The 57,718-nt window shown below is 37.2% G+C and overlaps 2 protein-coding genes across 4 annotated transcripts in view; both read left to right on the forward strand.

The window, feature by feature from the left end:
- Positions 1–3,399, forward strand: part of LOC145774077 (solute carrier family 2, facilitated glucose transporter member 5-like) — a 22,307-nt gene extending 18,908 nt beyond the window's left edge. For both annotated transcript variants that reach the window (XM_082585229.1, XM_082585236.1), the window contains exons 9-10: positions 1,099–1,243; positions 1,424–3,399. In XM_082585229.1, the coding sequence (XP_082441355.1) occupies positions 1,099–1,243; positions 1,424–1,627 (349 nt within the window). In that variant the 3' untranslated portion in view covers positions 1,628–3,399. The remainder of the gene's footprint in view (positions 1–1,098; positions 1,244–1,423) is intronic.
- A 16,305-nt stretch (positions 3,400–19,704) lies between these two features.
- LOC145783009 (solute carrier family 2, facilitated glucose transporter member 5-like) lies at positions 19,705–33,260 on the forward strand. 2 transcript variants are annotated; one of them, XM_082594770.1, is made up of 10 exons: positions 19,705–19,840; positions 20,913–21,041; positions 21,419–21,686; positions 22,297–22,418; positions 27,325–27,495; positions 28,064–28,158; positions 29,352–29,523; positions 31,572–31,735; positions 32,059–32,203; positions 32,921–33,260. In XM_082594770.1, exons 1-10 carry the CDS (start codon positions 19,829–19,831, stop codon positions 33,173–33,175), a joined length of 1,533 nt encoding a protein of 510 aa, XP_082450896.1. In that variant the 5' UTR covers positions 19,705–19,828; the 3' UTR covers positions 33,176–33,260. The 2 variants fall into 2 exon arrangements, with proteins under 2 accessions (XP_082450896.1, XP_082450903.1); XM_082594777.1 differs by having other exon boundaries at positions 29,433–29,523.
- The last annotated feature ends 24,458 nt before the right edge of the window (positions 33,261–57,718 follow it).

Below are 57,718 nucleotides of genomic sequence, written 5' to 3' on the forward strand. Positions count from 1 at the left end.
ACACTAAATGACCATCCATCCAGATTTGCATAATTGGAAAGCCAACGCCTTATTCGCTGCGCCATCCATCGCTGATTACAATCAGCGATGGGTGGCAATGTTAAGATAAACTTTTCACAAACTGATTCTCGACTGATCAAATGTGTATCTTCATCTTCCTCTTGAAAGATCCGCAGTTAATCCATCTAGCCGTTAGATTGTTCTTTTATTTTGCAAAATTTACATTTGTCCCAATATCCACAACAAATAATGAACTATCATCACGTCACTAAAACACCAGAGATAAGTTTAAAGTTTGAGTAGCCTAAGAGCTTCTTATGTTCCTTGATTCTTACGATCACTGGTCAACAAAATTTTTTTTTTCTGCTGTTTGGACTTCGACAACTGATTTCAGGTAATTTTGCGGTGCTGAATCCGAATCTTAACTCAGGTTTTTACTATCACATCAAATTTTTGAAATATAATAACAAAAATACTTTATTTTTCCCAAAAGTGAAAGATTTGACATTGCGTATTTACTACTCAAATTTTCAGTGCTTTAACGAAAGGTTAGTATTAGAGAGGCTTAAATAAGGTTACTGGACAAGCATCGCCATAGGCCTGGTTAAATCTTTGTAATTTTATGCAAAACATTGGCGGGGGGAGTGGGTCAGTTACACTTTTAGCTTGTTATTACTGCCTTGTTAATAATGTTGCTTAGCAAACAAATTGGTATCAAAATTTTAGTGGGTGGGTGTATTTCAGCTGCTTATGCACCACATGGCCTGGATTTCTGGATACAGCACAGTGTGTGTTTGTGATAAACGCAAGGTCAAATTTTCCACTTTAGACAAAAGTAACAATTTGTTGTTATCATATCTCACAAACCAGACGTGATAGGCAAAATCTGAGGTCAGATTCGGATTCAGCAGCCCAAAATTACTCTAAATCAGTTTTCAAAGTTCATGCCGCAAACATCGTGTAGACCAGTGTTATTGGTAAAGTTAAAAATAATTAACAAACCTCACCGTTATTTCAATACTTAGTTAGTGTTATAACATAAATAAAATGTGATGCTTAACTATCTCAGTCTACTTTATCCCACTACTTTATTTACAGCTTTTCCGGTGGAACTCTTCTCTCTACAACATCTGTTGCCACAGCGATAACTATAGCGCCTACCAGATCAACAATTATGGGTTTTGTCATTGTGATTTTTTGGATTCTATTTTGGTTTGTGGGATTTATTCCACCATACTTGGAGGTATGCATAAATATTTTGTTACAAGATGGCAAATTTAAGATCAGTCATTTACATTAAAATTTTCTGTATAATCTCAATAGTTTATTTTACAAACTAATCGATCTTTTATCGTTTAATTCAATAACTAATCAAGATAGCACTTGAATGACCGTCTGGCTAATGCACTAAATGTGATCTTAGGTAATGGGAGCATACTCGTTTACACCATGGATTGGATGCAGCATAATTTTCCTAGTCTACTTCATCATGTTCATTCCAAATACTAAAGGAAGAAGCCTTGATGAAATACAAGCAAAACTAAATTATCGAAGATTCAGTTCTAAGAGTTTCAATTTGTCTACAATTACGAAACCCAATCAGCCAATACCAATCACAATTGCTTGAGAAAAGCGTCAACTCGGACAGATATGGCTAAAAAACATCAAAATACTTCTCAAAACTTTAAATTGAACAACATGTTTTTTTTTTGTTTTTGTGTCTCTACCACTTCAATACAACATAGCCTATTAAAAAATAAAGTAAACCAAGTTTTCTCATATGGATTACTGCTTCTATTGATCATTGCATAAAAAGCGTGAAAAGAAAACCACCAAAAATGGTACAACAACGTCTATTTGTTACTTTTATTGTGATGCTTCATGTGAGCAGTACGGTTTTTAGAAAATAACTTCCATTGAAACATTTTGTTTTTAGTTCTACGTTATCCGTGTCTGTAGGTTAGATAGTTTTTGTTTTTGCATACATGCATGCGTTTGTCTATCTTGTAAATTTATTTTTATAAAAAGGTGCCTTCAAGATTATAACAAGAAAAGGCATCGTAAAGGCAATATGAGCTACAGCAGTACTTGAACATATCAATGTATCAATATTGACATATGATATTGATGATTATGTGCTTCACCTGATAGACCTTGGCAAACTTGGTCTTCTAAATTTCATTATTATTTTTCATTTGCATAAAATCATTAGTTTTGACTATTGTGTTTGTGGTGCATCGATTCAAGCTGTTCATATGTTCATCTTTTCCATCTTCTGCTTCTTTTTCCTTGTGTCATGCGCAAGAGTGCTAATTTTTCCAAATTTCTATGTTTGTGATTATGACCTACCATGATAAAATCGTCACCACTTTTCTGTTAACTCCATGAAAGTTTTAACATTGTTCTGAGAAACCACATCTCAGCTTGACAGTTTAGCATATAAAAAAACAAAAACTGTTGTCTCATTTGTGTGTGATGTTGATTTTTCAATGCTTTTAAAATGATGATATATTCTATGATTACATTAATACAGTAGGCCAATGACACAATGACTTATGCATTTTATTATATTTTGGTTCAATTAGCCTAATAAATTTGGTGCTAGGCCTACATTGTGATATCAAAAAGCTTGGGCAATGTATTTTTTAATGCATCTGTATCACTGTTTATTCTCCAATAAAATCTTAACTGTCAAATTTTAATTATTTAATTCCAATTTAATAAAAAAATCCAATAATGCATCGATAGCTCAGTTGCTTAGCGCGTAACTTAGTGAACGAAGAAACGTTAGAACCAAACGGCGCTGGTTCGACTCTCGCAGTGTGCTATTGGGAAACGAACGTTAAGGACTGCTCTCAATTCAGCATCATCTAATGGATGGAATATTTCCCTCGCAACAAGACTTCCACAATTGGAAACTTCACTGCGTCAATCGAGGTGACCGGGTCTGCGTCTGTGGTTCAAAGCCTCTACCAGTATGCAATATTGCCAGGATTAAGCTCTCAAAGAAGCTTTCCCAGTTCGAGAACAAAGATTTAATCAATCAATTTTTCAAACTTGTTTTGTCTTGTTACATTGGTGTTGTGGCAGCAAATTTTTATGTTGAAAACTAAATTTGAAGAAGGCTAGTAACTAGTAGAAAAATACCGTTTGATACAATACACAAAAAGGTGATTGGTGTCAACAGAATGACTTACTTTCGGTGTAATATAAATCCAGCTTTTGTATAGCGTCACTTTTTGTAAGGTGGATATGGGCCATTTAGTCTTACCTGGTGTGCATCTTAGTCTACCATTTATCGTGTTGTAGCAATTTATATTTCATGACTTTGTTGTGGATATTACGGCGTATTTAGCGATCCTGATTGTATGTTCTGTTTATGTTATATTGCCATGGCTTGTGGTAAGCTAGTTCAAACGTGCTGAACTAAAATAGGCGAAGCGGTTGCTAAACAAATGCTGTAGTATCTTTGTCAAAAAAGGTGTGTAGGCTTTCTCTGTCCAACAGAGGACAGCGACAGTCGTTACTGATCGCTGTCGTGGTGTCGAACACAAATGCCAAAACTCTGTTTACAACTCCACCTCCAGATTTTTGATCTTTTGCAACATTTCATTGAGTGTAATTGGTTACTAGAGAGTAGAAAGTAGAGAGCACCCAAAGTTGGTACTCATCTATCAAGGCTATTGTGCTCTATATACAGTATAGTATATACATTAAACGATCTTCAAAATCTAAAAATACCCAAACTTGATGTGTGAAAAGATAATAAAGTGACCAATTTGGTTTTGCAAGAAGTTGCTAAAGTAATGATTATAAACTGTGGTAATTTTAGGAGAAGAAGAAGTTCTTTTATTTTGCATCATCAGCACATGCGAAAAAACAAAACAATACAAGATTACAATGTGAGCTAGGTTGTTTGCTGATGACGATGGGAGTGACAGAAGGACCGAACTGATCATCGAGTCTGCCACACCCGAGTGGTGTCATGGCTTATTTAAATTTTTATTATATAGGAGAAACTGTAATGTGCAAGTCACAGCTTTTGCAGAGGTTCATATTTTTGTATCCAAACTAACAAAAAAAAAATTCTTTTTAAAGATCAATCAAGGCGTTTAAGGTCAACTGAATCCATCAAACTTTAGATCAAGAATGGGTATCTATAGGTATGACGGTTTGGCATAGATTCTACGTTGCTTTTCCGACGGTCAATCAATAAAACCCTGCTGGAAATTTTCTTTGCACGGTTGATTGAAGTTTGCAAACGCTTTAAATTATATTTTTACATTGAGTCGAACTGTTGAAGAACATAGAATAGCAGATAACTAACGTTGGTGAGCATAGAGGCTATCGGAGTGGTTCCGTTTCAATCATCAGCGCGTGCAAAGCGCGCCCTCTCGCTATTTTCTAAAGGCAAGGAGTATTACAAAACCATTACATGTACTGCAATATGCTCAACCGTGAATGCAAAACTTATTGCATGAAACGGTAACTAGCTGACACAAGCAAGGTCAGGCTGATACAAACAGTGATGATTGGTGCAATAATGCGTCATAAAGACCTGAAACTACCTAAAAACAAACGAGAAAGTTTATTCCGGTCCATAACTTTTACCTAAAAATATGTCAATTTAAGTGAGTTTCAAGTATAATGATTTTCAATTTTACAGTTTAGCATGTAATCAGTAGGCGCTGACCCAATCAGCAAATCGATCTTTATTTTGATTGATTGAGTTTATATTGATTATATAGATTCAACGTTGCTGACATAGAGCCAATATGAAAAAGGATTGAGTTGTTACCTACCGTTGGAAGTTGTCATGATTCAATGTGTAGCTCAATGATAGCAACACTGGCGATTTGTGTGTTTTGTTTTAATTTGAAGTTTTTTGTTTCATACTCTGAAATTTACTCAGAGGAATTAACATAAAAAACCATTCATTCTTGTAAAGCCTTGATGAGAAAGATATTCGTTCGTTTGTTAAATTGAACCTTGTCGATTAAATGCAGAACAACATTGATACGTGAATTATTTTCCATATACATAACAAGTTAAATAATTAATGTAATGCTGTAAAACCAAATTTGGAACAAACAAACTCTTTAAAACTTGCAAGTAAAAATGTTCTCATCAAGTTTTGTTTTTATAGTTGAACGAACATCGAATAGAAAAATAACGTTGTTATACTTTTTGAAATAAAAATTTTGATTGAAATTTAGTTGAGTGCTAAAGCAAAGTGGATTTGAAGATGGCACAAACGGTGATTAGCCTACACCTCATAATGTAGGCTATTGTGGATAACTTGGTGTGCTAAAATTACAGGTCATATTTTTTGATTGAAATATTTATCTTTTTCTTCAACAGGTTCATCATGTGTGATCAGCTTTAATCTCCCTTACAAAAGCTTTACAAAAATTTAATTATAAAGAAAATTTAGGGCCAAATTTTTCCAGAAAAGTATGCTTTTTTTGTCAAAAAGTATGCCTAATGGTTAATCCGGCCCTGATACCACCTCTCTCTATTTCTATTTTTTGTTTTTACTAGTACTGCCGGCATACTCTTCACTCGGTAGTTTGCTTGATATTGTCAAGCTATTTAATTTTTTGTTGTCCTTTTGTTCGTTTGCATTGCACTATCCTAGCCGACCTTAAATTTTCCAACGAGTTGTTTCTTGCAATATGTCCGAAATATCTTAATTTTCTGTGATTAGTGTTGTTATTCAAACTCCAGTTATCGTCTAGTTTATTGGGTATCAAATTTACAGTATTTGTTTTTGTGGCACCACATTTCAAATCTTTTTAACTTTTTAAAGTCACGTTTTGTGCTTGTCTAAATTTTTCTACCATACGTGGCAATTGGACATGCGAGAATTTGCAGTAATCTTAAGCTTGTGTTTTTACCAACTGACCTCTGTTTCCACTCCGTTGCAAGTGATGTCAAAGCTATTTTTGCAATCGCCTTCTAATTTCTGTGTTATCATCGCCAGGGTTTGTTATGACGCTGCCTAGATAGCAGAAACTAGTTCATTTTTAACAGAATTTCCTACCAATGTATAAGAGTGTTTTACTTATGACGATCACTTTTTTTGTGGGATGTAATTGCAAACCATATTCTTTACTTCTTGACTTGATCCTATTCAAAAGTTCTTGCAGTTCCGTTAAACTTCCACCGATTAACACTATGTCGTCAACATATCAAAAGTTGGTTACCATTTTTTCTGCAATTTTCAGAGAGCCATCAAAATTGTCTAAGCTTTTCTGATTACGTGTTCAGTATAGTAGATTAAAATAACAAATAGTGACAATATTCATATGAAATTTTGATAACTAAACTAAATCAAATTAAACAGCGAAGAACACTGGATACTGACAATGACTTTGAAGTAAGCCTACATCTAATGGGAATGTCTATGAAATCTGGGTAACGGAGTGTAAGAATTTTTCCTGTAAAACAATCTTTGAGTTATTTTCAAAATTTTATTTTAAACCTGAAAGTAATATTCAATTCGTGTTTATGAGATGTCAATCACTTGTGGTTGTGTTTTGTGGTGTTTGGCTTTAATATGTTTTGGCTACTTTCATTTGAGAGTGCTTTTGTAGTGTTTACAACTTAAGCGCCATTGCAAGTGGGATTGTATAGCCTAAATTGTATGAAAATGCAGCTTAATGAATTGTACATGTTAAGTTACAATTCACTAAGCTGTTGCATTGTTACATGTTAATTGTTACATGTTAAGCTTAGTGAAGTAGTACATGCCTAATGCGATTATATTTACATCAGACAATGTTTGATTGATTTTGATTTATTTAACGCTGATTGAGCGAGATATGATGATATTGCAAGAATGTTATCTTAATACAATAATTTAGAAACATAACATGTTTTTTTCTAGCCTTGTTTATCAAGCACAAAAAATAATAAACTGATCATGTAATCGGACTAACCTTGTTTTGAATTACAATTTACAAAGAATCCAATGAAACTGATATGAATGTATGATTTTGCAGAAAAACTCAAACTTTAGAATTTTTACCTTGACCATGATAGTCATGTGTATGCTAAGTTTGGGAATCCAGTTTGTTTTTCTCAATCCCCTTGCTACTGTGTTTAAAAAAACATTCAATGAAACTTATCAGGTAAGCGCAATCATGGATACACTCAAAGCTAATCAGACCTGAAGTACTTTTCTGTTTAATTGTTCGGTTGTGTCCTAAATGAAGGATATTTGCACAACTTTTTATCTCTCCATAACATTGATGAACCAGAACAGAGGTTGAGAGACATCAACAACTATTTGTTTAATTTCCTATTTTCAATTTAAAAAAGCACAAAACTGCTATATTTAATCTAAACATTTCCATAAAAGCCACAAAACACCTCGGATCGAATTCAATAACAACTCATCAAATGACAGCCGGTGTTTTGCAAACACGTATTTTTGAAAAATATCCTTTGAAGTTTACGATTAGGTTCACGTGTTTTCATACTTTTCTTTTGCAGAATCGCTATAACCAAACTTTATCGCCTTTGCAGTGGATCGCACTATTATCGTGGTCATCCTCTGCTATACCAATAGGAGCGGCGGTCGGTGCACTTGGAGTTGGTACGATGTTGATATTCATGAGCAGGAAACGACTTCTACAAATTTATCACACGGTCTCTTTGATTGGGATTCTTATATTCACACTGGTTGGAAAACTGACGTCATTATTCGAACCGATCATCACCGGACGCATCGTGTCTGGCATCGCGGTTGAAACGGGGTTTAGTGAGAACCAAACAATTTCTTTAATAAATAATCTTATACATATCATCAATTCGTTTTTGTTCTTTTTTTGACACAATTATTTAGGCATTGAAGTTAAAGCAACGTATCAGCAGTTAGTTACAAAAAGGGCAACCTGAGTTGAAGCTTTTTCGTTCATTGGACCGCAATTAACTTTCTGTCACGTGCTTGAAAACAACTACATCATCTACAACCAATAAAATACAATTATAAAACTTTCCATTGCAGTGTAAAATATACACTGTATTTATCAGTTAGAATATAGACTCTTGATGGAGTCTTCTTCTTCTTCTTCATTGTGTGTCACACGGTGAAGAAGAAGAACCCATCAAGTTAGAGTTACTTAGGTAGTTAGTTGGAGTTAATTTTAGTTACAATCTAGACTCTTGATGGGTGATTTTTACTACTCGAGTGATAACCACAATAATACAGATAATTAACTTTTTTTTTTCAGTTATTATTCCAATAATTGTTGCTGAAATGTGCACAAAGGAGAGACAGAGCCTTTGGTTATGCATTTCTTCATCGGTTTTTGCTTTAGGTGTACTTCTGGGGGCTGTTGTCACTCATGCAAAAGTAAATGCTGCTAATTTGTAACTTGTGATAATATACCAGATCTCTTCTATAGCACAAAATAGCTTTAACTTTTATTGAAAATTGCGTTGTAAAATGAATTACGTATGACCTGCAGTAAAACAAATCTTCCTAACCGGCCAAGAAAGTTATTTAAACATCATTCAAATGCTGATAAACACATTCGAAAAATCCCAGCAAACAATGTGATTTTTTCCTTGAACTATTTTCATTGTACTGCATAAACAATGCAATGATTTGAAAAAAGAACAAGGTTAATTGCCATGTCGATTTAAACCTTTGTTTACTCGAATAAAACAAGATGCAAATTTTAGTAAATAAATTTAATGGAAAATCCTGAATATTATAAGTTTTTTAGTTTGAAAACTATCGTATATTACATCATTTATGTAGGACAAAAGCACAGTACATACTGTAATCATTACATTTCTGTGCATAAAAATATGTACAATCGAAAGCAGTGTGGTTTATGAAATAGGCTTAGCTATCGAAAAGTTTTATTCAGGTTTTGGGAACAAATAAGCTTTGGCCTGCTGCAATGGCCTTGGCAGCATTATCAAATGTTTTATTCTTCTTGGTAAGTTTAAAGCTTCCCAATACTACGTTCTACATGGCCCGACAAGGTGATAAATGCAAGACGATAGGAATTTTGAAGAAGTTGCGCGTTGGAACACAGGTGTGAGGAGTTAAACGTTAATGAAATATGACAACTTTGATAACGTAGAACTGACTGACTGATGTACAGCAGGTACAGTTGATAGAGTTAATGTTTTGTTTAAAATGATATACTTTAAAAAACAAAGAGCCTTCTTAAAATAAACTAAAAACAAAGGGATTCTCACTTGAGTTCGCTGACTTAGTTAGTGTATAATTATGAAATACATCCTCTAGACGTGACGTGTCTAAGCAATTGGCAGCTAAACTTCGGCTCAGAGATGATGATGATTCTCTGGTTGATGATGGTTGCTAAAATTGTGAATTTACAGGCTACACAGTTTTGTTAGTCTTGTACAATTGCTTTCTTTCTTATAGGCAGAGTTAGACAAAGAGTATGAAGCAATTGTAAATGAAATCAAAGGAAAGAAAACTATTGGGTTATTGGAGATTGTTAAAACAAAACAATATTGGTTAAAAAGACATATTTTTTATTGCATTTAAACAGTAGAAACATACAGTACTATACTACTGTACTATATACAGTTTTAGCTGGTGCAAAAAAACACTAATAAACATACACACGTAAATACAGCAACTGTGTTTCTGGCAGGTAATAAATAATTAATAAATTCAGCATAACTTATGTTTTCATTGCAGTGAAACTAATTAATTGATACGATTAGCGCTATTTCATAAAAAATAACAAATTCAATAGAATACAAATTAACTTATTATTTATACATTAAATTCACATCAAAAACTAATCACGAACTACAGACTTGTCTTGATATTTGCAGGTCCGACTAGAAATAGCTTTATATGGTTATCCTCACCATTACGATTGTATTTAAAAAATATCGTAATTTGGAAAATCAGCAAGTTGATTTTATAAGTACTTAGGCTACTTTAGCAAGCTTTTTTGATAGATTCTCACTAGCAAGTTTGTTTTTAAATATACTAAATTCAGCAAGTTGGATTTAATTAAATTAAATTCAGCAAGTTTATTTTTACATAGCCTATCACAAAATTCAGTAAACATTTTTTTAAATACGTTATATTTCACCAATTTGTTTAACACAACAATCTGTTTCAGAATGCAGTTTGTCAATGTTTGTTGCTTATACACCCACATTCAATTCACTGGAATGACTGCCATCATACTTTATTCTGATAGAATTTCAAGGCTTGCTGGAGTTGCCAATGACCAAATCACCAACGTCACTATTGACTTGTTTTCTGCACGATTTTTTGCATCTATATTTGGAGTAAGTGATGGCTGTGGCTTTCAAAAGACATTTAAATTCTGGTAGCATGATTATGATTTGTCCGATTATAGGTTTATGGTTTATCTCGTTATGTAACTGCTCATACTATTCAAATTCAACAAAACAATTTTTTTAAATAGCTGCAATAGCGGCACCACGTCACACGTGTTCCCACTGAAAAAAAAAAAAAAAATATCGATATTTTTTCTATTTTTGCAACATTTTTTACTCACCAAATTACTGTATATTGTATCGGTGGTACAGACCATTTTGCACGCATCTTTTGTATCACAAGTAGAATGAAAGTGAAAGAATTATGGTCATGCGCCATCAAAATATGAGAAAAAGCTACAAAGTAAAAACTTTTGCTCACTCAACTGGATTAACAATTAAATCAGCCAAGGCATAATAATGATGATGATGATGGCGTATGAGCGATCTTTCCAGGCTAGATTGGAGGGCAGGAAATCTTCAGCCACTCAGCAGGCTCGTCGTCCAGGACCCTCAGACCATGCGCACCGTGTGGAGGCCGGTGGATTAGGCAGTGGTGGATGACATGGTCTGCGGTCTGTTCAGTGGCACCACACTCGCATTCTGATGAAGGAGCCAGGCCCCACTTGTGCATGTCCGAACGAAAGCGGCCAACGCCAGTTCGCAGGCGGTTAAGCTTGACCCACGCAAGCCTTGCGAGGGACATCCCTGGTGGACGGGGATCGGCGTCGGGTATGAATTCACGGAGCGTGGAGGTGTGATTTTGCCACTCCGTGTTCCACATATGGTTCGTCCAGTGTGCCGCACTTAAACCAAGTTCTTCTGCGTTCTTAAGTAGTTGTTGTGCGGCAGGCACAAAGGGTCGTCTTGATTTCAGCCGCTGCTTTATAGGTGGTGGTCTCTTGAATGCTGCATGGAGGAGATGGTCGGGGTCCAAAGCGCGGCGAGCAAGAGAAATCGTGGCTCCTTTACGGCGTAGCTCAGCGGGTTGAATGCCTGCTAGGATGGGTAGGCGGTCCGTTGGAGTGGGACGCAGGCATCCAGTCACAGTACGCAGTGCGTCGTTGATGGCAGTATCAATTTGGTGGGTGTGAGAACTACGACACCAGACCGGCGCGCAGTACTCAGCGGTGGAATGAACAAGGGCTAGGGTAGCTGTACGAAAAGTTTTAGCACCAGCTCCCCAGCCGGAACCCGCCAATCGCCTCAAAAGTGCGACGCGTGTAGATAGTTTTTTCCGCAGTGACTTCAAGTGCCGGCGGTACGTGAGTGACCTGTCCAGGGTTATGCCGAGGTATGTAGGTTCGGCACAGTAGGGCAGGCGTTCCCCATCAATGTTGATGTTTATCTCACGCTGTGCCTCCCGATTGTTAAGGTGGAAGGCCGCCGACACTGTCTTTGACTTGCTGAGCTGTAGCTTCCATTTCTGGAGATATGCTGATAGTGTTTGCATGTCTTGGCTGAGGTTCCTCTTCACTGACTGCCAGTTTCCTGCTGAGTGCAGGAGTGCCAGGTCGTCTGCGTAAGCATATTTCCTGGAGATGGTGGGGGGCAAGTCGTAGATGTATATGTTGAACAGGAGAGGAGCCAAGACTGAGCCCTGTGGGACGCCGTTTTTAAGTCGACGTAGTCTGCTTTGACGACCGCTACCGGTTGTGAGGGTAAAACTGCGGTTTTGCACAAGTTCCATCATCATATGGACCATGTGTCTGTCAGGGAGCAGACGGAGTAACTTGCAGGTAAGGCCGCTATGCCATACGGTATCATAGGCAGCCGTGAGATCAACAAACACGGCGCCAGCCTTCTTCTTAGCCGAGAAGCTGTCCTCAATGTCTTGGGTCATAAGTGTGACCTGATCTACGGTTGATCGTCCGTGTCGGAAACCAGCTTGTTCACGGGGGAGCTGCGGATCTATTATTGGTTCGACACGGGCGTAGATGATTCTCTCGAGGATCTTGAAGGGGATGCAGAGCAGTGAGATTGGACGGTAGCTCTTCGGGTCCCCTGGGGGCTTATTCGGCTTAGGAACTGCAACCACAAGGGCTCTTCTCCAGATTCTGGGAATTCTCAGATGGCGCAAACAGCAGGAAAGGAAGTCTTTTAACCAGGACTTTAAGGAGGCAGCAGCATGGAGTATCAGCTCAGGGCAAAGGTGGTCAGGGCCCGGGGCTTTACCTGGCTTTATGTGCTGGAGGGCGGCGGAAAATTCTTCCGGGGTGAACTCACCCGAGATGTTGTCCCCGTCTGGGGTTGTTACCCTCCAGAGGTCCGTCATTTCTTGCAAGACGGATCTATCTGATTCACGGTCTCTCGATTTGTATTTCCCGTTCTCCACAAGTTGTGAGGCGATGGAATTTGCTGAAACAGGACATTGTTGACGAGAGGCACGTGATCTGCCAGTTAGGTTGTTCAGTGTACTCCATGCTATGCGGCTGGAGTGCGTGAAGTCGATTGATTCAACGGCTTCTGTCCAGCGCTCCTTCCTCTTTGAGTCCAGCCTTGCCAGCAGAGCTGTGGCTGAGCTGTTGGTGTCATTGCCCCGAGGGCCGTGGAGAAAGTCGGAGTAGAGGCTTTCGCACTCCTTATCCCAGCACGGTATGTAGGTCTTTCGTCGGCCGCGGGGGATGGATTGTTTTGCCGCTGATGTTATTGCATCACAAAAGTCCTGGTAGGCTTTTTCCACGTTGTTGGTGTGAGGGGATGGGAGATACTGTGTGGCTTCATTTGTGAGGATGCTATAGTACTCCCAGTTAGCCATTCTGAAGTTCCATCGCTTAACAGGCTTGCTCGGGACAGGCATTATGAGCGTTGGAGCCGTGATAATCGAGGGTCGATGTTGGGACCTTGGGAACTTCTCTAGCACACGTCTGTCCGGTTGCCAATTATCGGGGTCATCACTTGCGAAATCCAGATCGGGGTTTGTACCAGTGTTCCAGCGTCCGGAGAAGAAGCTCGCTGCACCCTTGGGATCGTGCAGTAGGGTGAGGTTATTATTGGCTGACCATGAGGCCAGGCTTTCTCCGTCGATGTTGGTGGTGTTGTAGCCCCAGTCAACGTGGTGGCAATTAAAATCGCCAGCATAGAGGCTGGGTTGGGGGAACACTGGGATGGCTGTTGGTGTTAAGCGTGAGGGTGGTGGCTTATAGACATTGATGATGTGATAGCCTGATATGCCTATGCATAGCCACTCTATCTCCGATTGGGCACTGGACTGATCTATTGGCGTCCAGCTCAGTTGCTCATGGACAAACGTGGCGAGGCCGTGTTTCCTGCTGATGGTTGCGCCTGCGAGTGTGAAGTTGGGTAATACCAACTTATCCACAGATGTGCAGTGGGTTTCCTGGAGGAGAATGACGAGGGCCTGATGTTTTGTGGCCAGATACTCGATGATGCTGAGCTTGCTGGCCGTAATGCCCTCGGTGTTCAGCTGCAGTACGGTGGGTCGTCGGTACTTTTCGACAGAGGAGCTGCCGCGCCCTGAGAAGGGCGTTTCCCTATCCACCCTGCGCTGAACCTGGGCCTGGTTTGCTCGAGTATGACAAGCTTCGCTTCGCATATCTTTTTTCCTTTAAGATATGGTACTGACGGGAGGGACCACGAGAAGGTGCTTGCTCTTCCCCCCCATAATAATGATGATGACAATAGTATGATGTAAAGGATATCTTGCACGTTGTGGGTATAGAGCGTTTTCTAACCATGTGCTCTGTGCAACGAACGGATTAAGTTTGGGCCGCACAGTCTTTTATTGCAAAGAACAAGAACAATTAAGAACAATTAATTACAATCTGTTGGGAAAACCGCTTTGGCAAAAACGAATGGTGAAGTTTTGGTCGCGGGGAATATAAATCACAGTCAAGTCAAGTGGACGTGAAAAATAGATTCTACTCAGCTTTTTGCAAGGTCTTGTTTTTAATAATATTATGTTTCTTCTAAATCAGATGTGACAAACTTGAGGCCGCGGCCGCATGACAATTTGACAATCTTGTGCGGACCGCAAAACAATTTGACAATCGCTCATGCAATAAAGACAAAAGACATCTTGAAGCTGTTTTATACCTTCACTGGTACATCTTTCCTTTGCTATTTTTTTGACCTAAACACTAACCTTTCAGGTTTTAAAGTTAGAAAATAGGAATGCTATAAGGTCAAGTTGTGAAAACATTATTCACCAACTTCACCTTGTACGCTTTTAGAAACATTAGAAGCGTATGATGTGCAATGGAACGTTTCTCTTGTTACCTCAGCTAAAAATAAAGCTGATGCACTAACGCGCGTACCAAAGCAGTGGCTACAAAAATCTTCTACAAAAGCAGTTGGTGCTGTTGCTGTTGGCGAGAGCACATCGCAAAACCCTGGTGTTGCTGTACAATCTCATGCTTTAAACCACTGTGGTGTTGACACTACACTGTATTTCGCAAGAAAAGTTGAACCGAGCATCACCAGACAAGAAGCAGATCGCGTTGTGAAGAGCTGCCGTGAGTGTCAGTCAGTTGATCCAAGTCCGATAAGAGTTGAAGAGGGAAACCTGAGTGTCGAAAAGGACTGGCAACGTGTAGCAAAGGATGTAACGCATCATGGCCGTCAAAAGTAGGCTATCTGACAGTGGTTGACTGTGATCCAAGTCGATTTGCTATATGGCGAATAATTGGAAGTAAATCAGAGATCGAAGTTGTGTCTGTGTTGAGGCAAGTATTCTCCCAGTTTGGCCCACCAGTTGAGATTTTGTGCGACAACGCTAAATCATTTACATCAAAGCAAATGCGGGAATTTTGTGAATTATGGTCGGTAAATTTAGTTTTTCGATGTGCCTACAAGCCTTCCGGAAATGGCATAGTAGAACGTAACCATAGAACAATAAAAAGGATGTCTGCAAGATAAAAAAAAAGCATCGAATACTGTGTATTTTGGTACAATGTCACTCCCCATCATAATCATAGAATAATTCCATCAAGAAAACTCTTCTCATATGAATGGCGAAACCCGTTTCTTGAAAAGAAAACTGAAATGAACAAGGACGATGGTGAATACGATGACTGTAAATTTTCTGTTGGTGATCAAGTCTGGGTTAAACCTCCACGTGCACGTTGTACTTCTTCATGGGATCCTGGTAGGGTCACAAGAGTTAATTCCAAGTACAACATCGAAATCGATGGAATGCCCAGACACGTGCGTGATATCAGAAGATGGACTCACCAATGCAGAGACGAAAGTGAAAACTTTATTGCTGTGCCCTTGGCACCCGATGATCGCGAATTTGTGCCAAGTATTTCTGAGTCTTTCATCGATGACGATGGAGTCATCAACCCAGGACTGACGGGGGCTAATGAACCAGAGGACATTTCGACCGCGCACGTTCAGCGCGTAGCGCGTCAGAGACGATTGCCAACTCGCTTTAATGATTATTTTGTTGACGATGATTTGGACATCATGGGGGAGTGTTATTAGAGTTCCGCGTGACTTGGTCTGTGACGTATTTTGGTTTGTGTCGTCATGACGTGAGCTGTTTTGTTAACACTCATTTATCATCTTCGCTCTACCGCGGTTAACAAAAGCTGTAGCGTAGCCTACTGGTGCAGAGAACGTAAATTGTTGTGCTAGAGTTGTGGTCGCTATTATTCATTAGTTACATGCTTAAGGTCAAGTTGTGAAAACACTATTCACCAACTTCACCTTGTATTTTTGTTCGATTCCAATCTATGACGTCATGAAGATTTCATAGTAGGTTAGGATTAAAAAGTTGTGCGGCCCGATAACTCATGTATTAAGTCCTGACCAGTTTTTGATATCCAAATTCTTGGTTGTCTGTGCTTATTTCGTTTTCTATTCATTTTTTTTATTTCCTTTCATTTTATTGGCGGTTTGATGTTGTTCACAGAATCTTCTTCGTAAAGCGCTAGAATCAACGCATATCCACGATGGATGTTAGCAATGCAAAAACTCACAGAAATCATTATTGTATTGTAATTTTTGCTGGGAAAATGTGCGATATTTTATGTTATTCCAGAAAATCTTCTCTCCTCATCTGTTCTATTTTGGTTATATGAAATCGCAGCGATTGTTGACAAAAAACGTCAAGTGATATCGTAATTTCGCTACATTTCAATAAACCATTTGTATGTATATTTGACAACAGTTAGATTGCTTTGCGGTGGAGCCTCGTGGTACAGGACAATATCACATCTACACTACAAGACAACAAGGCACTACAAGACAACAAAGCAAAAAAATCAATATTCGTGCACACTTCTGACATGCCTTAAGTGTCATGCCAAAGACACAGTCCTTTTGAGGAATATCGAACTGGCTTTCATTTGCCTACCAGGGTTCGCACCACTCAGCTTTGCTGCCGACAATTGGTTACCAAAAAGCAGCGAAACCTCAATCTCATCATCAAAAGAATTTTGCGTTATGAATTGCACAAATTAATCATCTCTAAAATTCATAAAACACAAATTGATTGCGTGAAAAAACAATGTGTGTCAATAACAACAATAAAATTGCGTCAATTTGCTACTAATGTGATCTCATTTGGTTTTGCAGAAACTTGAAAAAATGATTGGAAACTTTAACAATTTTAAGAAAAACTGCAAAATTTACGCCAGCTACTTTAACAGGTCGATTTCTAGTATGATTCCAGTTACAGCAATGACACCGCCAATCAATCAGAACATGTTTAAATCTACGGTCCAATTGTGATCCTTATGGAACTCAGATAATACGAAACCAAGGAAGTATCCAAAAATATTTGATAAAACTACCATTCAACGTTTTATAGGCAGAGCAAACTTTTTCTCAAACCATTGAAAATTTCATGATCAGATCACCGCTTCAATGCGTGATGAAGATCTACAAATAAATCTTCATCAGGCATTGCAGAGTGCAAAAACAGTGTTGCAGAACGCGTTTTCGAATATTAAATTTTCATCAATGCAACTACGTTTATGAACGCAATAACAACGGTTAAAAATAGCAAGCTCTTACGCAAGCAATACGAATAATAATGAGAAATACGTTACGCTGCACAGCACAAACATAAATCTTAGCACCACGTGATGAAGAGCTGAAGGCAAACTCCCAGAGCATAACAAGTACGTCAAGTACGTCATGTTATTCTAGTGCGTAAGACTTACATAAAATTATAGTCAAGTAAGGAGAAATTTTAACTTCTGAAAGGTTTTATCTTTAAACATGATTGAATGTTCAGTTAGCACTCACTCAAACAGCAAAGCAATTTATTTTCATACGTTTAAGTGTATGTATTTGTATTGATTACATAGATTTAATGTTGTAGCCACGCAATCAAAAGGAAAAAATTAGGTTGCTACTAGGAGAGTTATTATGATGCTAAGTTTGGTTCAGCAGACACAAGATTGGTGTGATGTGCACGTAGTAGGCCTGCTCCATGTTTGCTTCATACTCAGAAAACTTAGTGGAAGAATTGTAAACTGATATAGAAAGTAGTTTATGCCATAACCAGATGAGAAAAGAATACAAATTGTTTGAAATCTTGTTGATTAATTGCAGAGTGATGATTGATGCTTGGAAATACGTTGCATTTTGAATAGTAGATTAACACTAGAACGGCCGAGGTGTCGAAATCGACACTTTTAGAAATTTAGTGCACTATTTTGGGTCTTAATTGTTATCATAACGTTTTCAAATTTTCAGTAGCTTCCCAATTATGCTTACACTTTATAGTTCAGTATTATATTTCTATAAAATATTTTTATGTTATCTACAATCTGCGAATATACCTCCAACGGCCGAGGTGTCGAAATCGACACCTCATACAAATTTAATTGTATCGAAAGATTTGTAAAGTATAAAAGACTTCCTGTGTGAAAAAAACTAATTTAATAGTTTTCACACTTACTTATAGCGTTTCTCATGGTAATTTTCCAACGTTCCGCTTGATTTTAGGTCATCGTACTGAGTTTACTGACACCTTTCACAAACCTATCAGCGATTAGCAACAGATAAGTTTATTCATATTGGAGAGCCACTGGAAAGACTTGTTGCTAATTGTATCTACAATGACACTCCGGATTGGAGCCTGCCAATCGATAAACAGCTATTTCCAATGAAAAACAGATGTCCTTTTATCGTGTTCATGCCAAATAAACCAGACAAGTTTGACATGAAATTCTGGGTGTTAGCCGAGGTTCATTCCAAATACGTATGTAATACCGTACCGTACTTATTGCACCTCGGAGCTATTGAAAGAGAGCAACGAAATGGAAGGCTTCTCCGCGAGGATGTAGTGATGAAGATCACCACCAATTTACACAGACAAGGCGGGTAAAACGTCACAACAGTTTTCTTTACTGGGGTGAATCTTGCTGGTTTGCTACAGGAAAGAAATATAACCATTGTTGGAACTGTTTGAGCTAACAGTAAAGGAATGACAAAGGAGATGACCAAGGGTGGAGGAGAAAGATTTTCCAGTAAATTCTTCTACAATTCAACGCAAAGCTGCATGCTTATAAACTATCAGTGCAAACAAACGAAAAATGCAAATGTCTTTTCCACTATGCATGACAGTCCCACCATCAATGCAACAGAGAAAAAAGAAACCCTCTGTGATCCATTTTTATAGCGAGAACAAAGTAGCAGTTGATGTGTTTGACCAAATGACAAGAAAATACACCATACATGCAGCAAGCAAAGATGGCCTCTTGCAGTTTGGACAAATATGCTAGATATTGCAGCTTTGAACTCTTTGATTATAAGAAAACGTTCCAGCAGCAACATCAGTCGACGTGATTTTATCCTCCAGATTGAGAGCTTGATAACTGCTCATGTGCTGAAACGAAAGCCGACACTGCAGAGAGAAGAAGAGCATGGACGACTATCTAGAAAACGCAGGAAATGTGCTGGACATTATTGCAAAAACAATAAAGTTACCATTTGCTGTCACTGTCGAAAACCAACTTGTGTAAAGTGTGATAATGGTGACTGGAAAGTCACAGAGTGCAAAGCTAAACTGCGTAAAGCGTTTGTTGGTTTGTTTGATTTTTTTTCTCCTGAATAAGAAAACTTTGTGCTATTTTTATGATAATTATGTCTTTGCTCTGTTGAATTTTTAGATCATCGTACAGAGTCAACATACTATACAGGTACAGTCAAGCTTCGAACTGATCAAAACCTGGTAGCCTACATCATAATTTTCGTCTAAAACCAAAAAATTAACACCGCAAATAGGTGACAAAAGTAATAAGTGCTTCAGATAATTTTATCACTGTAAAATAAAACGAACTCTTACTGTTAATTTTGCGGAAAAATAAAGTTTTTTTGAAAAGTGTCGATTTCGACACCAACGGCCGTTGGAGGTATACTTTTTTTTCGGCCGTTCTAGTGTTAAATAATAATCAGTAGGCTACTGTGCTGTACAAGTAAATTTACATTAAACAGTCTCTTTCTAGAAGATTTCTATGCAGAGTTGAAAAAATAGCGAACCGTAGAACACCATTGTGACATTTGTCGGAATAAAACTTTTGTGTGGAGTTTGATTGACCGCCGAAGCGAAGTGGATTAAAAGATGACACAAACGGTAGTTAGGCTAGAGAACTTAATGAAGGCCATTGTAGGTTTAATTTACACATTTGAATTTACAATCCCTTACCTTTAAAAGCATGATTAAAATTATAATAGCCTAAGTAAAACGAATGAAAAGGGAATAAAAGGCGCATACTGATACGTTTTTGCTGTAGGCCTATATTTACGAGCAGGGGCTAGTCAGAAAGGGAGGGGAAAAGAGGGCAAAAAAGGGAAAGGGGGCTAACCCCAAAATATTAAAAAAAAAGTTTCACACTTTGTTACAGCATCAGTTGACAAAGTTTGCGATTTATTTACCCTAAAATTACTCTCAAAATGAACAAATTTAAGGCTCATCAAAATTTTTCTGCGGAAGAACCCAAGAACCCCTGTAGGTGCTCGTATTTGGAGAACCGCTGCCGCGCTCACTCACATGTGCAAAAATACTTATTTGTCCCGTCCCCGGAATTTTGTGCTGGCTACGCCTCTGTTGACTACAGTATTGTTGTGTAAACTGAAGATAACACTTTTGATTTCAAAATATTGGCATTTGCACAGTAGTTTAATTTCAATAGATATCTGCAGTCACAACAACTCATTTTTGTGATACAGCTGACTTTCACCCCAAGCATATTGACGTGCAGCAAATATCATCAATATTAGCAAAGTGACTATACAAAAGGCTATTGCACAAAATTACCAGAGCTTGAAACTTTCAAATATCCTGATGTGGCATCGACACATGTTGACATTTTTGTTGTTTTAGTATCAACATCAAACGTCATAACTGCTTGGGAAGCATGCTCCCTGTAAAAAGCTCTCTGAGTTACTCCCAAAATTTGTATTCTGAATAACAAAAAGCATTTTTATTCTGAGCTTGATATGATGACATTACATGATTCCAAATTACGTACAGCCATCGTGAATATTAAACTTTTTGTTTTCTGCTAACTTTTGTTATCAAACATATAAAAAAGCATAGTAAAGTGTTTGAAAAACAAAATTAATCACATTTTACAGTAAATTGCAATTTATAAAAAAATTCAATTAAATTGATAATAATTAATTCTGAATGTATGATTTTGCAGAAAAATTCGAACTTTGGAATCTTTACCTTGACCATGGTAGTCGTGTGTATGCTAAGTTTGGGAATCCAGTTTGTTTTTCTCAATCCCCTTGCTCCCGTGCTCAAAGTAACGTTCAATAAAACGTATCAGGTAAGTGCAGTTACAGACACACTAGACAGGTACCCTTATGTAAAGCAAGCTTCTACTATAATAGACGAATCCAATTTAAATGTCTATCTCAAAAATAAAGTTTAACTTATATTGCTTCGATGCTTCATATTTGATACTTTAGCAATATTTCAGTTCAGTGTAGATGTTCAATAAATAATGGTGGTTCTATATCATTGTGAAACTGTTACATTGTTCTATCTTTTCAACTTAAAAATGTACAAAGTTGTAAACTGCACATTCCCACAGAAGCCACAAAACATCTCTGATCAACTTCAGTAATAGCAAACATGCCTTTGTCACGAGAATTTTTGGTTGTTCACTTTTAGCTGAAGCGCTTTCATTCTTTTCTTTTGCAGGATCGCTATAACGAAACTTTACCGCGTTTGAAGTGGATCGCATTGTTATCATGGACATCTTCTGCTATAACAATAGGAGCGGCGATCGGTGCACTTGGGGTTGTAATGTTTTTGATATTCATGAGCAGAAAAAGACTTCTACAAGTCTGTCATATGCTCTCCTTGATTGGGATTCTTATTTTCACATTGGTTGGAAAACTGACGTCATCATTCGTACCAATCATCACTGGACGCATCGTGTCTGGCATCGCAGTTGGAACGGGGTCTAGTAAGAGCCAACTCTAGCACCTGCAATAAATAGGCTTACGCAGATAAAACACATCTTTTTTAGAAGAACATTTTTAAGGCTAGTAGCTAGTTGAAAGAATGTGATTCGACAGTGATGCTGTCTTCAGTAGGTTGCTGGCATAATTTGTAAAGCATGTTCAAGATGTTTATGCTTGTTTGTTTCTTTGAGGCAAAAAGTAAATGATGGAAGGTCTCGTGACCATTTCTGCTTCAAAGTATAATGCTCAATGTAGGCCAAACTTGATGAGTTGAACGATTACTGTGTAGGCCTGGTTTTGTAGTTTGTGTTGGTTTTCTTGCCAAATGGAGAGCGCTTCTTGCTCTATCTTACATAGATCTAACGAAGTAGAAACTAAATATTAGTAGTCAGTTATGAGAACGGCAATCCCAGGTAATGCTTTGCTCTTTATTCATCAGTGGCTAACTTTTTGTCAAGTGCTTGTAAACAATTTTTTTTTTTGCTGTTGATGAAACAAAATTAGCAAACTTTGCATTGCACTGCATAGTTAAAATTGAAAGGTAGTTTAGAACCTTTATAGTTGATTTTAAATACTCTCTGGTAAATCTGAATAATTAACTTATTTTTTCAGTTGTTGTTCCAATAATTGTTGCTGAAATGTGCACAAAGGAGAGACAAAGCTTTTGGTTATGCATTTCGTCTTCTGCTTTTGCTTTAGGTGTTTTTCTGGGGGCTATTGTCACTCACGCAAAGGTAAATGCTTTAGTGTGTAACTTGTAACTTGTGATAATATAGAACATGAAGTGTTTTTATTTTTTGTTGGAAATTCCGCTGTAGTAGAAATTACCTGTATCAAAACAAAAATTTTCTATCTTGCCAAGAAAGTGATGCCAACATTTTAATTGCAGACAAACAGATTTGTAAGTACTTCATCAAATGATGTGATTGTTTTTACGAACTGTTTGCAATCTGCGCATAAGTTATGTAATTTTTGTTTTTTTTGTAAATGAGTAAGTTATACAATACTGGCATGGCGAATTAAAACTTTAAAGTGTTGATTAAAATCAGATAAACAAATTAGTTACATTTAATCAAAAATTTGTAAATATTTATAGTTTGTTAGGAGTCATTCCATTATAATACAACAAATTTTCAAAAAATATGCAACCATGGTATCCCACTTTTTGCTGCATTTTTGATATGTTACTGTCTTTTAAATTTGCAATCTAACAAAAAAAAAAAATTTTAAATCGGACAAGCGGTTACCGAGTTAAAGACTTTTGAATTTTTGGACCGTCACTAGGTGGCGCACTTTTCTGTGGAACGAATTTTTGATTTTCGAGGGTATACTCAAGGTAGAATGATGGTTGAAGTGTCTATTCCACCATTTTCGAGGATGCAGAATCCATAAATGGCATTGTTTTTAGTCTTAACCAATTATTTTAGGAGTTATTGAACTTTTTCAAGGTTTTGGGCAAACCCCCAAAAACCCCATGTGGGAAACGAGATACAAGAAAAAAAAAACTTTTGTATGGTTGTTCCTGAACCATATTAACTATATAGAAAGTAATATAAGATGACAGTTCTACCCTTTTTGCAATACAAGCTGCAGATGTTGAACTTTGATTAGTAAATTTCAAATCAAATTCTGCTCTTTAAGTATACTGTAAATAATAAAAACTTTGTTTCATCACAGATGGCATTGTTATAAATATCCTAAATACTGAGAGCTATAATGTAGCAAAAAAACAACATTTTAATTTTTTGTTTAAGTCAACTCTGTACAGCATCATAAAAACTTGTTAAGTGCAGTATTGCAGTATGCTTACAGAGTGATGAGTTGTGCCATTTACAGGGTGCGGACAAAGTCCTTGGACTGCTTTAAAGTGTAATATTTCTGTAATATAGTGAATAAAATCGCAAAATATTTTAACGGTGAATTGCCAAGACAATAACTAACAATCGTACAAAGTTTTATATATTTTCAATTCAATCTGCCCCCCTCTGGCCTGAATAACCCGCTTAAGTCTACTTCCGAAACTCCCTACCGCTTTACGTAGGGTTTCCTGGGGTATTTTGCCCCATGCTTTTTTGAGAGAGCACTTCAACGCCTCAACTGAGTCATGGGATGAAGCACAGGCATCTGCCTCCAAAATGGACCAAACACAAAAGTCCATTGGATTCAGGTCTGGTGATGAGGGCAGCCGAACTTCCTTGCTCCAGAAATGAGGAAAATGGTTCTGGCACTTTTCCTGAGTTTTCTTGGACGTGTGGGATGGCGCACCGTCTTGTTGGAATGTGTACGGTTTCCTTTTGAAGTGTTTCCTAGCCTCTGCAAGGGCAGGAGTCAAACTTGTTTCAATGTACGAATTGGTGTTAACTTTACCGCCTTGTGGAACAAAAATGAGGGGAGACCTCCACGTTTTGGGGACAGCGGCCCACACCATGACAGAAGACAGTTTCTGGCGCATGAAAACCTTTTTCGTGAAGTCAGGAAAGTCTGCAGAAGACTTTGAAAGGTTGCGATCATTTTGTCGGTTACACACTGCTTCGACATTGAACAATTTTTTATCTGAGAAAATGATTTCTCCTGTGTCTGTGACTTCATTCCTGACCTCATTTTGTTCAGATGAATTTTAGCTCGATTGAGTCTCTTTTCTTTTGTGAGGTCTGTTTTGGATATCATTGTAATAAGACTATAATTATATACATATAGTGCTAGTCATTGTGAGGACGGTTTGGTATAGCTTTTCGAAATCAAGATAAATGATTCTTTTTCTTTCAGCAACAGTTGAATACTGTAATTTCTGAACACAGCATAGTCATGGTCATCATAGAACTATAATTAACAAATATAGGTGAAGAATTTATTATTTCTGCTAACAACTGGCATCATTTATTTTGAAAATATTTTCTTTGAAATTGTGCCATTTGTGTCTGTTTATTATGATTTTAGAAAGCTATGCTTATCAATGTTCTTAAAACGTGCTCGATAAAATGTGAATTAAAGTGCAGTAATGCAGTTTATTTAAGCACCTCACAGATATGGTTAAAAGCCCAACAGATACCTCTCATACAAGTATTTCGGGAGTAATGCCGGTAGCTCATGGAACCGTATGGTTTTTATGGCATCTCCAGTTACCAATACCAATGTTTCAATAATAACAAATAATTAAATAAACCTAAGTAAGCCAATTCAAATTGAATCTATATGGGGTGAAATAATCTGTGAGGTTTCTAATCATGTCGATGATATACCAGTACCGGTACTAAAATAATTTATCATTTCATGTTGATTGCAATCACTGATTACAGTTCTACCCAATGATAGTAAATGTTGAAATCTCATACCGGCAGCTCATGATCCTTTCCTCCAAAAGGGCAAAAGCACTTCACCTAATAGCAGACATTGTCATAATTTGTGTGAATTGGTAAATTGATTTCTTCTGGTATGGTAGCGATAATCATTTTGCACTCCAGAGTCTTGGATCATATATCATACCGGTAACAGTAAAATTGGCTCAATTTTTATATTTATTGGAGACATTTGTAATGAAAGTAAATTGCAAAATAGCCTAAGAGTATCATATCCATGCATAAAAAGTTTTTTAAATAAGTGCCAGTGTGCCTAGTTGTTATTTACTGGTCTACTTACTACCTGGAGTCAAAGCTATTAACCAAACGCAAATTACAAAGCATCTTAATTGATTGGTTGATTGTGAGATATGAGCAGTTTAGCAATGGTACTTTAATGTCATAATATAAACATGTTATTACATTCAGTGTTATTGCAAAGGTGTATTAGTTTGCTTAACACATCAGTGAAATATTTGACCGATGATGAGTGAAAGTGGTTCTCTTTTATGATAGTCAATAACTCTGAAATATTTGAATTTTGAACTAATATTGATAAAATTGGTAGCCAAGAAATACCTTTCGGTTGGAAATAAAGGAAATCTATGGAGCAGCTTTTTTTCAAGAGCAACTTTGCAATGCAATAAAAAGAAAAGGATAGAACTGTCATCTTATATTACATTATCAATAGTTAATATGGTTCATGAACAACCATACAAAAGTTTTTTTTTTCTTGTATCTCGTTTCCCACATGGGGTTTTCGGGGTTTGCCCAAAAACTTGAAAAAGTCCAATAACTCCTAAAATAATTGATTTAGACCAAAAACAATGCCATTTTTGGATTCTGCATCCTCAAAAATGGTGGAATAGACACTTCAGCCATCGTTCTAGCTTGAGCATAGCCTCTAAAATAAAAAATTGGTTACACAGAAAAGTGCGCCACCTAGTGACGGTCCAAAAATTCAAAAGTCTTTAACTCGGTAACCGCTTGTCCGATTTTGAAAATTTTTTTTTTGATGGACTTCAATTTTTGAGGGCTACAACATATGTTTGAACCACCTTATTCTGACACCTAGTGGTTGCATTGATTTGTTGTAATATAATGGAATGGCTCAGATAGAAAAACATTTTACTGCGTTTACGTACTATGATCATTATACTGCAGTACATACAAATGGCGCTCTCCTCTGTTTTTAATGCAATTAAAATTCATGGTATATTAGATAAAACAGTAAACATTATCAAAAATACATACACATATGGCACTGCACAAATCAAAACAGAGAAATTAAGTGATAAAATAAAGATTCAGAAAGGGGTGCGCCAAGGTGACACTCTTTCACCTGTTATGTTTACAGCTGCATTTGAAGAGATTTTCAAGAGGCTGAGATCTGAGATTGGACTTGTCATTAATGGACAACTGCTGAGCAATCTCAGATTTTCAGATGACACCATCCTTTTTGCACAGTCAGAATGTACTCTGCAACAATTGCTTGAAGAACTGAATCCAGAAGGGAAGCAAGATGGAATGAAGATGAACAAGAAAAATACAAAAATAATGTGTAACGAGATAGCAGGGAAACAACCAAGGACAGGTATTTTGATAGATAGAGAAAAAATAGAGGAGGTTGATCAATACAAATATCTAGGGAAAATGATAATACCAGGAAACGACATCGAAACTGAGATCACCCAAAGGATAACATCAGGCTGTAGAAGATTTGGTCAACATAGCATTTTTTTAAAGAGCAAGAACATTCCAATTAGCCTAAAACGAAAAATCATGGAGACAGTAATATTGCCAACATTAACATACGGAGCAGAAACATGGTCACTCACAAATCAACACACAAGAAAACTGGCAGCAGCGCAAAGGAACATGGAAAGAATAATATTAAACATAAATAGAAAGGACAAGATTAAAAATGAAGTCATCAGAAAGAAAACTTGTATCAAAGATATCATAGAAACAGCAACAAACCTAAAGTGGCAATAGGCGGGACATGTAACAAGGATGACAGACAACAGATGGGCCAAGACCCAAGATAACCACAGAATGGACACCAAGATATGCAAGAAGAACTAGAGGGAGACTAAAAAGAAGATGGCGAGATGACATAGAAGAAAAGATTGGTATCACCTGGCCTGGATGAGAACAGCAAAAGACAGAATGGTGTGGAAACATATGTGGTGGCCATCTGCCAGCAGTGGCATGACCCGCTGAAGATGATGATCATGATGACATAAAAATACGTAACCTACAATCAAGAAAGGTGTGATTTGTAGCAATAAAAACTCTTTTTCAGGTTTTGGGAACTTACGAACTATGGCCTGTTGCAATGGCTTTGGCAGCATTACCAAATGTTTTATTCTTGTTGGTAAGTTGGAAAATTCCCAACACTCCGTTCTATATGGCCAGACAAGGTGATAAAGACAAGACGATGGAAGTTTTGAAAATGTTGCGCATTGGGTCACAGGTGTGAAAAACTAAAATATTACAACTGACTGACTGACTGACTGACTGACTGACTGACTGACTGACTGACTGACTGACTGACTGACTGACTGACTGACTGACTGACTGACTGACTGACTGACTGACTGACTGACTGACTGACTGACTGACTGACTGACTGACTGACTGACTGACTGACTGACTGACTGACTGACTGACTGACTGACTGACTGACTGACTGACTGACTGACTGACTGACTGACTGACTGACTGACTGACTGACTGACTGACTGACTGACTGACTGACTGACTGACTGACTGACTGACTGACTGACTGACTGACTGACTGACTGACTGACTGACTGACTGACTGACTGACTGACTGACTGACTGACTGACTGACTGACTGACTGACTGACTGAATTTAAAAGCAATTAGTTAAACATTAGTTGTACAACTGAATACTGAAGGTTTTTTATTTTAAATATATTAACTTGAGCCGTTTAAAATGCATTAATTTTGGGTTGTTGGTTTAATTAGCTGGTCACATTATTTTGTTTAGTCATGAGTAATCGCTCTTTTCCTTGCAGACAGATTTGGACAAAGAATATGAAGCAATTGCAAACGAAATTAAAGGAAAAAGAACTATTGGGTTAATGAAGATTATTAAAACTAAGCAATATAGGTCAGGAAGATATATTACATTGAAATTGTAGAAATATACTAAATATTTCTTCAGAGGGTAAAAATACATTAAATGTACATTTAATGGTAAATATAGCAAGTCTATTTTTGACCGGCGATAAATACTTTATGAATCGAGATCAATTATTTTTTGCGCGTCTTTTTTATTGGAGTGAAGCTAACTACTTAACATTACTAACATTAACCAATGAAACAAAATTAATAATTTTAAAAATGTATCAGTAAACATATAGTAATTGCAGAGAGTGGCACACCGTTTCGGCTTTACAGCCTCATCAGTGCAGTAGGTAGCCCACACTGTGTAAGACCACGGAGCTATAATCCCCGCTCAATAAACATATAATGCATTCTGCATTAAAGTCACATCACAAACCAAACACAAACAATAGAGTTGTTATGATATTGCTGATGTGACTATAACAACAGGTTTACACGATCATTTCCAACATTATGCTGTATTAACAAAAATATCGTAAATTTAACAAGGTTGTTTTTCAAATTACGTTTAGGTTTGTTTCAAGTGAAACGTCATAAGTTTGTTTAACATAACAAAAATTTTTAATGAAAAGTTTGAATCTTGAATATTAGGCATATATAATATCTTTTCTAGCAATAGTTGCAACTCTCATCTGATGAATGTGAAAGCAGAAACATATAAGTTGTTTTACTAATTCACTGATGTTTTGCACACCGTGACAATGCGTATCCTCAGAGCGAATGATCACCTATCCTGATATCATGAATAACGAAAACGACTAAATTTATAACATTCTTGAACTAAATTTATTTTCCAAGAAAATGGCAGCACGACACATTAATTTCTTGACCAACCGTCGCGTCATACAAATCACTAGCACAGCTGATAGCAGTTTATCCATCCTTCTATACTTACAAAGGGTTTCTGAGTCGATAAGACGAGCACTGAAACGCACCGAAGTAACATCACGGTGAAGCATGTCGAACCATCGACATTCGACAATAGTCGGCACTACTCAATGATGAAACTACATGTCTCAATGAATGTAGTAATGAATGTAAATGTAATGAAAAATTGAATGTAGTAATTAAATAAACAACTTGTATGTTTTTGCTTTACTATCGCATTCATCTGAGGAACGTTAATTGCAACTATTCTTAGAAAAGATAATAGTATTTTGACGATTTTATTTTCAGAATGCAGTTGATCAATGTCTGTTGCCTATACGCCCACATCCAATTGACTGGACTGACCGCCATCGTATTTTATTCTGATAGAATTTCAAGGCTTGCTGGAGTTGCAGATGATCAAATCACCAATGTCACTATTGGCTTGTTTGCCGCGCGATTTTTTGCATGTATATTTGGAGTAAGTGCTGGTCATAGCTTTTGAACCAAATACCGCTTTGATAATTGTGTGTGTTGAATGTTAAAAATTATGATTTACGATGTTTTCTGTGTAATGCATGTTTTACTTCGTGATGTAAATGCTCGTAACCTTGACCCTATTTGGGCCAAGCTATTTTTTGAAACTGACGGCCTGACGTGTGGACTTATTCCATCCATACTTTCATTTTCTAATAACTTTTAATATAAAAACGTTACGAGGTTGCTTTTTTCGCAAAGTTATTAGAGGAACGTTATTGACAAACTGGATAAAGTGGACACACATAGGCCTACTCTTCCAGTTTTTTGCTATTGCTTTTTTGCTGAAAGTAGTCATTTTTTTTTTTATTTGTCTGATGTCTTCACCATAATCTCTTTGAAATCGCTAATCTCTTCATGAAAGGCACGCACGGTCCAGCAATACTTTCTTAACATGACCTACTTTCTTGCGACAATTGCTCCATTTGCGAAAATCCAGCGGTGGAATTCATCTCTCTTAATCTCTCTTCGAATCTCTTAATCTCTCTTCGATTTCACGCTGGTTGATTTGTTACTAGTTTTGCAGACAATTTTGGGAGTAGGGCAGTGTTTCTCAACTAAAGGGGTCGCGAAGGTCATTTCAAGAGGGTCGCAAAGATATTCATAAAAAAATTCGAAATTGTAAAAATGTCCAGATAAATGAAAATCCTTTGCAGCAATCACTTTAGTATACATTAATGTCGTAGCAAGTGACTGATTGGTTACACTGTTACGAAAGAGAACGGGCAGCTCGGTTGTAGGTCAATTTATCATCGTTTGTTCAAGTAGAATGATATTTCTCTGAGCTCAAAGAAAAAGATGCCGCGTTTGTACGAAATCCGTTTTCTACTGCTTTGGATGTTGGTGATATTCCAGATGAATTACAAGACCAATTTTATGATCTTGAAAATGATTCTTCCGCATGTGACGTTTTTCATGAAATGCCACTCTCTCAGTTCTGGTGTGCTATGCGTAAATCATTCCATGATAATACCCACAACTATTTGAACTAGCTTTTCGAATATTATTTTCATTTGCCACAACATACTTCTGCGTAAGTGGTTTTTCTGCTCTTGTCCATATCAAAACGAAGGCGAGAAATCGAAGAAAAGTTGAAGATGATATCAGATTGGCGTTATCAAGCACTCAACCATTAATTTCGAAGTTGGCCAAGCAGTTGCAGAGTCAACCGTCGCATTAAAAGTTGTGACATTCACCAATTCTTTAAAATTAAATGTTATTGCAATGTACTTTTGTGCTAATTTGTATATCTATAGAAAACCTAGCAGGAAGGGGGTCGCAGTCTGTATTAAACACCTAAAAAGGGTCGTGAACCACAAAAGGTTGAGAAACACTGGAGTAGGGTGTCAAAAACTGCTGACAACTAAAAAACTATACTACACAAAAATGTCATTTTATTACCAATTCAAAAATGAATAATTTTTAGGAAAAGTCATAAAACTTCAGCTAATTTAAGCCATTAGCTTTTATGTAATCGATAAAAGTTTTAGGTATGGACGGAACTCGTCTACCCGTCAGGCGTCAGTCCAAATAGGGTTAAATGAGCTTCTGAGGGCGAGGGTCTGTCTTTTTGCCACTCCAGATTCACGATGTTCCCCAACTACACTTGAAGGCTAGTGGAAGGCAGCGAGTCTTTCCTTTCATCATCTAAGACAGGCAGACCTATCAATCTAATCCTCGTTAAATGCAATAGAATAGTATACTCTATTTTGGTTTACTTAGCAGTAGTTGATCCACGGGCATGTGGCTTTCCCACAAAAAATCCGCTCTGGTTTGGGCTCATCTCTATAACAAAATGGGAGGGATAGCGTTGGATCGTCGATAATTTTGTGTTTATATAGTCGATTTTTTGTCCAAAATATTTTCCAATCTTGATTGCCGAGAAACACTTGATTTAGATGTTAGTTCTTGGTTCTTCGGTTGTGAAAGGGATGATGCGTGATTTAAGTTGACGAGTGTTTGGTTTTTCTTGGATTATGTTTTGTATTGCAGCTAAAGATTGTTGATCGATTTGGTGGCAGAAAAGTTCTTTTAACTTCAACTGCAATTGAAATAATTGCACTGCTGGTGTTTACAAACAGTCAAGCAACCACCCATTTAGCGCCTGGTGTTATGCCATATGTTTCTGTGTCTGGGATTGCCATACATTTAATTTCGTAAGAATCAAAGTTGTTTTATTCTATTAAGGCTTTTGTTGAATAAAATAAGACTTAAAGAATATTATGAAGTATTGTAAGCTGCATACTGTACATTCCTCGTTATAACTAAAATCTTGAGGTATGCAGAATACTGGAAATAGGTAATTCGAAAGGTTGATGTTAGCTTGAATGTCAAGCTATGGAAATCCAGCAGCTTGTCAACTAGATGAAACCATAGAAGATAAACGAAAGAAAATATCTGAAAAATCATCTGTGGCATTTAATCATTTATTGATTTTAGTTTTTTGTATTATACAATAACAATAAGTTTCACTTTGCAGTTATACCGGCGGCACCTTTCTAGCAGTTCCATCCATTGCAGCAGCTATAACTATTGAGCCCACCAGATCCACGATTCTGAGTATTGCTGTTGTATTGTTTTGGGGGCTAGGGTGGTTTGTTGGTTTTATCACTCCATACTTAGAGGTACATAATATAGATCAACAAAATGTTTGCAAAATCTGTCAAAAAGCAATTTTTTACTTATTTTGAGGAAAATTCCCTCCTCTGTTTTTAAATTATTCTGTACTCACTAGTTATTGTTTGTTAGTGAAGATTTTTTTTTAACAAAACTCGTATCAAAAGTCGCTAACTGCATTCAAACACCGTTGGTAAAAGTGTCATAATTTTCTTTTGCATAACATTTTTGTCATTGTGGCTGTTTCGATAGAAACTTGCCACATGTCAACTTTGTTTTCTCATCCCTAGATGCTTAGGATCAAGCAGATGACTAACTTTTATATTTTACATCATTGTTCAATATTTGAGAGATTGATCCTAAAAACTACTTGTTAAAAGTAAAAGTAGTTAAAACGACAAAGTTTGAAATCTGGAAAATTTATTACAAATAACTCATTGAACGATCAGTTACGCATTGATATGATGTAATTACCTTTTTTACAAAATTCATCCTTACAATAGAAAGAAGTTTGAACAACGAACTGGGCTCCCAATTTTAGAAATAACTCAGAATATTAAAAATGTCATTTTACTAACCTAAGTTTCATTTTTTTTTCTGTATGTTTCATGAAGAGAAGTAGTTGTTAATTACAAAAAATAAATTGAATAATTAAAAAAAAATTCTGAGCTGAAAAATGTTGAAAATTCTGTGTAAAAGATTTACAATTTTTTTTGGCATTTCAGTTTGTTCTCGGTCCGTACTCATTTACTCCATGGATTGGATGCACTGGCATCTTTTTCATTTATTTCCTTGCCTTTCTCCCAGAGACCAAAGGAAGAAAGTTTGAACAAGTACAAGCGACACTTACATCTCGAAAGTTCAAGACAATTAACTTCACTGCATTTAAAAAAGATGGCGTTTCCTCACCTAAAAACAATATTCGTCTAATCAGTTTTCAATCTCTGAATTTTACCTCGTTTTTGCAGAACTCAAACTGAAAAATAAAAATAACTAAATATTAAAAAGAGGCTTAATTGTAGTTCGTAAATTTGACCTTAATTTTTAAAAATTAGAAATGTGAAATTTGTTACTCCTATTACATTTATAAGAAAATTAAAAAGATGTATGTTGAAGCTAGAGAAACCTGGATAAATACTCAATGTGAAGAAATCGAAAATGTCAAAACCAAAAATAGTAAATATATGGAATGCGCAAAGAGGTAGACATGGGAGAAGACGTGTTACCACATAAGCAGGGTGCATCAAGGTAAATGATGGAACAATTGTGTTGCGCCAAAAAGACATTTTGCAACATTGCTGTGAATTCGACGAACGCAGAAACAATCCAGGAATCTCCAAACCTGTGAAAGGTCTAGCTATTATGAATAAAGAAGTCAGAATCGCTACAAACAAACAAAAAACACGAGATGGCAGTTGGGCCAGACAATATCTCAGTATAAATTACTGTATTAAAGCTTTATATGAGTGGGTGTTTGGACCTAACCACTAACCAGTAACCATTGAGATCTTAAATCATATCCTGAACCGGATAATTTGTGATGATATGGTACATTCTATAGTGTACATTCCATAATGTACATTCCGTAGTGTACATTCTGAGATGAAACATTTAATAACCAATTGAGGCTTTTATTCACTGAAATATAGAAATACAAAACAATAAGAACTAAAGACAAACTGATAGCAATATGTAACGTAGTAGGCATACAACACAAACTTCTACTGTAACATACAGTTTCAAACATAAGACTGCGACGCTCTGGCAAAGCAGTTGAAAGGAAAGATTGCTTGTGGTGCCAGAGGCATCGCGCTTCTTAATCAAGCAGCAGATGGCATGACTACCAAACACAAATTGCAGACGTTGTCAAGACGTAAATACCACGTTCTTCCCTCCTTCATCTTCGGAACACCATCTTCGAATAATACAATAACAAATTGACAAAACGATATAATAACAAACAGATACATTTCATGCATGATAAATAAATGCATTACCAGCAGGCACCTCAAACATCGTATATATTGTGACCACATCTTTCAGGTGGTCTAGTTACTCTAGAAGAACGTCTCGGGTGTGTAGAAATGGTTAAGGGAGATTTAGTTATTTCATGATTAGATTCCGAAGAAGTACGAGCATCTGCATCAATATCTGGTGTAAGATTTTGCTGTGTACCTGCGGTTTCTGGTGAAGGGTTTTGTTGTGTACATGGAGGTTCTGGTGTAAGATTTTGTTGCGTGAGTGAAGTTTGAGAGGGAGATTCAGAAGGAGTAGAAATCATGTTATCATTGTTTGATTCTTTTCTAGGTGTTGGGGCAAGATCGTTGGTTGAGACGGAAGATTCCCGACCGTTGGGAAATCGCACATGGGCGAAACTTGGGTTTGTGTCCAATAGCTCGACCTCTTCCACAAGCGGATCGCTTTTATTTCGGACAAAACGTCGGAGTAGGATTGGTCCTGGCTGGATAAGCCAGCTAGGAAGAAATTGACCGAACATACTTCGACGACTAAAGCCCAGAAATCGTTCGTCGGGAGTGGTGTTGGTTGCAGTGCATAGGAGAGATCGTACTGCGTGCAGAGCTTCGGGTAGAACTGCCTCCCAGCAGCTCTCGGGCTGTTCATACGTTCTCAGCAAGAGTTTGACAGTTCTCCAAACAGTTTGGTTAATTCTTTCACATTGAGAATTGCCGGTAGGGTGGTATGGTGTACTCCGACTACTCGCTATCCCTCTGTCTGAAGGATATTGCTTGAGATCTTGAGACATGAATGAAGAGCCTCGGTCGCTGTGGATATACAATGGATGACCAAATAAAGAAAAGAGTTGACCAAGGCATCGAATAACAGTGGGCGAAGTCATGTCTTTACATGCAAATGCGAAAGGATAGCGACTATATTCATCAACAACAATCAACATATACTTATTCCTGCCATCGAGGGGTCCCTTAAAGTCAATGCTAAGTCTTTCCCATGGTCTCATTGATTTAATCAACAATTCGGCTGGTTTACGATAAAATCGAGGTTTTAATTCAGCGCAGACTTTACAGTGCAAACAAACATTTTTGACATCTTCCATAGAAAAAGGCAGATTCTTAGTGCGAATGAAATGGGACAAACGTGTAATGCCAGGGTGCCCAAGTTTTTCATGGATTTTGGTAAGATCGGGCGAGTTAGAAAATAGTGTACACGCTCTGGATAACGCATCTGGAACTAGATTGCTCTTACCGGGTCGATGCAAGATGTCGTAATCGAAACTTCCCAATTCGGCACGCCAGAGCTGGATTTTGTTGTTTTTAATTTTACCTAGTCGTTTTGGATCAAACATGAAGGAAACGGCCCTTTGATCTGTCAGAAGTGTAAACTTACGGCCATGTAATAAATGGTTCCACTTTCTAACTGCATCCATGATAGCCGAAGCTTCTTTTTCTACAGTAGAATAGTTTGCTTCGCAACGAGAACATGTTCTAGAGTGAAAAGCAACAGGTTGCCCACCCTGATTTAAAGTGGCAGCTAAGGTATGCTCCGAAGCGTCGCACTCCACTACAAATGGAATTCCTTCTTTGACACTGGTGAGGCAAGCAGACGCAAGACCCTCACGTAAAGTTTCGAAGCTTTTAATGGCGTCAGAGGGTAGAGGAAAAGAAGATGATAGATTGGATTGTACTAGAGGTCTAACCTTTTCAGAGAAATCGGGTACCCATTTGGTACACACATTCCATAGTGCACATTCCGTAGTGTACCTTCCATAGTGTAGCCTACATTGCGTAGTGTACATTCCATGCCACGATCATATCCTCACTGATGAAAACTGGAGATACATAGGCTACACTAATGCTCACTACACAGTGCAATTAGCTTTATGAGTCATCTAACAAAGATCTTACTCCGAATCATAATGATGAGATTGCGAACATCAGTCTGTATCGGCTTTTTCGCTTACGTCATGGTGACGTAACTACCGGCGTTTTTTTTGCGAAAATTTTTGCTGGCATTTCGGCTATAATATAGGCTGGCAAACTCACATAAAATTACTTAAAATGGCAGATCTTGTTCTTCAAACCGTAAATCAGCCTCTTTTATATAGATTCAACCTGTTCAAGCTTTCATTCAATGTAATAATAATCACTGGCCAACAAAAAAATACTTTTTTTCGAGTGCCGAAGATATTTTAACGGTTTCTGGACAATTTTGGGCAACTGAATCCGAAAATAACATCCGTTTCTTTCAATTGGCTCCAGTTTGTGAGATATTGATATTTTCAAATTTTGGCTAGATGACCAACTATCTGCAAAGTAGGCCTATGTGTAGAAAGCCTGAGAAAGTGGTCTAAAGGTGCACTTAAAACTCTTAATTTTGATGTACCAATGGTTTGGAGAGAACCAAACAGCCATTTCAATGACTGCTACTTCTGTTTGGTAGACCTACAGGGGTTCAATCGTCACAAAAGAAAAGCACTACTTGGAATTCCCCCTATAGAATTTGCTCGACGACCTGTGCCTCACTGTATGGAAATGTTTGTGCATGAATTTAGTGAATTACTTGACATAGCCATGGAATATGATGAGTTCCATGAAGAGGTAGAAAGCTCTGCCAGTAACAGCAGTGGAAATGTGTTTGAAAGTAGTTCAGCTATTCCAGAGACATTCAAACAGGAGGAGCTGAGAGATCTATCAAGGATCTCAACCTATCCAAATAAGCCTCAGAAATTTTGGCATCTTGACTCAAAGACAAAACTGTCTTGGAACCGGAGCTTCCAAAATATTTTACTGTGCGAGAGAAAAAAGGATTGTTTCCATATTTTTGCCAGCAAGATGATTTTGTTTGCTGCATAGACATCGCAGGGCTTCTGCTGTAAATGAGAGTACTACAATATACTGTGGAGCTGAAGAGTGGGGCTTGATCATAGCCACTTTGAAAAGAAGTTTAAAGTTTGTATTGTTACATAACGGTACCGTAACATACATAGGCGCCGACTTTTCAGAAAACCTTGGGGGGCAAGAAAGGTGATGACGTCATAACCATAACGCTATTTTACTCAATTAAAATAGTCTTTGATTAAGCTTACTGTCTTGTTCATATTGACACCTAGGTCGCAAACCGAATTTATTAGAACCGCTGCTTGAAACGATCAGTTTTACGCAAGCAGTACTCCCAGTTGTAAAAATTTTGATATTGTTAGCTCATAATTGAAACAGTTGGAAAACAAGCCGACAAAAAAAGGACAGGTTAATTTTTAGGAAAAGTCATGAAATTTTAAAGCTGTGGATCGCGTAGTTCTTTAATGATATTGCTTTGAAAAGTACCAAGTCCCCACCGACCCTCCCCCCCACAGGAAATAGGGTTAAAGCAATATCATAAGAACTACGCGATCCACAGCTTTGAAATTTCTTAACTTTTCCTAAAAATTATTCAAGTATTTATTCCGCTTTAAATGACGTTGCTATTGTCTATAGTTTTAGAGATATGGCCTGATTTTCACAACATACTCTGATATTTTAGCTAGCTACTAGCTAGCCCTTTTGTTTTCAAATTATACGGATTAATAGAATTACTGAACGCCGCCGTGCGTGAAACTGCGATGCAGATATCTCATGATTTGGTTTTGTTGTAAAGCATTCAACCGTAATGATTCCGCCTTTTGTTTGCAAACTCGAGTTTTGAGTTGCTTTGATAAATCTTTTAATTACATCTGAGTTGCTTTGAAATTATCAGAGAGTATCCGATAAGCTATGCTGAAAAAATGTAATTTTACGTTGTTTTCTATGACGAATACATATTGTTTCTAACTTATAACAAGAAGCAGTAGGAAAGTTCTTGACAAAACTCTGTTTATCTCATAAAACAAACATACTGATGTGGTAAGTTTCCTGATTTCTTGTCGGAAAGCAAGGAGTGCGTTCTTGACCCGCCAATAAACTTTTGCATGTACCTGTGCACTTATATTCACATGAATATTTATGGATGTTGTGAAAATGTTTTATGAAAACGAGAGATTGAAGGATACTGAAAAGAACTTGACACAGACTATCTAAACTGCTTGGCTTTTGTGGAAAAACACGCGCAGCTAAATTATTGTGCTTTGACATGCATTGTGCATATTGTATCATCACTGAATCTTTACCTAAATGGTAATTTTGCAGTTGCTTGAGAGATTACAAAATTATTTTTTTATACGAGGATTGAAAAGTTTTGATATATCTCAGCAGAAACACTATTAGGACCAATTCAATAATTTCAAACTTTTCGTTCAAATGTTGGTCTTCAAAAGCTTATTTTCACAAAACGGTGTAGGCCTATATCTTTTTCTCCATAAATTTAGACGTTTGTGTCATTTGGAGCAAAGTTGTTTGTTGGGTTGAAAGAATCTGAAATCAATGCCTCGTTTTTGTAACGTTTCGTAACGTAATCTATCAGTCAGCGCTTTGTGCCTTTTTGTTTTCGAATACATTTCCGTGACAAAAGGTTGGCTTTTGTAATAACGCCATCACCCATAGAGTTATATTCTCTGATCTCAAACTGCATCTCAAACGCTATACGATACTGAGCAATTTTTCTAAAGCAATGTTACACAAAATGCATATCTGACAAAATAAGGAAGATATGTTGAATTGAATTATATTTTATACGGATCGTTTTCCTTATCCTTGAAAAAAAGAAAGAACGATTTTTATCGTTTTGCATAAAAATATGTAACTTATATTGAGGTTCACCTTGGTTTGCATAATGAAAATCATCCCAAAGAATTGCTTGAAGTGATTTTCGCAGCTATTTGATCCTTCGCGATGATATCAATTATAGTTTCTATCAGATGAAACCTGTTCAAACTATTTTTTTTTAAAACTATGGTTTATTCAAGAATATAACACTTTGTAAATATAGCTTACTTCATTTTTGTGTTTTTACTTCGATTTTTTCACTAGCAAGACCTTACACAAAACAAGTTATTTGCAACGTGAGTTGATTGAACATAGTAGCCTAAATGGACCAGAAAGCTGCGGCCAAAGCTTGATTGCTTTTTATCAAAATGTTTGCACATTGGAAACAGCAATCACTTTGTTTCAAATCAGCAAATCACTTTTTGGTTCAACGTTTGCAGATGTCTAAAATAATAAATAACAAAATTGGTTTTCTGGGTCTTCGGTTCGGAAAAACATAATTATGATGTATTGTGACGTGGTCTATCAGCCAGCAGTAGTTTATGCGTCTTTTGTTTTTGGATGTGTGTCAATTACAAAAGATGGCTTTTGCAGTAACGCCATCAACCGCAAACTGCATCTAAAATGCTATTTCAAAATTTGAACAGAAAGAAATCCTCTAATGCGTAATAAATAACTTGACACAAAATGCATGTCCAACAAATCAGAAAAAAAATGTAGAAAACGTTATTTTGCAAATCTAGTTAACAATATGAAAAAAAACACTTCAATCATTTTGACACAAACGTGCATTTTTAAAATATCAACAACCTTCAATTTTGCCCAAGGAAAAAGTCAACACTTTAGTGATTTTTTGTTTTTTTACGACAATAGCACTCGGCCTGAAAAATATTTTTTTTATATTTTTCGTATCGTTATGTCACAACTTTGAGTTTGTTACGCAGAACGGGAGTTCCATTTGGCAAACGACCTGTTCTATAGCGTACCAACACGATTTGACTAAACGATTATTATCACTACATTTTTTCACAACTGTTTGCAAAATTGTTTCATTCAAAGTGATCATTGTTGGTAAGCATTGAAACATATCACTTTGGAATGCATCGTGACATAGTTTATCAGTCAGGAGTTTAGACGGTCTTACTCGCTTTGTCATTGATGTTTCTTGCAGATCATTTGTGATTGTGACATAATGCAAGAGATCTTATCACTGATATTTTTAGCTGTCAAAGTAAGTGCATTTGTTAGAAAAGGTTTAGGTTAATGTTCCTCTCAAATGCCCACCACCCATGTTGACTATTGCTAGTAACTACCAACCCTGAATGAAGACATTTTCCTTTTTAACTACCGTAGAGTTTTTCAGCACTACTCCGTGTTCACATAGTGAATAAATGCTTCATAATATTTTTCCTGACCAGTATAAAGTTTTACCTATATTCCCGCAATGCAGGATAAAGATACAAAACAAACATCAAATGTGAAAACTTATTTTATTTGGAAACAAGAACAAATTTAATGAAACTTACAAAATCTGATTTAGGATTATATTGCTTGCTACGAAGTAGTTATGCAAGATCAGAGTCCTCAGATGAGTAATCTGTTTGTGTTAGCATAAGGAATGTGAGAAGATGTGAAGGGGTCTTACTCTGACTCAATATCAGAGCTGTCGCTATCACTGCTGCATGTTTGATTGGATTTTAAAGGGCTTCTTCTGCTGGTTGTTGGCAAATGCACATCAACTAGAACAACCTCTTGACGTTGTACTGGAAAAGGTGTGGACTGTGGAGTACTGGTCAAAAGTGCCTTTGTCACTCTTGGAAATAACCAACTCCACCAGTTTGAGGTTCTGGCTTACAAATATGAGTTTTTCAGCATGCTCATATGTGAGTCTGTTCTTTTTTTTTAATTTACATTAGCGTGAGCTGAATAATTCTATTCAAACACAACTACTAGAAGGAAAAATGAACGGCAAACGAAATAGGGGCAGACCACCAAGAATTTGGACTAATGATATTGAAGACTGGTCAGGACTTAACTACAAAACTGCAAAAGAAAAAGCTCAAAACAGAGAAACTTGGCGTCTCATTGCCTCCAACCCTCGACGAGAGGAAGGAACTTAATGATGATGATGATGAGCTGAGAAGCTTCTTTCACATTTTTTTCACATGCAGCTGAAGTACATGGAAGTTCTAAAACCCGAGTTGCGACTTTCGATAGCTGACATTGTCTGCACAAGCCAGTCCACCAAGCTGTGGGTGAAAGTGTTTCAGAAGGTGATGCCCACAGTATGAAATTTCCAGTATTTCATAGGTCAAATCAATATTATTTGAGACATTTGAATGCCCACATTGTGAAGCAGAGAAACGGGACCCTTACTAATGACCACTTGGTCCTAACATGCCCATTAACCAAAATCCCAGGTGGCTTCGAAACTGTACACAAGTGTTGTAATGCATTTAACAACTGGCGGGACCAAATTACAGACAATACTTGAGATGTGCCAACCATAGAACAATGTTACTACTATTTGAGACGATGAGAAATCTTAATGGTTCGTGTGTTGAGAGTTTGAGACTTGAGATCTACAAACTTGCAATGAAAAAATATACCAGACATATTGTCGGATTTGAAGTAAGTTATAAGACCGTTTGTTTGTTGAAAGAGACGCTATTGCAATGAGTTTACCCTAATTGCTGCATATTGTGACATTTAATAATAAAAAAAAAACGATAAAAAACCCAAAAAAACGTTTTTTTACATCTCTAGCTGCAATGCGTATAAATACCAATCTTAGCGCATTCAAACCGATACGAAGTGGCGTCCGACAAAGATGACGTGTTCTATCTCCTGAACTTTTCAACGTTTACAGTGAGACGATTTTGAAAGACATCGAATATATGAATGGAGTAAAGATTGGGAGACGAAATATAACAAACGTGAGATACACTGATGATACAGCCTTGATAGCAGAATCTGCAAACGATTTACAGGACTTACTCAATTATGTTGTCAAAAAAATTAACAGCAATGGGTTTAGAGTTAAATTCAAGAACAACAGAATGCTTCGATGTATCAAAAAAGAAAACTTGTCAAAAATGCAAATTGTACTGTACTCGACGGTGTTTCAGTGAAACAAGTTGACAAATTTAAGTATATTGTGTAGGCTACATTATAACTTCTTATGGCAAGTGTGACACTGAAATAAACCATATCTTAGTACGAGCTGTTTTCGCACGCGGAAAGCACGTCACGGGCTATCTTAGCCCCGTGCTAATTAATCGCTAATAACGGGAACTATGAAAATCACCGAGCCAAAATATTTTACAAGATAATAGCCATGTGTATTGTGCGTACAAAAATTAAATTTTTACCTAACAAATTTAATGAAATAAATTGTTTGAGATGAAAAATCGTATGAAAGTAGGTTTTTATTTTTATTTCCAAAAAATAGCTTCAAATTTGAAATTTTTGAATTAAATCAGCTACTGATGCTAACGCATAAAACCGCACAAAAAATATCAGAAAACTCGCTTATAAAACAATTCTGCCCCTGCCATCGTGGAAGTCGGAAAACGTCGTCGCAGAACACGACGTCACAATAATTAAAATGTTTTCACCGCAACTAAAGTACAATAATAAAAAATAAAGTGTGCGAAATTTCATGCACTACCCCATCAAAATGGGGACTGCAGTATAAGTAACTATTTTTACGAACGCAATACAGAAAGATTTTACGATTTCATAACCTATGTATTTCAATGAATAAACGACAGAGAAAGCGGACCATATAGCAAGAGCATTGTGATACACCGGTCATCAACATTTGAGTAGTCTAGCTTACACAAAAATCAATCAACGTTTTATGTACTAGGATACTAGAAGTAGGAGATTGCTCACTCAAAAAGAAGATGGACAACTGGAGGGTCATCGTCAGTGGCGTAGCTAGGGAATGTGCCACCCGGGGCGGATTCAGATTTTGCCGCCCCTTCAAGAAAAAGCATGTGAAAATGAAATGCGTTTTTTTATCAGCACTGCAATACGCAACGTGCTATTTTCAATTTGCGGTGTAAAGTCAGACGAACGTACCATTATCAGTAGCGTAGCCAGGAATTGTGAAAGGGAGAGGTTTTGACGGCCGGCGGGCGAAGCCCGACGGCGTACTCGCCGAAGACTGCACTTATCGGCCCCCCAGAAAATTTTGAAAAATTACTTTGAATTTGGTGCATTCTGAGAGCATTTTCAACAAAAATGTGGGTATGAATATTCCTGTAAAATGGTGCTGTCTGGTGGAATAGCAAAAGAATAAGATCATGTTTTCTTTGGCATTTTTCGAAAATAAAGCTGAAGTCTTTATGTTTTCTTGTTGCTAATTCCTGACTGAGATATTTAAATGTTTGGTATTGGCAAAACTAGCTCTTGTAATGTAGTTTCGTTTAAAATTAGGCAAAATTTTTTTTAGAGACATAGGTTGATTGCTTTTTTTTGCGAGATTATTACAGTTTTATTATTTATCAATTTTCTCCTCAGTTGATCCAAAAAACGATCTTATTCCGGTAAGTCACTAACTTTTATGTTTTAAAGTTAAGCCGAAGTTTAAAAAATGTAACGTCATAGACGTCATACATCTTAATGAGTGTCAGACAAAAAGCTTCGAGACAAAAAAGTTACTTTATTTCTGATATATTCAAATTTTGTATAACGAATCACTGGAATCGGGTATAGGCTATGAAAGGTTAGTGCAATTTTTCACAGCTGTAGATAGTGCGGTGTTTCCATCGACTGCACGAGTTAGCTGGATACCATGGATACTGAACAGTTGTAGAGCGGTCACACCCTGCTATATGAATTATGAAAGGACATTCGAATTATGAAGCATAATATGACACACAAGTTCTTACTCATTTTAAAAGATAAAGCACCAGAATTGCTTTAACATATCGAATTAGGAGAATCATGCTTACAGCTAACAGCTATGAAAAATTCATCAACACAAGCAATAAGAATGCAAAAAATCATTGATACTGATGAAACTAAAGGGAAAAAGGAAGTCGACGAACCTTTTCACACATCTTGTTAATGACATCCTCAACAGTTGGGACCAATTTTCTATACAGATTAACCAAAGCCAAACCATTTAATCGGTTTTCAGAGGCTGAATTTCTTAAATAATTTTAAGTCTTCGAAGAGCAGAAAAAGATCTTTCATTGGTGCAAGTGGTAGGCTAACTGGAAGAGTAGCCAGAATGCGGAGTAAAATATTAATGTTTGGAAACGTTGACTGCGGGCAAAATGGCAATGCACTTACAGCACTTTTTGGCAAGCTGGTTTGGGAAGAATTGAAAAGACATCGATACCACATATACGCAGTTCAGATATAATAGCAAGGGCGTTTATACAGGGCAGATCTGCTTCGTAAAATTCAAAGAGTGATTCAATTTTCTCCATTTAGTTTTTCTCAAAAGGGGGGTTGAAACTCCCAACCCTCCCCCCCCCCCCCTTTTGGCTACGCCACTGACCACTATAATTTAGTAATATACTGAATGCAAAAGCACAAAAACTGCTGCAGAATTAAAATAATCAATTTGTAACCTTTTACAAGGCTACCCAAATTTGAAGAGCATGTTTCCGCCTCTGCTTAATAAAGGCTAGTAGGAGTTTTGTAACGTATTAAAAACATAACGGCAGAAAAATTCATGAAAATTTGAAACGTTTTTAGATATTTAAGATGTTTCGACAGGGCCGGATTTAGCAGTAGGCAGAGTAGGCAGTTGCCTAGGGCGGCAAATTTATACGATATATTGCATTGATAAATGATAGGCTAATACTGTACGTGAATATAATAATTCAAAACAGATATATAGGAATTAATAAATATGTTATCACACCACACACATTTATAAACAGTGCGGCAAGTCATGTATGGCAAGTCATCGCCCCTAGAGTACTTCACGTTTGATTGGTTTTCAACAATATGTGCTGCTTAGCGCTTGTTTTATTTTTCTGTCTCGCTTAGTATGGAGCACTAGGGTTTGCCAGAGCAATTTTTATTAATCTTTGTTCGGTTTGTTTCACTGTTAGTAAATTTAAAGGAGCCTAGAAAAAATGTTTTTAGTCAATGTTAGGTTGATGGAAAAGTTGCAGGCTATTTTGTGTACTTGCCTTGATGCTTAAAGTATGTAAACCATGCATGATCGCATGAGTGATCTCACATTTTTGAGAATTAACTCATCTTTACTTGTTTCTACAGACTTTGAAGAAATTATTGATTTGTTTGCAAGAGAAAAAGCCCGCCGCAAGCGATTTTAAACAATTAGTTCATTATACAATGACATTCATTGATGTATTCAAATAAACACTGCAAATAACTTTTTTGTAAGGAATTAAAAATACAAATCGTAGCGCAACATCGAAAAAATTTTTTTGGGGGGCGGCACTTTTCGTATCTGCCTAGGGCAGCGCTTAGCCTAAATCCGGCCCTGTGTTTTGAACGTTGCCATTCTGTTTGCTTTTATTTTTCGTGTACTTTTGCATTATATAAAAAAAACGTCCTGTCTGAAAGTGCCGCCCCCCAGACGTGCCGCCCGGGGCGGTCCGCCCCTCCCCCGCCCCCCCTAGCTACGCCACTGGTCATCGTGTTATGACAACATTTAGTACAACTGCAGCTTGAGGTCTACTGCTTTGTGTCGCATACACACGTACAGCGTATGTGACCTGTCCACAAGTATACAAAGTGTGTAACTGTGTATTACCAATATAAATGCATGAAAATATGCCTACGTGATATCATTTTTATTTAGTACTATTCAGGTCATGATAATGCAGCGATAGACTTCACGCTACCGTTGTAACGGTAAGTAGCCTCACACTGCTGCAATAAAGTTCTGCTGATGTTCTAGCACTACAAATTTCAAGCAAAACATATCATTTTATTTGATGAGAATGAATTTACGAAAAAGTAAAGAAAACTTTTTGCAATTCAGCCACTTTTTGAATTTTTCAGTGACCCTTCAGCCGTCTATACCGCAAGAAAAATCAGTGAAGTAAGTTGTCCAACTAGCTTTATGAAACTGGTGATTAATTCAAAGGTGACATTTCATTTTAAACCTGACGCCTAACTGCACATAAAATTTGTTAATATACAGTAGCCTACAAAGTAAAAACGAGATGACTATTAAACCTACCTAAACATTTACATTTCCAATAATTCTATTCTTAAGAAAGAACGATTGATTCTAAACAATAGATTGCTTTGAACTTGTTTTTTTATCGAGTAGGGCGGTGAAACAGACTAGGGATCAAATCCTCAAAAACGGTATCATCTTATAAATAAATTGTAAAAAGTGTGCCACCAAATATGTAAGAAAGTCTGCGTTTCTAGAACGATGACAGCTGGATGGTTATTGATAGGTCAAACAACTGCAGTCTTCTGCTCAACATGTGCAAATTATTATTGACCAAATATTCGTAATGAAATGTTTCTACAAATAGCGTTACAATGACCTTTAATTCTGCGAAAATAAGTTTGTATAATGATCATGTGTTTGTAAATATTTTAATTCTTAAAGAACAGTACGCGCGGACATTTTTTTTTTATCTTCTGGCTTGGTGATAAATCATCTCTGCACGCACATTTCCTTGCTACGTAGCCTAATACGTATTGATTTAGATGTGGCATTTGACAAAGAAATGAGAACATTAACTGTACGATTTACGATTGTCGACTTAAAACAGTTAAGAACTGAACACATATCAGTTTCTCAGAAAAGGTTCTTGGAAAAGTTTTCAATAAACTTCTTGAAGATGAACACGAATTTTAGGATTCCAACCTTCCGTCATCTGAGTAGTTCAACTTCAAAAATAAAAAAATAAGAAACATATTTCCAAGCAAATAAAACATTCCTTAATGCAGATAAGAAACACGAACTTAAAATGAAACAACAAGGTAGCAAACTTTTAAATTCCCAAGTGTTAATGGCATCTTATCAATACGTTTTTACTTCCAAGAGCAGTAGGCTATACGGCGACCAAACATTTAAAATAGGGCAAAGTTTAAGGACCTGATAACATCCCTTCAGGGTTCTTCAAACACTGCGGCCCCACATCACTTTCGTGGCTCAAAACTTTTACTCAATCTGTGTCAACCGCAATATGAATAGGGTTGGGCAAACAACATTACTTTTTTTACAAGGAGTGTTTTTTATGGCCTTTTTCAAGCTGATCACGAATCCGTTGAAATTTTAGACTTAGGATGATGTCTTAGGTTGATAAAATGAAAAAATTCAAAATGGCTACCAAATTCACGCATTTTTCAGATGAAATGTGATAATTATGTCTTAAGCTGGGTTTAGACTACGTGCGTTTTCCTCACGTTTTTGTTGCGTTGCGATTTACGTGCGTCTTGTCTCAAACAGCTCGCGTTAACACTACTTGCGGTTTTCATGCGTACAGTGTTACGTCATTTTGAAAATATACGTTATTCCCCTACAATCAGCTGATCCAGTTGACATACTTTCAGCTCTGTCAATGCGATCATTGCAATACATGTGAGTTTTATACTTCCTCTGCACAAATGATTTTCACAGAAAGAAACAAGCTCATAACACAAGTTATCAAACTCTAGACTACATTAGCTATCAGCACAGATGATATCAAAGTAGAACACTCTTGAGGGTCATATGTTGTGAACGAAAAGTCAAAACAAATATTACTTTTCAATATGGAGTGCAGAGTGGCATCCAGACGTTTAAAGCCATGCCAGAAACATTTAATTGCACCGAGTGGGTTCTTGTGTTAAAATATACTTTGTTGCATGTGGACCAACACCAAGAGTGTACCACTGGAAATTTTAGACAGGCTATGTTTTAAACTCATGTTTAGCAAACACTTCGAAAACTAAACTGTTTATTTCTGGGCTATATATTTTTGATTAGTTTGATCGTGCATTCCAACTATTTTGCTCCTGACCTTGGTATCTTTGTTCAACAACCTTCCCTGTTTCAACAACTTTTGAGGAATAACTTTGAATTCTTTGTTCGTTTTTTTAGTAGATTGGTTTCTTTACTTAAATGTTAAAAGTTAAAACAATACCACAAGTCTACTACTAAAAATTGCTTTCCTAATCTGTACTCAGCATAAAGAGCACTAAAAATGCCGGCATTGTAAACCACTGAGCAATGCAATTGCATATTTGTGTAAATATACACTACACAGAGTGTATGAGATCTCACAGATCACTACCATTTGTGACAGACTAAATTCTCTGATAATATTATGATAGGCTATAGTTTAAAAGCTGTTTATTTCCTGCTTTCAAAAAATATTAATAGGCTAAAACAAAAAAAATGAATACAATTCAACTTTATTTGTCAGCAGCGAATCAAAAAGATAGTATTTTTGCATGTTGGCAGTTTCCTGTGCAATTGTTTAAAGGCTACGCATAAATAATGAAAAAAATATATGTTACAAATTTGTTAAAAGCAAATAAAAAAGCACTAACAGGATTAAAAAGGTTGCAAAGTCACAACAATGAAAAATATGGACAAAGAATTCTTTGTAAAAGCAATGTTGATAATAATAAACCACCATTATAGTTGACAATTTTTGGCTGTTTATCAACAAATCTATAGGCCTGCATCTCTTGTATTAATCTGCTTAATGATGGCAATTACAATATCCAATATTCTATATTGACATGTTTGTGTCACACATGTATGAAATAATGTGAGTTAATATTATACTTTTGTCATATCAATTTTAATACCTAAAAACACATAGCGGCCATAGCCTATTATAACATGATATGTCATATGTGTGTTCTTACCACCAAAATTCCTTTTAAGGGTGATAGTAATGAAATGCACAGCCGAAGTAATCATAAAAACTCATGACTTCAGAATAATTCATTTTAAAAGGGATTGAAATAAAACGCATAGTCAAAGTAATTCCATAAAAACCCATAACTTCAAAACAATTGAAGGGTACAATTTCATTTAATATACCAATGAAATAGGCTATAAGCAAATGCACGCCTCAAGCTTACATGTACAGTTTTGAAATATTGTATCATAGGTTACTAGAGTAGGTGAAATGTATTAATTCTGATATAGTATATGCCATTATGCCCATGACAGTACGATGATTATGTAGTTCAAATTCTTTATCATGGACTTTACATTGATGAAGTAGAAAGTGCAAGACTTCAAATTTCAACAGCAGAAGAATCATCACGAGTCCGATAAGACCACAAACATATCTGCAAAACAAATCAAATTGCAATCAACGAAGATACACATAAATAAAGTTTTTATGTTCATAGAAAAATGTTACTGAGAGACATAGCCTATAAACCTCTGAGAAGAAATACTACTTTATTTTGTGTACAAAGTACAATGGACAAGCCAAAACAGTGTTCGCACTCTTTGGTGATGGCAATTGTATCAGCTACACTTTTTTTATGCAGTATGCTCAAGATATACAATTATACATTAGGAATAAGATCATCGTCGTATGAAGTTCTGGGGCAGAGCGTCCATCCTAAAACAAACTAATGTAAACTAGGTTGCATAATAGGAACGGTATAGTAGTAAATCTACTAACACAATTCTCAATCAACTAGTTGACAATAGTGACACAAACTTCTACAGAAGTCCAGTTTTGATAAACTTGGTCAAATATAAAGTGTGTGTCTTGATACAAAATATACATTATTAGGCCTTAAAGTGCACGAAACGTCACCAAAGCAAGGTAAACTTTTATGGAGGGCAAACATCCCAGACCCCCTATCACTCTGTTTGTTTTTTAACTTCAAATTTTGCATTGTCCATGTTGTATTACAAAATTTCCTTTGTTTTAAACTTTGGTGCCCCCCCCCCAATTTTTATTGATCCGCCACTGGACATGCCTAGCATGTTTGTGTGTTTGCGATGACTTTAGAATGTTAAAGATGCTTTCGATTGAATTCCTTTTTCTTTGTTGAAATTCAAATCTAGCAATTTTGCGTCAAAAGTCTCTACAAGTATGCGAAACTACCAGGAATAACCTATCAACGCTTTTTCAGTCAGAGGATAAAGATTCAAAAACCAAACCAATTGTAGAAACAAAAATATATACAGTAATAAAGCCAACAAAAAGAAAAGGTGGCAAAACCATAATGATTCAAAGTGAAATAATCAGCACTTCCAAATACGGAATAGGTATTTGGTATGATCAATAGCTTCATACTTTAAAATAACATTTAGGTAGTAGGAACTTGATAGTCAACTAGTCATTTTACTCACCTTCTGGTAGCCTCCCATAAGCATGATGATCACTGGTTGGTTGGTTTCACTTCATAACTTTCATAACATAAGTTTTACTTCATACTTCACTGTTACTTCATAGTCATAAATTTTTTTATGAATAACAATCTATCGAACTTAACACTTTGCTCCTCAAAGGGAGGCCAGATTTGGCCCCCCTCCCTCATAGTTCCTTTGATTAATTGAAGCACAGTAACGCCATGCACTTGGTTTTTCTTGACTTTTCCTAAAATTGCCAGGCGGATCTGATGATATTAAATTTGATGCTAAAAGTTGTGTAGTTTTCTTGTAAATTCAAGATTTTAGTGAATTTTTGCTATTTCTACCTAACTCCAGCAAAGCGTGAAATGGATTACATTGCGATAACAAGCCATAAGCTCATAATTGTTTCGTGCATCGATATGCGCGAGTAGAGAGAAACATCCTCTTGTTTTCCTTTGTTTGGTTTGACCTCAATAATACAAAGCGCGTTATTTCTTATGCCATAAAAGAAAAGCCAGTGATCACAAAGCTGTTAATTAGAAACAATAATAGCAAACGTTTTTTTGCGTTATCAGCTCTACGAACAATACCAATCCATGATCAAAATAGTAGGCTATGTAGGCTAGGTCACAAACTATTCAAAAGAGTTGTTTCAAGCAGATAATATTCATTGACGAATAAAAAACGTTACAATAAGAAATCTTCCCTTGGGTAAAGACACGAAAAACCTGGTTTCGAAATAAACGTTCTATGGAAATGCTCTCATTGACAAAACTTGCAATTGAGGAAATGTATCACTGCAAATGCTTTTGGGAGAAGCCAGAGAAATAGCGTTTTCGCAAACAGTAATTGTGAAATACTCAAAATCATGAGATAGGCTCCATTTAGGCTACACGTAGCAGCTAACTCGATGGTTACATGTCCCTTCCCTGCTTTATGTTGCCTACTTGTTGTTATGTCTTGCATTTTTGTTTCACAGTGCACTGTGTGTTGTTCCAAAGAGCGCAAAATAAAGATGATAATGCCTTATCTACATTACAAAATATTTTGTAATGTAGACGAGGCATAAAGCTAGGCGTCACATCAGACAAACAACGAATCAGCTTTCTTGATCATTGATTCAACATATGAATACGTTACTCCAATGTATAAGAGGCCGGCTATTGTGAAGACCGCCATTTATAAACGATCCGATTATACCAAAAGTGAGACAAACTAGTGGATCAAAGAATGAATAAATAATGCTGAGAAAACTAAATCTAAGTGACGAACAATACCGATGTCTTCATTTATCTTGGAAAAATGCTGCCTAAACTTATCAACAAAAAATACCGTAAATACCGTAAAAAGCAATTTGTTCCTTCGTTTGGCGTTCTTGGATGGCAATTTGTTGTTGCAGGACTTCGATCAGTTTCTCCATGTTTCTAAAATCCTGTAGAAATTCTGTAAAGATCCTGCCGACGACGCCAGTTAAATGTCTGTTGGATTTCCAGACGTTTAATATAAAATAAACAATAATAATTGTAGCGATAGCCAACCAAGTGAGAAAACCGTGGTTTGCAAGCGCTTCACAAAAAATTGTTGGGGGAAAATTTACTATTAGACGTAAAACGTTTCTAAAAGAAAATTGTCGGTTTACGTATTTATAATGTTTATTGCGCTGTTATCGAGTTATAAACTGCCTGTGTTGTCTACCTTTGTGGTTGCCGGCCAGCTTAGAGCAGCATGCAAACTAAGCGTTTATGGTAATTGCATCGTGTTATGATTCTCGAAAATTTCCCACAAGGTCTTTATTTTTATCGTGATATTTTCTGCCTCTTTTGTCCTAAACTTGAAGTTATTGTGCAGCACAATCCACATCGGTTTTTAGACTCAGTCTTCATTGAAAATCTTTTGTGTGGTGCATCATTTCAAGTAGTGTCTTCCCCTAAACTGTTACACAAATCGTCCAGAACCAGGTTGATTATTATGTATCTTACAGCCGTTGAGAGCCCGTTATTGTATGTGTGGAATTATTACTGCAGATGTCTGACTAAATTCATGCCAAAGTCGAGTAAATTCTGCTTTCGGGATCCTTGCCGTTATTTACTGTATTTTTTGTTGATAAGTTTAGGCAGCATTTTTCCAAAATAAATGAAGACATCGGTATTGTTCGTCACTTAGATTTAGTTTCCTCAGCATTGTTTGTTCATTCTTTGATCCACTAGTTTGTCCCACTTTTGGTATAATTGGATCGTTTATAAATGGCGGGTCTTCACAATAGCCGGCCTCTTATACATTGGGGCAACGTATTCAGATGTTGAATCAATGAAGAAGAAAGCTGATTTGTTGTTTGTCTTTTGTGACGCCTAACTTTATGCCTTATCTACATTACAAAATATTTTGTAATGTACATTGTGTACATTGTACATTTTGTTTGTATATTACAAAGTATTTTGTAATGTAGATAAGGCATTATCATCTTTATTTTGTGCTCTTTGAAACAAAACACAGTGCACTGTGAAACAAAAATACAGGACATAACAACAAGTAGGCGACATAAAGCAGGGAAGGGACGCCATCGAGTTAGCTGCTACGTGTAAATGGAGCCTATCTCATGATTTTGAGTGTATCTCACAATTACTGTTTGCAAAAACGCTATTTCTCCGGCTTCTCCCAAAAGCATTTGCAGTGATACATTTCCTCAATTGCAAGTTTTGTCAATGAGAGCATTTCCATGGAACGTTTATTTCGAAACCAGGTTTTCGTGTCTTTACCCAAGAGAAGATTTCTTATTGTAACGTTTTTTATTCGTCAATGAATATTATCTGCTTGAAACAACTGTTTTGAATAGTTTGTGGCCTCCATAGCCTACTATTTTGATCGTGGATTGCTATTCTTCTTTGTAGAGCTGATAACGCAAAAAGCGTTTGCTATTATTGTTTCTATTTAACAGCTTTGCGATCACTGGCTTTTCTTTTGTAGCATAAGAAATAACGCGCTTTGTATTATTGAGGTCAAATCAAACAAAGGAAAGCAAGAGGATGCTTCTCTCTGCTCGCGCATATCGATGCACGAAACAATTATGAGCTTATGGCTTGTCATCGCAATGTAATCCATTTCACGCTTTGCTGGAAGTTAGCTAGAAATAGCAAAAATTCACTAAAATCTTGAATTTACAAGAAAACTACACAACTTTTAGCATCAAATTTAATATCATCAGATCCGCCTGGCAATTTTAGGAAAAGTCAAGAAAAACCAAGTGCATGGCGTTACTGTGCTTCAAATAATTAAAGGAAATTTGAGGGGGGGGCCAAATCTGGCCTCCCTTTGAGGAGCAAAGTGTTAACATGCTTTCTAGTTCTTGCAGAAAACCTCGAAATTCAAAGTTGGAAGTACCGATCTCCATTAATTCGGTAACCACACACTTAGAACTGGACACTGCTACAAATGGAAATTTGCTTTCCAACGACGTCTGGATTCGGGTAGGCGCACCTCAATTGCAAGCACCAGTGTCGCAGTTCCAATCTGCTACCAAGCATCTAGTACCAATCACGGGTTCTTTCACGGCCCAGGTAATTTGTCCTTTCACGGGAAGGTCATATAATATTTCTTTTGTAGTCACGACAGTCAAAGGACTAAACTTGCTAGGTCGTGATGCAATCTCGTCTTTAGGAATTTCTATCGATAAATTCCTTCTGTCTAACTATTCTACTTTACAGAGTATCCAGTCATACGACAAGCCTGATAAGAGTCTGAAGAAAGCATGCTTCCTCTTATGTGACGAGTTCAAAGATGTTTTTAAGCCTGAACTCGGGTGCTTACGAGATTATGAACTAGACATAGATTTTAAGTCTGATGCTAAACCTGTTTTTCTCAAACCTAGGCCTGTACCTTTCGCGCTAAAGGAGGACTTAGCACAAGCCTATGATTCGGGCATTGCACGTGGTGCATGGACACCAGTTCAGTTTTGCGATTGGGGCACACCGGTTGTTCCAGTCCGTAAGCCTTCAAACTCTTCAGAAGCGAAGGCCAAGTTACGCATATGTGGCGATTATTCAGTCACAGTGAACCCTTCCCTGGAGACCCATCGTCACCCGTTACCCTTACCAGAAGACTTAATGTAAAAGTTGGGTGGTGGGTACGGTTTCAGCAAGATAGACTTGGCTGATGCCTACAATCAGGTTCGACTTGGTCCTGACAGTCGAAAACGACTCGCATTAAGCACTCACCGTGGCGTACTTTTACAAAATGTTTTACCTTTTGGCATATCTTCTGCTCCAGGTTATTTTCAGAAGATCATGGACGACCTTACAGCCGACCTTCCAGGGGTTGCAGTCTACCTAGACGACATTCTTGTCAGTGGCACTACTGCTGAGGAGCATTTCCAGAATCTTAGACGGCTCCTCGATCGACTTCACTCAAAAGACCTGAGGTGTAGGAAAGACAAGTGTAAGTTTGCACAACCTCAGGTAGAGTATCTCGGACACATTTTGTCCAGGCAGGGCATCTCCAAAGGTCCCAAGGTAAACGCCGTACTGGAGATGTCTGCCCCCACTGACGTATCTTCTCTTCGTTCGTTTTTAGGTTCCTTACAATTTTATTCGAAGTTTCTACCGTTGAACGCTTCTACTGTAGCAGAACCACTATACCATCTCACGAAAAAGGACATTCCTTGGAGATGGGGAAAACAAGAGGAAAACTCTTTTGCTCAGCTGAAGCATCATCTATCTACTGATGAGTTTCTTACACATTTCAATGCGTTACCCAGATGGCACAGAACTGCCTATAGCAAACGTTTCAAAAGTATTAACAGCCTCTCAGAGAAACAATAGTCAAATTCAGAAAGAGGCTTTGTCGATAATTTTTGCGCTAAAGAAATTCTATCAATATCTTTTTGGTAGATCATTCATTTTGGTCACAGATCATAAACCATTGCTTAATCTTTTTGGCCCGACCAAATCGACACCTTCTTTGGCAGCAAATCGTTTGGCTCGTTGGGCACTCTTTTTGTCGCAATTTACATACACTATTGAGTACAGGAAGACGAAGGATCATCAAAACGCTGATGCTTTGAGTCGCTTACCAGCAGGAGGGGATAAAGTCTTCGATGAAGAGGAAAGTGCGGATGACATTGATATCGTCTGCGCTATCGATGCTTTGGATTTGCAGGTCCAGACCCCAAATGCTGCCTCACTACGTAAAGAATCTTCTAAAGATCCTATCATTTCCACGGTAATGCGTTTCATTCATGAAGGATGGCCGGCCAAGTCTTCTCCACAAGACCCGGTCGAACCGTTTCGTAAGTACGCAGACTCTCTTTCTACTTGTTACGGATGTTTACTTTACGGTTCCAGAGTGGTCATCCCGTCCAAACTTCGTCCTTCCGTCCTTCAGTTGCTTCATGAAGGACATTTCGGCATTGAGAGAATGAAGCAGTTGGCAAGAACGTCCGTCTACTGGCCAAACATCGATCGAGACATAGCGGAACTTTGTCACAAGCGCAGTACCTGTGGCGAATATCAACCGCAATCTAAAACCCAGGTCCAATCATGGACGGTTCCAGAAGCACCGTGGAGTCGCTTGCACATAGATCATGCGGTAGAATTCATGGGTTACCATTGGTTACTCAGCATTGATGCTTTTTCTAAATACCCTTGTATTCATGCTACTACTTCCTTATCTTCAACAGCTACTATCAACCTGCTAGAAGAAGATTTTGCTCATTTCGGTTATCCCCATACTATAGTTACCGATAATGCTACTACTTTTAAATCCACAGAATTCCAAACTTTCTGTAAGGAGAGAGGTATGGTGCACATCACGGGTGCCCCTTACCATCCGGAAACCAATGGAGCGGCGGAGCGCCTCGTACGTACGTTCAAGCAAGCACTTCGCAAATCTTCCCTGCCCCCGAAACAAGCCGTCTTGGAATTCCTACAGCAGTATCGACGCACGCCAACTCCGAGTGGCTACTCTCCAAGCCAATTACTCAACAATCGTCAGATTCGAACCAAGATCGACACGCTTCTCCCCACATCGTCTCAAGTGGTACCCCGACAAAAACCTCACAACACGGACGCCTCCGAAGGTACAAAACGGCACTTCAAACCGGGAGATCCCTGTTACGCGCTATCATTCACTCCACGACGGAGCCAGCATCCTCGTTGGGTTCCAGCCAAGGTGATTAAGCGACAGGGTAGCCGAATCTTCCTAGTACGTCTGCTGCCACATGGTCCGACGTGGAGGCGCCATATGAACCAACTGCAACCTCGCTATGCATCATCGGAGGACCAATAGCCGGGAGCAGTGGCGGCTCGTCTATAGAAACTGTAGAACTGCAGCACCCCCTGCACATTTCAGAATTTTTTTTTTTATTAATTTTACGTTTTTTTTATTTTCTCTATAGATCCTACCGACTAGATCACTAGAAGTTTTGTAATTTCTGAATTTTAAAAATTACTATGATTTTTCAAGTTTTATATTTGGAAGCTCTGAACTGCAAGCTCTGCAGTTGTGATCTTATAAAAGAAGAACAAACAGGAGTGGTGACGTCATATTTGGCTGAGGTTGCTTTAAAACTGCACAATTCCGAACTGCAAATTTTGCAGTTGCCGGTCAGGCTCTGGCTAGCTATTGTTGCAACTTCGTCGTTTTCAAGCACAATGTTAGGTGGCTGCGACTGATGCTGTTACATGGTTAGACTAATGTGCTTTGCTTTCTGCACTAAAAGATAAAGCTTAGACTAGGTTATCGTTCTTACTTAATTCAATTTAAATTTTAAGCTAGGTTCATTGTTTACTTGTGATAATAAGTTAAGGTCAAAATCTAGGGGTGTAGCCTAACTGTAAGAACAACGCAACTTGGCTAGATTTTTTATCAGCATTTTGCTGAGCAGGGTCTGCCATATTTACATTAATTTCACATCGCATTGTTATTTTCAGGCTGTGTGTTGATTGTTTATAAGTGCTAGTCTACTTGTGCAGCAAGTTGTAGACTGGTAGAAAGATAGGTTATGACATGGGAGGCTGCAACGTGGTGCTGTCAATGTGAACTTTCGTATACGAACAGTTAATAAAGTTCATAAACATTTGAAACCCTTAAAATTCTGCCTTGATGAAATACAGTCTATATCAACTACTGATCATACCATTTCAGAAGCAACAGGTATTTTGCATTAACTTACCAACCGAAAAATTGCTTTGTTGGTTGCAGCTGTTTCATCAAATAATGCCTCATGTTGAAGTGATTTTCAACCAAATACAATTTCGAGATATTGATGTGTTGAAAGTATATACATGAATGTATAAGCAATTTCAAAAGTGCAATTTCTGTGATAAGAAACTCAAAAGTACTGTGAGAATTCTTCAAAAACACTTATGGCTGAAGCGAAGGAGGTGTGTGACGGCATATGCGTTGACAACTTGACATAATGGCTAGATATTCCTTCACCAAACAATTAGTAGCTGCAAAATTGGTCAACAAGAGAAGCTTCAATAGCTTTAAGAGTAAACTGCCCATACATGAGGTGGCAGTAAATGTTGAAGCATATCCCATCATCATAGAAAAAGAAAAATTTGAAACTGAACTTGCAGTATTCTGCAGCAGGTCGG

This window comes from Aplidium turbinatum, chromosome 1 (assembly GCF_918807975.1).
Source record: "Aplidium turbinatum chromosome 1, kaAplTurb1.1, whole genome shotgun sequence".
In the NCBI taxonomy this organism is placed as follows: domain Eukaryota; kingdom Metazoa; phylum Chordata; class Ascidiacea; order Aplousobranchia; family Polyclinidae; genus Aplidium; species Aplidium turbinatum.

Coding starts and splice junctions, on each gene's coding strand:
- LOC145783009 (XM_082594770.1), top strand. Junction 21,687..22,296: donor CGCAGTTGGAACGGGGTCTA/GTAAGAGCCAAC, acceptor TTATTTTTTCAG/TTGTTGTTCCAATAATTGTT. Junction 29,524..31,571: donor TTTTTGCATGTATATTTGGA/GTAAGTGCTGGT, acceptor TTTGTATTGCAG/CTAAAGATTGTTGATCGATT.